Source organism: Chelonoidis abingdonii, chromosome 1 (assembly GCF_003597395.2).
Source record: "Chelonoidis abingdonii isolate Lonesome George chromosome 1, CheloAbing_2.0, whole genome shotgun sequence".
Classification (NCBI taxonomy): Eukaryota; Metazoa; Chordata; order Testudines; family Testudinidae; genus Chelonoidis; species Chelonoidis abingdonii.
In genome coordinates, this window is record NC_133769.1 from 201,284,042 (window position 1) to 201,340,414 (window position 56,373).

At 41.6% G+C, this 56,373-nt stretch overlaps 1 protein-coding gene across 2 annotated transcripts; it reads right to left on the reverse strand.

The window, feature by feature from the left end:
• Positions 1-4,867: 4,867 nt before the first annotated feature.
• Positions 4,868-41,906, reverse strand: PAXBP1 (PAX3 and PAX7 binding protein 1). Of its 2 annotated transcripts, XM_032794926.2 has the most exons (18): positions 41,450-41,906; positions 40,492-40,620; positions 37,881-38,057; positions 35,079-35,300; positions 34,340-34,443; positions 32,703-32,923; positions 31,550-31,739; positions 21,451-21,574; positions 18,317-18,416; positions 17,671-17,786; positions 15,534-15,733; positions 13,974-14,118; positions 13,699-13,820; positions 12,799-12,875; positions 12,411-12,477; positions 8,514-8,660; positions 7,909-8,063; positions 4,868-6,307 (listed from the first exon to the last, which is right to left on the reverse strand). In XM_032794926.2, exons 1-18 carry the CDS (start codon positions 41,826-41,828, stop codon positions 6,190-6,192), a joined length of 2,793 nt encoding a protein of 930 aa, XP_032650817.1. In that variant the 5' UTR covers positions 41,829-41,906; the 3' UTR covers positions 4,868-6,189. The 2 variants fall into 2 exon arrangements, with proteins under 2 accessions (XP_032650817.1, XP_032650818.1); XM_032794927.2 differs by lacking the exons at positions 4,868-6,307; positions 7,909-8,063; positions 12,411-12,477 and having other exon boundaries at positions 8,568-8,660; positions 41,450-41,889.
• Between the last annotated feature and the right edge of the window lie 14,467 nt (positions 41,907-56,373).

Below are 56,373 nucleotides of genomic sequence, written 5' to 3' on the forward strand. Positions count from 1 at the left end.
TCTAGGACCATCGCCCAGACAGAAATTTATCCCCCAGATCCTTAAATGTCCCCTCAAGGATTGCACTCACAACCCTGGATTTAGCACTGCCAATGCTCCAAACCACAAACTATCCTCCTCCCCAAGTCCTTTTCATGACTGAGAACTGGTTAAAAGACAGGGAACAAAGGATAGGCATAAATGGTAAATTTTCAGAATGGAGAGGGTTATTATAGTGTTCCCCAAGGTCAGTCCTAGGACCAATCCCGATTCAACTTATTTCAGAAATATCTGGAGAAAGGGGTAAAAAGTGAAGGTGGCAAAGTTTGCAGGTGATACTAAACTGTTCAAGATAGTTAAGACGAAGCAGACTGTGAGACTTCAAAAAAGAGTCTCACAAAACTAAGCTGATTGGGCAACAAAAAGGGAAATTTTGTGGATAAATGTGAAAGATGCAATTGGAAAAAAATAACCCACACTATACATTACAATATGGTGGGGGCTATTTAGCCTACAGCTAATCAGAAAGAGATCTGGGAGTCATCGGAATAGTTCTTAAAGACGTCCGTGCAGTGTGCAGCGGCAGTCAAAAAAGGCAAACAGGAGTGTTAGGAATATTAAAGAAAGGGATAGGAATAAAATGATGAGGAATATGTCTTATTGCCCTTATATAAATCCATAGTATGCTCACATCTTGAATACTGCGACAGATGTTGGCTCATCGTCAGAAAAGGGAGTCATACCTGGTCATTATAAGCACACACAGAAACTTCCCTCCCTCAAGATTTGAAAGTATCTTGTCCCCTGATTGGTCCTCCGGTCAGGTGACATCCAGGCTTACTGAACTTGTTAACCCTTTACAGTCAAAAGAGATATAAAGTACTTCTGTTTTATTAACTCTACTATCTGTTTATGACACCTGTCCATGAGTTTTACTAAAAATAACTGGCAAAATGGGGATGCAGGCTGAGGGTTCCTCAGCTGCAAACTCTTCAGGGCAGGGACCATGTCCGCATTTTGTGTGTTTAAACTGCCATTGAGCTGGCTGGCGCATCTCTGTGCAGCTCTGGTAATACATCAAACACTAGTCAAAATGGAGAGTGCCCTACCAGATTTCACAGGCCAGGATCCAGCAAAGCACCTAAGCGCGTATTGTAAGCAGATGAGTAGTCCTACTGAAGTCAGAGTATATTCTATGTGATTTGTTGGATTGGGTTTTTAATTTGTCAACCATTTTATTATTATTCATTTTGCCTCTCATTATTCTTTGATTACTGTATTTTGTACATCTTTACTCTAAATGAAAGGTTTAAAATTATAAATACAGAAATGTTTAAATGCCATTAAACAATCTAATGGAAACACACTAATGCGACTAACACAGTTAATGCCACTGCAGAATTTATTTCTGAGGTATGCTGGATGCAGAAAGATTCAACTCTCGTAACAAAACATCCATTTTACTAGACTAGCATGAGGTTCAGTTTCAGGTAAAACATGACTATCCCTCTATCTGCAGCTACAAATTTATGGAGCATCCTAGCTGTAGTTCCCATTTTTCTCAGGCTCGTATCTCTCAACTCTAAAATAGAATGACAATTAATTTGTGCATTTAAATTTAAAACCAGATTGCCATCTTAAACACTGGATTTAGTCCCCATTTTTTAGAAACATGATCATGAGATATTTAATTTCCACTTGGGTAACTATCAATGAACAGGTAGGACTGTCACATTTGTTTGCCTTTCAAGAAAAAAAATATAACTTCATAATTTGTATCATGCAGTAATGGTGCCCTGCAACATTAGGTAGCTAAATGAGGTTAAAGACTTCATATAAAAGCATTGTTACATCATAGCCGCATGTTTCCATGCGGGTTCCCTAAAATAATTTTGAGGCTCTAACATTCTGAAACATTCAGTGAAATAAGTTTTGGGGTAAATGAGAGAAATCTCAGATTAAGAACTCATGCAAAGATTGGTACCTGAAGGAGAGAAAAGATCAGATGCTAAATTCTCTCTCCCTCCCACCCCCAACTTTTCAATGTCAAATTTCACTTCCCTTTATGTTATTTGGGTGCTAGGTTCTTTTCTTATTGCTAATGATTTTGCTCTTATCTTACAAAAAAAATCTCCTTTTCAAAATAATCCAATAATCACTCAAGTGTTGCCGATAGAGATTAGTAATTTAGTAAAACATCTGCCCCAAATCATTATTGATTTAATAGCCCAGTAACCCTGACATTCCTCCAGTGAATTTAAAATTGAGGGTCTAATGACCTGTGGCCACTAGAGACCCCATAAAACTTACTGGAAAATATAGGGAGTGCAGGTTTTTCTGGCCAAATGCCAATTTGGTGTTTATTTACTAGGGACCTTCTTAATGCCAGCTAGCAATTTTAATTGACAACTGTCCTATTTCATGTCCTAAATTCTGGTGCTGTGCAATTATATCCCACTCTCGAGATAGCTGTATAGCATTGCTGCGTGAATGATTCTTGCATATATAGTTTATAAAGTGCTTTGAGATAAATGCTACATTAATGAAATTGTCACTAGAGATGCAACTCTTTTAAACAAATAAGTTTCTCTCTCTAGCTGAATTGTGTGTTCAAGTATTTATAAAGCTCAAATCACTTGTAGTTCTGTAAAGGTGACTGCAGTACAAAATTTAAATTCCTTATTTGTCAACAGAAAATCAGCACTATAGGAGCTTCTGCACTTATCCTCTAGATACAGCAACGTTAATCTCAAAAAGGTCCTCCTCAAGATACAAAAAAATTCCATCTCCATCTACATTCAGTCCTTGCTCTCTCTGCTGCAACACTGAAGATGACAAGTGTACTATAGATAACAGGAAACTGGATTGAGACCCTAGAATTCATTTCCTATAGGTCATTAGCTGGCAGTGAAAACCATCAGAATGTAGCAACTTGATCACTACCAACATGGGGCAGATGGATAATCCTGTTATCAAGTAGCCCCTTAAATGATAAATAGCTGGATTTCAGTGTTTTGCATTTGGCAATAAATTCTACGATTTTCTTTAAATGGCCACAAATTATGGGAAAAAAGTGTACAGTTGTTTCACTGTATCCTCCAGCAACAGAAATTGAACATAGTACTTGTTTCTACACCCTTCACTAACTAAACTTAAAAGTTTGGCATAGTTTTAAATAGTTCATTCCTACATGCATCTTAAGAAATTAGGTTAGAATTACCTTTACGCCTTTTGTTTTGCCTTTTTAGCATGCCACCACACACTGGTGTTCATTAAAAATGTAAATTAGCTATAGTTAACTATATTGTTAAACATTTTCTTTGAGAAAAATAAATACATTGATAAACTGCAATTTTATAATCTAACAATCTATTAAGAAAAATCACTCTACTGTAATGAAAAAGCAGGGGTGTGTGTGTTGTACTCAACAGGCCTGTAAATATGACTTGTTTGACAACACAAATTGATGTAAGATGCCATAACTTGAAGCTTTGTAAGTACCAGCAGCTTTCTAATAAAGTGGTCTTGAAAATGTCCAGCCTGATTAATATAGTACACAGATTTAATCAGTGAAATAATGTGGTCAACTGCAAGCCGGTTATTTTTTTTTTTTTTTTTTTAAAGGGGCATGACACCTTCTACTGCTACTTGGTACAGAGGGGAGCAAGTGGGTGGAAAGAAGGGTCCACTCCCTCCATAGAAACTTAGCTCCAGGGACAGTAAAGAACCAGGTGGTTAGAGTTTAGGAGAATAGTTGCTCTGTGAAGCATGTGCCCTCTCAGGGAAAGTTAAGTGCAAAGAGTATAGTGAGATACTGCTACCCTTACGAGTCAAAATTCCCCTCTGCATGGAGTGGACACAATTGGACAACAGAGCAAGGCCAAAACAGGTGTTCAGCTTCATAGGGCATAATAGAATCAGCTGTTCCTACAGATCTGGTCTTCCATTAGAAGCACCAGTCAGAGACACTTGTGGGGTTCTACTCTGCTTCTCACTGCCTCTTCCACAAGATACTATGGAAGTGCATCAGCCATGGCTCATACAGCAATTTAGGTCTGTGGGTTTTTTTTTTATTATATTCATGGAGGCCATATCAAATAATTGTTTACATTTCCCCACACTACCCCTGCCATAGTACATTCTAGCCCAGAGTGGAGGTGTTTGAATTTGCCAGAATTCCTTTTCCAGATAAGGTATTAGATTGCAGCCATTGTTCAGGCTACAGAAAATTGAACATTTATATAATGCCTGTTGAATTGTGGGGTTTAATTATCAAGGAAGTCTTGCTCCAGGGGATAAGAGCTCTACCTCAGCTGGAGCTGACTGAGTACTTAACAGTTTTATCCTAATATATTATAAAACAACATACACTTACACTGGTACAGTCTTTAAACCCCTTTGATTAAAACTGCATTTGAAGGCACTCAATTTTGCAAGATTTTAAAAGGAGTCAAGTATGTTTTCCGTAGTTGCAGTAATGAAAAATGTTAGCTATTTACACTCAATAACAAATAAAGTACTACTGAATATTCAGGGCTGTTGCTTTTAGCTAGCAACCACTATAGTCATAAAACACTGAATTTAGGAACTGCAGGACCAGGGTTCTTGCTGCAGCTCTGCAGGTGTGTGTAACTAAGAGGTACAGCCTCTCCATAACTAAGATTGCCACCAAAATTCCACTATAAAAAGGTGGATTTTGATCCTAATAATGTAATGAGATCTCATCTGAAGACAATATGGCTTTGGAAGGAAGATTTTGAAATATACCAATTCAAGTTTTTCCTTCATTATTTGTTTAAAAAGTTAGTCAACAAGCATGCAGATGTCTTCCTTTACCTCCCTCCCCAGGAATGAACAAAATAAGCTTCACAGGTTTCACTGAGACAGCTCCATGACAGACAAGTTTATTGGAAGGATTCTTAAAAGCAGATACTCTGAATGTGCTCCAACAGCCCAAGTTCAGAAAACTGTTTGGTTTCCAAATGATGTGTGCATGTTACAAATTGTACATTTTTAATATCCTAATTTATACCACATGACATGAGCATAAAATACAATGATTATAATGTTACTCAGTATGCCAATTTATTGCTACAATTCCCAACTAACATAGGGCACACCTGGAAATAGCTTGTCCAAGACAGTGACTGCAAGTTAGTGTTCCTGGGACTCCAAGATGTCACTAGTGTTCTAACAAAAAACAGCTCTTATACCTAAACAGCCATTTTGTTTTGTAAACTAGTCCATTTTTTAAAATGGTCTTACTTGACAGGAAGTGTTAAATTTAAAGTTGTTTGACTATTCACTGTGTGATATTTATATTGACTCAAATATTTGTTTCGTTTGGCTTTTACACCTCTAGAAATACCCATGTTTGAGCGAATATATTTCACATCTAAATCAAAGATGTAAGTTATGCAACAGAACACAAATAATAGATTTAGAGGAGCTGTTCAAAGGATGAGGGTCCAGGATCCATGAGTGAAATGCTGCCCCCTTCAAGATGAGTAATCAAGTGGAGGGGGGGCACACAGCATCACGCAGTGTTGCCATTTAACTTAAACATGTGGTAACTTATGTTTTAAGTCATCAGACTACTGTTTGCATCAAAAACTATGCTAATGATTTTAAAAACAGTCTGAAGAAAGATCCATATTAACTCTGAATAAAAGATGTAAAAGTTAAGCTATTTCAGTCTGAGTGAAGCACAGCGACTTTGTAATGTTAGGTGCTATGTGAAAGTTTCTTTGATTCTCATATTTTGCCAGCCCTTTTGACCAATAATACAGTCAGTTTATTGAAGTAAATTTCAGCAACTGAAACACTTATTTCAACAGCAGACGACCACTATATCCAGTGTGAAAGTAACAGGGTGCTATAAATATAAGCATACTGTATATTACACATTATATATTACACATACTCCAGTTAATCATGGAACAATTAACTGAGTAGATGACTAGTTATGGGGTACAAAATATTTTTGTAAACAATATGTTGAGAGATTTTAAGGGAAGTCTGACTGCTGGAGAGATGGTCTTCCTGGATTCCTTTATTCTTTTTAAAGAAATCAATGCTTATTAAGGATGATGTATGTAACAATGCACTTTGTATTAAAACAAGGATATTTTACAGTTTAAGAAACTTTACATATGTACATAAATTACACATCAGGAATGGTTTTAAAGCTCAAAATGAGTCACCTAAAAGTTATTTCCCTTCAATTAAAACCTTTAACTCTTTCACATTATGTTCATTTGCAACTGTCACAGCATGGTCCAGCGCTCGAATACTTGCTAGAAGCTTTACTGTCTGTTTTATGTGTTCCCTAAATGATGGGAAAAAATAAGTTAATACAACTAGAAATCAAAATCTTGCACAAGTCAAATAGTATTTTAGAAATGTTTCACTGCTTATTCTTTTTTCTCACAGCTTGTGGATTTTATATATATATTTTAAATACGGCTAATTGAAATTAGTGTGTTTCTGGATATGAAAACAAAAATTCTCTTTTGGGGACAGCAATCCTAGAAACAAAGGGAAGACAAGCTGCATATGTATGGCTTATCTGGACAGAGCATAGTCTCAGGATAAATTATTGGGTCACATGCGGTGTTAGAAAGTCAGTCACAGCTCCATTTAACATACACACTGCTTGAACCAAAAAATGTAAAAAATGAGCAGTTTTTGTGCATGCCACAAGAGGAAAAACTGGTTACACATTTGTAATAGATTGACCTGGATTGGGTAGTAATAACAGATTCACAGTAAACAAACTCCTAGCAATCTAGGACATACAAGCCTGGTAGGAAAAATTTTAAAAGTCCCACAAAAGGAACAAGATTCAGACATGAAATTTAACTATCCAAAGAAATTCAAAATCTACCATCAATGGGACTATCAAATTGAACTATGAAGTGCTGTCCAGCACTCAGAGAAACAAACAGATGCAAACATGGGTTATGATGTTTTGTTTCCCTTTTGACACAAGTAATTGATGATTGTTTTTGCTTTGAAATAGAATGTAGTAGAGTAATATTTCCCCAGTTACTATGGGATGGAGGAGCCTAGATGAATAGCTGTGTTGCAAAGAGAAATAAGGACATTTATGTAATTTTGTAAGATGAAGTCAACATAGATCAGTGGCCAATTGCACAACTGTTACCAGGAAAGTTTGGGATTTATTGTATATTTCCATATACTTAATAAAAAGTTATCAGCACATAGCAAAGATGACTAAATTAACTGGAATTAGAATATCAGAAAGAAATCTTTTTGGCTCAATATCCATCTACCCTTTCAGTATTAATCCACAGTTCCAGTGTGAGTTTGCCAGACAAACAGCTAGTATAGAAAGAAAATACCAGTTTATAAACTAAGACGACTATTGAAAGACTCATTTTCTACTAGAATCTCTCTCCTCACCGTCTCCAATTCACCTCTAGTAGTCACATATGGGCATTTAATTCCATTTATGCTTTTAGGTATGGTGATTCTCATGAGCAGGGTTAAACAAAGTTATCTGAGAATGTCCAGGTGTGTTTAAGACAAGAACACAATTTGGATTACAGAAATCTGTATTGCTGACAGTGGCGGGAATTTGCTTGGCAAACAGTTAGCTGCAACATCAGCAAATTTGTAAAGAAACCATCAAAACCAAACAAAATCCCAAAATGCTACTTTTCAAGTAATTTTTTAGAGCAGAACTACACAATGGGAGCAGATTAAACATAACCTTTATACAATACACTAGCCATTCCCAAAAGCCATTGATAACATATTAAGGATCCTATTTAAAACTTAAAAAAAAAAGAGGGGGGGGGGACTCCTCCCAAAGGGGAAAAATATATATGATGGCACGTATGCTTTTGTGTTGTGTATATCAGAAGCATGAGATGCCATTGCATTAAATGATTCAAAATAAATTACCTTGCATTTCTTTTCTCCACATCAGAGCATCCAATACTATTTCTGTAAATTGTATCAGCCAGATGAACAAGGTATCTACACAAATTTTCTAACTGGGAAATAGTCTTGTCCCCTTTTAGGTTAGTGAACCACTGTTTAGGAAAGCAAGCAATTACCTAGAGATGAGGGAAGAAGAAAATGTGTTAACAGCAAAAAGGCAAGAAAGATGACTAATACCTATAGTGTGATACCAGTATTGGCACTGGTAAGGCCTAAAACAATAAGGTTAACATATTAAAGAACAATGTGAGAAATAAGATGCTAGCAACACATACTAATCAATATCTTAAAAACAACAATATTGAGGACAGCAATAAACAGAATTCTAATTTCATATAATGCATCTTCTATTAAAAACAGTTGTGTGCTATGAAAACATAGTAACTGTTTTATTTGTAAAAAGAGATATAGGCAACAACATTGGAAATCTTAAGCTAAACACACGAAACTGAACAGTCTCCCACTAGGGCTCCAAATATACATTTTACTTGACTGAAAATTCAAGGAGTTAAAAAATGTTTTTATGTATAGTATTTTCTAAGTATATTTTGTTCCATTTTACTTACACTTTGAGCTTTTTTAATGCTGTCATCTCCATACTCAGAATTCTGAAAAGCCATAAGGATATATCTATTTAGCAGGCCATCTATCGATAACTCCTGTAGAGTTTTGTTTGAAAGGATTCCATACCACTGGAGAAAGTTTCCTAGCAACTAAAGACACCAGAGACAATGGAAGTGTTGAATATTTGAGGCAAAACATAACTATTGATAAACTTAAAAAAAAAATTTAAGCAGGTAAAAAGACATGTTTAAATGTACTGATCAGGGTGAGATAAAGAAAAACTTCTCAGTCGGTTTCATGACTAAATAGAACCAGTGAGATGTCATTCTTCCCAATGTTATGGCACTGGATTTGTTCAAAAATGATGATTACAGAGCATTCTATGGAAAATATATACAAAGAAACTACAAGAGCAAATCAAGGTTTTTACATCCAAACTTTGTTCTATAAGGTCTATTAAGTGTAGTCTGGTGCAGTGACATCCGAACTTTTCAGCCTGAGGCGGAACAAATGTAAACAAAACAAAAAATACAATCAGTGCTTTGGGGCAGACTCTGCCCTGTTCCTGTTTCCTCTGTACCACCTGCAAACAACTCTGGCACAGGAAAAATCCTATTATCGTACAGACAGCATGGGTAGTGCCTATACTTGACTCCCAACAGCTATTTGTACAGAAGGGATGTTGTACAGGGGAGAGTGGCTAAGTGTTTTATCTCCAACTGGAATATGGACCATAAGGAACCAATGCCAGCTGGTACAAATTAAAGCATCTTGCAGACCAGTGCAGAGGCAGAGAATAAGGGAGCTGTTGGTTCTCAGCTTCAACTTAATCTCCATTCTCCTGTGCTGCAGTCAGTGGCTATGTGGGGTTTAAGAGACTTTTTTGATACGTGCTCCCCTAAGCAAAATCAGAGCTAGTGGAACTCCAGATCCTTTTTTCTGGAGCTTCCATAGTCTAGCAAGAAAGCAGGCACCCTACCCTGCAAAGTGAAAGCAGCAGTTCAGAGCACTCCCAATTCACACAAAAGCTCCAGCTGGGTCTTCAAAGAAAGTAGTGGGAGGCAGTTTGGAAGGATGTGCCTGCTCCTACTTCCTCCCTGGAGCAGCAGGGATGATGCAAAATATTTCATTAAAAAGTTAAAGGGAGCAACATTTTAAATGAAATAAATACCAGTTTTCTTAACAGCATAGCTGTCGAATTGCACTGCTCAGTGTGTGACATTTTACACAGGTTTAATAAGCGATTTTGCATGTTTGCAGACCTGAACATAACCAGACACTTCAGCTTACAGTCGATACAATCTGTCCCAAACAGTGAAAGGGAGGACATGCAGCTGCACTAAATATTATTGCTGTTGCTGTGGGGAGATATGTTGGAGCATTTTTGGGAGCATGGGATGGTTTCAGTGGTAGGTGACTTGGGGCTGTCTGGGTGGAAAGGTCTGCAGGAGTACCTGGGGGAAAGCTGGTACAGATAGCTGTTAGAGCTTGGGATCATTATTAGGCCCCTCACCTTCTCTCTGTTGCCTCAATGTGCTACCACTGCTATGCTCCTTCCCTACTCTGATCCAGCAGGGGTGGCAGTGAGACCTCGCTGCCTGCTCAGCAGGTGCCACAGCAACTCCTCGCAACTTGCTAAGATGTCTCACAGGTTGTAAAGAATAAAGTAACAGGACTGTCAAATGGAAGTGTCATGCAAGATGTGTGACACTTTGCAGTCCTGACCGACGATCTTGACAATGTAAAGCCTCAGAGCCCCTAGACCAGTGTTCTTCAAAGTTCAGGTTGTGATCCAGTACTGGGTCATGGCATATAAGGCACTCTATTGCCTTGCTCAGCACCCAGGGACCCTAGCGGCTCTGGTCAGCACTGCTGACCAGGACATTAGAAGTCCCATCGGCGGTGCTGCCCAGCTAAGGCAGGCTAGTGCCTCTTTGTTCCGACACCATGCTGTGCCCCAGAAGCAGCGAGCAATGGGTCCGGTTTCTAGGCAGGGGGGCCACGAGGCACAATGCACTGCCTCTGCCCCAAGCACCAGCTCCACATTCCCATTGGCCAGGAACCAGCCAATGAGGGAGGAATGGAAGAGGTGCCTGCATGTGAGAGCCACACCTGCTGCTGGCTCTCTTCTGGGGCGCAGCGCAGTCTGCGATGCCAGGACAGGCAGGAAGCCTGCCTCCGCACCCCACTTGCACTGCTGACCGGGAGCTGCCAGAGGTAAGTCCGTGCCCCAATCCCCTGCCCCAGCCATGAGCCCCTCCCCCAAACCAGGAACCCCTTCCTGCACCCCAAACCCCTCATCCCTAGCCCCACCCCAGAGCCTGTACCCCCAGCACAGAGCCCTGATCCCCTTCTGGACTCCAACCCACTGCTCCAGCCCTGAACCCCTCCCAAACCCCTCATCCCCAGATCCGTTGGGTCACAGGCATCAATTTTCTTCAACTGGGTCCCCAGAAAAAAAAAGTTTGAAAACCACTGACCTAGACCACAGGTTGAACACCACTGGTCTCATCGTTTAGCACAGAACTGGAAAGGCCAGGAACTCAATACTAATCCTGCCTCTCGCAGACTTCTATGGCTTAGTCAAGTCACAATTATTCTGTGCCACTTTCCCCATCTGTAAAATGACATTTTCCTACCACATCATAGTGAAGTGAGGGGGTTACTGATGAAAACTGCTTTCAAGATGTGGCTAAATTTACTAAAAAAAAAGCAGCAAGATCATGAACATGTGACCAATTTTGGTCTTCTACAAATCACTTTCATTTTAATGTTTGAGAACTGAGACCCATGCCCAGTTTTTCCTTTAGAACACACACTCACTCAGACCCATGAAAAAAAAGTAAAAAAAGAAAAAAAAGTTTAAAGGTGACAAACTCTACACTTTTAAATTGAAATGTCTGTTGCCAAAATGTTACAAGTATTGTTATGTATATGAACAGATTTTCTAAACATATCTAGAAGTTGGAGAAACAATCCCATTTCTTCCCAATTCAGCCCCTACACCCACCACTGGAAAATCCAAGATCTATACTGTTTGCAGAAATCTGTGGCCTTTAAGACAAACTTAAATCTGTGCATCCACTCCTTTGGTTCATTTGTTGAGTTCACATACTTTATTTCAAATGAAAATGCAAGCAACCATTGTCTCAAATTTCAACAGTCGCTAAGGGGGGGGGGGAAGGGAAGGGGCCCATCTTCTGACTATGCATTTGTGAAGACAGTGTTTTCTTCATCTTCTCTCTATCCTGCTGGCCTCAAGTAGACCAAGACTACAATTATTCTGGAATTCTAGAGCAACCAGTGACTGAAAGCCGATGGGATAAATGAAAGCTGTCACTTGTTTGATGTTTCCTACTTTTTTAAAAGTTAAAAATAAACACAACCAATGTAGCTGTTCTGTCTTTTGTCCCCAACCAAGACCTTTCATTTTCGCTAGCCTGTTTATATTTTGCCCGCACACTTTTAGAGTGTCAGATTTTTTTTTTTGGATCATTTGGACTATCAAGACTTATCTGCTTTGTATGTCAAATAAATCTAATGCATAATTTTAAAATAGTTGTCATTTACAAAGTGATCTGTCCAAGATCTCTCTTCTCTTTGTATAAGAGATGTTTTTAAAAGGGGATGAAATTTTATCAAAAGGTAAATTCCTTTAAACCTTTAAAATTAAAATGTATCTCTTAAAATTACAAATGTTCACTGTATCTGTACTTATCTACCCCACTCAAAGTACTGAATATAGCTGTTTCATTAGTCTACAGAAATAATTTTCTAAATTTTCCCATAACCTCCCTTCCACCATATGCATTTTCAAGTAATTCTCTAAAATATTTAAATGTATTTTAATGGTAGCAGTACCTGGCCTGAGGCCTCATCAGATATTTTTGTTGGCTTACCTTCACTGAGGACCAAAACTGGCGCTGGAAAAACAAATAAGGACCAGAGTTCTTGTTTTCTAAGATGCTGGAAAATAAAAGATTTCTCTAAACTTGTTTAATAAGTAACCATTAAAAATTTCAGTCTGAAGGTTGTGGACTACTCTTATTTTCAAGAATGGAGGGCAGACTATAGTAAAAATTCCAAAGTTTCAAATAATTTTTTCATCATTTTCACCTTACATTCTTACAGTGTGTTATTAAACCTGAAAAAAATCACTATAACCCAAAACTAAGAATCAGCCCAGAGCTATGAAAAAGCCTCAGCTACCAAATGCAAGACAAAAGGCAACTGGTATTGCCAATCAAGGTGTTTATGGCTGTTTTGCACATTTAACAAGCAACTTACTTTTTAGGGTACAATGGCATGAATACATCGTCATCTAGTGTTCTTCTCATTCTAAGTAACAGGGCCTTCAAAAGTGTCTGAAAAAGTTGAGATGAAAATGCTAAAAATGTTTGCAGTCCAGCTTTGTCAGCTAAATTAAAGACCTCTTTAGAAGTTAATAAAGCAAAGTGCTTTAATCCCCAATTCAGCAAAATACATAAACATGCTTAACTTCAAGTATGCGAGTAGTCCTATTGAAGTCAAATATGGGAAATATCTACAATTAACATGTCAGTAAAAACACTAGACTTCAATTTAAAGGGAACATAAGTCAATGTGGCTACTCCTGTGCTTAACTTTAAACAAATTCTTAACAATTTGCAGGATTAGGGTTTTACACAGTCTTAATCTATCAACTCTGCTGGGAGTTCTCTCTCATTATTCTAAGGTTTGCATTCACACTCCGTTAACTCCTATACTGTAAGTATATGGTTATGACACTGCAAAATATCACTAAGTTGTCAAACTTCTTTTATCATATAAGACAAGCAAATGTGGCACTCAATCTAGTGAGGTTCTATCAATACAATATGCTATGAAAACAGAAGCAACAGTGTTTCCAACTGAACCTTAAAGTGAAATTATAGCCCCATAACTAAGTTTGGTACATTTTGAATCACCCTGTTCAAATCCTATTGTACATTTTGTACAGACTCAAATGGCTTAGCTCCCTTCCTTGTTTACTTCCCTCAGCTGCTGTACTGGATCTTTAGTGTTATGGAATTGGGCACTGACACATCCATTAGTTGTAAGACTCTGCTCCTTGCTCCAGTGTGTGTAATGTGTCTCATTATGCTGCATAAATTCTATCACAGATTCCCAAACAAGTGTGACTGAGAAAAAAAAAAAAAAAAAAGTTACCTGTGTGTTTTTGTTTTCTGCGTTTACCACTGAAGGGTATCCATTTACTAGTTTCTGTGTAACTGCTACCATCCTAGATGTCTGTGTTGTAGAAAAAGGGTCCCATATACTTTCAGCAAGTACTAGTAAAAATAATTAAGAATTACTACACAGTTTTCTTTGCAGGTGCTCAAAAAGTAGGGATTAAGACAGTTAAATCATACCAAAGTTGTTTTCTCCTGAAGTTACTATGGTTTAATATTTGTAGAAGTTACAAAATAGCATTTCAGTTATACCTGTTAGTTTAGGGAGAACAACTCTTTCCACAATGGTAGGTAATAACGAAATATCAACATCATCCTTCTCTTGCTCCTGTTCTTCACAGCCATAAAATAGCAACGATTCAAACCACAACATACTCTCAAAATCCTGACTCTTGCCCTATTAAAATTAATTAGGCAGACGTTAATCTCATACGTTTAAACATTGTTTGAGGCCAACAGTAGTTTTAAAGAGCCTGAACAACTTATTTAGCCATCCTAAAACATCAGCATAATACACCTGAAGACCTACGTTTTTTTCTCCTTTTAAAAAGAAAAAAATTGCTTTGGAATTATGTGCCAAGTATCCTAGATATCCTAAAAGTATTAAGCACATTAGCCATTAGACAAAGGGCCAGATTTTTAAGAGGTGTTTAGGCGCCTAATGGGATTTTCAAAGGCACCTAACTCACATGGAATTCAATGCAGACATTTGTCTGCATTTTTATATGGCCCAAAATACCTTAGTTAAGCAAGAAACACTTAGATTCTATTAATTTCTGCAACTGATTCTGCGTGACTGAGGGTAAGCCATTCCGCCTTAATTTCCCCATTAACAAAATGGGGAGGGTATTCACTTACTTCAGAGAGATGTAAAGTATTTTGTTTTCTTATGTTCGCTCCATACAAATCATTGGTTACCACTCTGTACAAAATCCCGGTATGGAACACGCTAGTGATACCACACTAACTACAGAATGCTGAAGAAAAAGGCCTATTTTATATTAAAAAACACATTTATGTATCCATTTTGTAGCCTATGGAACATAAATGGTTAAACCTGGAAGCACCAAAATGTCTCCTGTATCCACACACTACTAGATTTGTGATTCTACTCCACATGGACAGATATTGGGGTACATCTATTAACATTATTTATAACCTCCTATCCCCTTCCTGGTATCAGCCCTGTTTCTATATTCCCACATAAGTGAAATGAATAGCCAAATCATTAAAAATCGTAAGTGGAAAGCCACCTAGCATGTTTTCAACATACTTATATGCTTACCTGGGAAATAAAATAGCTTATTTTATTCAGAAGGTACACTCAACAGTAAACAAGTTCAAAATGTTTTAAGATCTGTTTTCTCTTAAGTGCTTTTGTTCTAGATAAATACTTTGCTTTAAGAAGGCTATTTGGTTACTGGATACCACTGTCATTGCTCCCAAAGGAAAAAGAACTGCAGGTGTTGAACTTAAGTCAGACCTGCTGTGGTAACCACAGGGGACAACAGCCTGATGCCTGGTCTGAGCATGGAAAAATCATAAGATTCCATTAAAAAAAATAAGGTTATTCATTATATTTCAATACCTCTTGGGAGACCTAACTATGGACTAGGACCACACTGTGCTAGATGTGATAGACACAGAACAAAAACAAGGTCCCTGCCCTAAAGAGCTTATACCCTTATAAACTTGAGGCCCAAGACCTGAGAGTGGCATAGTCGAAAAGACCTGGAAGGTAGTTCACCTTGTTTTGAAAAAGTGACACTCTACTGCACAACAGTTCACTTAATTTGAATAACAATATCTTACCTCCAAAGGAGTCCAGGTAAGGAGCTGAAGTCTTACTAAAGGATTAAACAGCTTTGGTAAACAGAGGCCAATATAAGCATCCTTGTAAGAAGAGAAATACTTGGAACGCCAGGCTTCAAACTGTGATTTAATGCAGTCAATTGAGTAGAAACTTTCTAGTACATCTTCAAAAACTTTGCTGGACTCCTTCAAAATGCGATCTAGGGGAAAAAAGTGTAGAGAACTAGGTAACAAACTGATGTTCTACTGTCTGCAAGAGCTCCCATAAGGTAGTTTACTCAAGCAAATTAAAGGAGATTCAGCTTAGAAACTGACAAAAGCAACAAAAAAAATTCAGTTTTCTAGTTTCTGCTCCTCTATTCTTCCCAAACACTGCAACACAAACAGTGCCCGAGTGCTATAAGTGTCTATATGTTTTATATTAAGATCTAGTAAGCTTTTGTAGCACTGCCAGTTTTGTTTCAGTAATAGCCAGAAGTGGGACTGTATCAATAATGATAAATAAGGGTGAAAATGAACAACTATGTGCCACATTCTGTGTGTGATGGGACATCCTTAACACTAGACAGTCAAATGAGGGTTCCAGAAAGCATGGATTTGGACATGTGGATCTTGGAGTGTATTGAACTGTTGATAATGTTAATATACATGTATCACATTTAGTGACCATTATAATTACCAGGAACTTTTGTATCTTTACTGTACTAATAGTTTGCTAGCCTAGCAGTTGTCCAAGTTCCTGCTTTATCCTTTTACTCTCTCTCACCCCTTGTCTTACACTATTACATTCTCTTCATTTTAGTCATTCCTTCTTGCTGCAGCTCTAGTTCTCTTTGTTGCAAACAATTTTTAGAGTTAGAGCATTAAGAATATAAAGGAGAAAAACTTCAAAGGGCCCTTCCTCTAGCTCTTCAGTTCCAAAAGGGAAACCAATGAGACGTGTTACACATTGCAGCACCACATAGCTGTATCTTTTAAACTGGGCTCCCACAACAGTGATACCTAAACTAAGAACCTATTAAGCTGTCCCAGAGATCTTTAATTGCCCTTATGTCCCAGTTATATGTGCACCATTTGTGCATTTTGCAATCCAAAATGAATCTATGGTGTGTGTCATATGAATACACGAAAAGTCTTTAATAGATACTGAGCAGGCATAGTATCTGTTTCTAAATCTCATATATATGCACAAGAAGCCAAGTTAAAACAGCAGTTCAGACACTAAGTTTTTAACTAGATACTTTAGGTTAATATTGTTTTTAATGAAGTTTTACTGTACCTGCAAAAAACCTAAACAGACACTCCACTTTACAAAACTCAAACAGATTACTCTTCTGCACTGATAGCAGTTTTCGTGAAAACACAGGCAATTAAAACAATGGAAATTGTAGGGTTATAGGCTTACAGGGCTTAGTCACTACACAGCCCATTTAGTTACATGTATGCAAGGAAAAAAATATTAAAATTTCAACTTGTGCAACACAGCTCCATAAAAATTATGAATAAGTTTATAGACGCTTAAGTAGAACTTCAGAAAAGACACTGTCCTTCACCTATCAAGGTCCGCAATTTCAGAACTCTAAGGGATAATACAATAGCGTGCCAAAAATCATCCAAAAATAGTTTAGGAAAATAGAGTTCAAGTGTCCCCTATTGAACAACGAATTGCCAAAACCCACACAAATGTAAACATTTAACTCTTTGTCATTAGAGGGAGCATATGTTTCATAATACAAAAGAAACCACTCAGACTTGTAAAGATATAGTGCACTGATGTTGTGCAAAACTATATGGTGGTGTGGGGAAGGAGGCATGTTACCCTTTACTATGCAAGCTTGTTCAGCAAGAAGGGAGGAAGAGCAATTCCTCTATTTTAGCTAGAATATCTCCATAGAATAAATTGAGTTTGTAGATGATTTTAGAACAGGTCTGTTAAACTTGGTTTTAAGAGTCGATATTGTCCCCATCAAGTTCCATATTCTTATTAAATGCTTTTTTAAAAAAACAACTTCAAGTCACTGTTGTGATTCTGTTATCTTGAGATTCTGAGTCTGGAAAAAAATCCATATTGTGTAACATTCTTTTTTTTTTTTTTTTAGGATTTCCATGTTCAGTTAATGAGAGTGGCTTTTCTAACCTCGCTCCATGTTGAAATTAGTAATATCTGTTGAAGTTTCTTCATCATCGCTAGAAAGGCCTTCAAAGTGATCTGCCATCTTCCCAGTTTGTTCTCTTGCTTGCCTACGACGGGCTCTATAAGGCAACAATACGATTACAGTATAAACCAATCATTAAGGTCTTTGTACAAATGAACAACAGTTTGAGCCATGCAGGTCCTGCTCCTGACCCCAGGAGAGCCAAAATAAAGACAGTCTCTCCATCCCTCACCATGGGAGCTAGGGAAAAAGCAGTAAGGACTGCAGCAAGACTGGAGTGGCTTATAGGCATTTTTGGTAACTTTAGCAAGCACCCGCTGATTGGCTGCTTCCACATACTAAGCCTGAGTATTTCTTTGAGAATATCCTTGGTAAGCACATGAGCTGAGGCATGAGGTGCCTGGACAGAGGGATTAGGATGAAAGGAGAACTGTAACTAACCAGATATGTACTTTTGTCATTTAACTGAAATGTTCTCACCATTACTACACAAAGCAAATAGTCTAAGTTGTCCAGGGTGGGGACAGTGCTTTCCTACATGTTATTACATCATGCAGGGACTTCCATGATACTGCATGGAGCCTTTGGGTGCAACCCCAATAGAGTCAGGAAATCTCACTATTGTACCTTCTAGCCTCCCTTTCTGCAGTCCGCCGTTTTACGTGCTCTTGATAGAGTGCTCTGTCTCGTCCAAAAGAATCAAGATTTGGTGCCATCAGTGCTTTACCTGCAAGATTACATTGATTGAAATTAAAACACTCATCTACAGTAACAGGGAAAAATGTGTTGTCCAGCTATATTTTGAAGCAGCTGAAAACAGACAAACCCAAATGTTTGAATCTGTAGCTACTAGAGGTTGAGAGAAGTAGTGATGGAAGTTGGAATCTCCAACTGAAGATACTCCAAATTTATTCAAATACAAATCTGGCTTCATCACACTTCAGTCTTCCCCTCTAATACTGGTGCTCACAAGTTATCAACACTCTGTGGCCTAAAGCAGTAAATATTTAAACTGCTTGATACAACAAAAATGGAAAAACTGTACTGCTGCTATAAATACAACATTCAGCATGGAACATTTTAAAAACACTGAGTGAGAAGAGAAGAGGGGGAGGGAAGAGAAAGGCAGCCCTGTAACAAAGATTCAGTATCTCAGACTCCTATTCATCTAGTCTTTCTCCCTGAAATAAAGTCAAGTTCACTAAGTTACGTGTAGGTTTTGATATACACCTCTACCTCGATAAAACGCGACACGATATAACACAAATTTGGATATAGCGCAGTAAAGCGGTGCTGGGGGGCGCTGTACACTCTGGTGGATTACAGCAAGTTCGATATAACGCAGTTTCACCTATAACATGGTAAGATTTTTTTGGCTCCCAAGGACAGCATTATATCAAGGTAGAGGTGTATATCTGAAACTAGGAAATAAAGCTCAATTTTTTTTCCATTTTCTTTTTAAAAACAATTCAATGATAGATCATTCTAATTAGCTACATTAAATTCTGCTCTTCATCAGTGAAGCCAGTGATAAGCCATTGACTGAAATTAACACGAGAGTCTCCAGCTTGTCTAACCTTTGAGATAAATTCTCACAAAGTATTACTTGATACCAGATCCACCCTCTAGAATATAAACGTCACAGGATTTCAACAATAGCCTCAAACTACACAAAAATAAAGTTATGCATTCTTACCAAACCAGGTTATCAAAGCATTCATCATTTAAGAATGTTAATGATGATTTGTCTTAGTGTTCCTATTTAAGAAAGGGTAAATCCTTTCAGAAAACAAGAGATTTAGAGCAAGCGTTCTTAAACTTCATTTCACTGCAACTCCCTTTTGGCAATAAAAATTACTTCATGAATGCAGAAGGAGGGACAAAGCCCAAGCTCCACTGCCCCGGGGGGGAGGGCCAAAGTGGAAGCACAAGGGCTTCAGCCCCAGGCAAGGGGCCTGTAACTTAAGCCCCGCCACCCAGGACTGGAGTCCTCAGGCTTCAGCCCCAGTGCTGAGGCCCTGGGCCCCGGAAAGTCCAAGCCAGCCCTGGCAACTCCCGTAAGACAGGGTTGCGACCTACTCTGGGGTCCTGACCCCCAGTTTGAGAACAGCTGCTTTAGAGCATGGGTGAAGTTGTAATTTGTTCAATAGGTTACATCTGTCAAGATTATGTTACGGATTGTAACAAGACAGAGTAAAGTAACCATTTGGGGAACATGTTTAAGTCCATTCCAAAGGTAACAACTTTTTGGTATAAGGAGTAAAGTGAGCTGATTGTCAAGTTGATGTGTTTATGCACCTCTGATTGAGAATCCGACTGACACTTGTTACTAGTCTTGGTGGAGAGGAGGACAAGACAAACATTTCAGGAATATATCCATGTATATCTATTTACCAAAATATATTCTCAGGGCTCCCATGCTTCAGATAAGGCTTCCCCTTTATGACAGTATCCAAACTCTTCCCATTCCTCCCCCCCAAAATCACATTCTAATCCAACATGCCCCACTGTAGGCTCCCTAAGTAATTTGCTCAGAGCATACTTGGCATATCACAGGCCTCAAAGCAATGCACCCAGGGTAAATGGGAGAGCCAGCACGAGGCCCATGTTCAACGGAGCACTCAAAAGAGGGTGAGTGATTTTAACTTTAGAGTTAAAAAGGCTTTGTGCACATGCTGAATATTATTTCAAAAGGGACTTGCAGTGGGCATGAGAATGTAGTTTTGTAACGAGGTACAAAATCCATTTTCTATTGTTCTTAAATAGATGGATGGGTAATGGGTATAGATGTGGATACCAGAAAGTGGGGACCAAGGTGAATTTCGATTGCTCAGAGGACATGTTTTCTACATATATTAAAAAAAACCCACCACACAACTGAGGACAAGAACACTTTTTAAATGGAAATCTCCTTAAAAGCAGGAAACCAGATCTACCACTTTCAGGGAAAGTTTTTAAAAGCACCCAAGTGAAATTTTACTTGATATCGTTAGTACGTAGAATAAAATAATCTCAAGGAAATGGTAGATAAAATGAGCATCTGGTTTTTTTGCAGAACTTATTTTACGCATTTAATAGTCATCACCAGAACGGAGATACGGACCAATTTTTTAAAAACTGATTTCCACTTCTGGAGCAGTGGTCTCAAAAGGAGGCTTTCTATTGTGTATCAAGTATTTGTAATATTACAAAGTTAGTATCTGAATACTACAACTTAAATTTGGCTAAGAGAAGAGAGGAACTATCCTCCAGCCTCCTTAGCTCTGAAGTGCTTTCTCTTTTCTTTTTAAGAGTCTGAAACTTACACTGTTGAACCATAACACTTATTGCTAACAGAATAAACTGTACTTTTTTAAAGTCTTCAGATTATTAACATTTAAAAAATCCTGTTTGCACATCAATGGTAGATATATCATGAATTTTGTATCTACATTAATTTAAGTAGGTCAAAAGAGAGCCTGACATAAGGAAAAAGTTTCATTCCAAACATCACTACTCTCAAATATCCTGAATGCTAGGAAAGAGAAAAAAATATATACAGTTAAGACTAGCGGATAGGAGAGATAAAGTCTCAAGAGTAAGAATGATTCAGTATTTAAACAAAACTGATCAGAATACTTTAAAAATCTAAATTTGCTTCTAGTCGTCACAAAAGATAAGTTTTAAGTCAATCATGCTGTACAGTATTTATTTTTAAATTCAATCATACTAAGTAAACAAGGTTGTTTAATGAATAATAAAAACCTTCAAGATGGACTGACTTGAATGGCTTGAAAACTCCGAAGATTCATCTTTAATATCATCTTGTCGTCTTTGGACAAGGCGGGAAGCTCGCTGTTTGTACAGCTGATGCATTGCTGACTCGAGTTCATTAATCAGGGGCACCTGTAAAAATATAACACACTACGTAATATCAAACTCTTCAGGTGCCTAATTGTTTGGGGTACCATACTATTCCAAGATGCAATGTAGGCAGTTTTTAGATACATCAGTTGTTTTCTTTTACCAGCTGATATCTTTGGAGCCAATACATGCATTTGACAGAGTTTATAATGGCTTTCAGTTATAATACAAAAGTTGTACAAGTAGTTTTCACTGACTGAGCAGCAGTGCAAAAAGCCTCAACAGTAAGTTAACGGCTGATTTAAAGAGATGCAGAACTAGAGTATAAATGCCACAAATGTATTCGTGGGATTGTCCTCACTGTATGTATTGTAAACAGTGTTTTGTGCTAATGTTTACAATTAGCAGAACTTATTTTTACAACAGCAGATACTAAATATTGATTCAAAATTAGTTTACTGAGAAAGTACGCTATTGACAATAAGCAGTACAGAAATAAAATACACACCAAACTTACTAAATGAATGCCAATGATTGATATGAGCGCATTTACTATTACTGAATTTTATCATTGAAACATCAGCCACATGCTATTGTGTATGAAAACGGATGCTCCAAATCTGAAAAAATTTACTCAAGAGCATAATTTTCACTTCAATGGTTCTGGTCATGTAAGAAAAACTATTCACTTGTGTAAATCTTCGCAGAACTGGAGTCTAAGTCAGTGATGATCTGCTACTCACTTTTGAATACAACTAATGTATTTCGGTTGTACTTTTACTTCTAAAGTAATTGTATATTATAGCAATTAGAATTTACTGTGTTGAACAGCAGCCTCATAGCTTATGTTGGGCGATACCAGTTCGTGGCACCAAGGACTTAAAACTGGCCATATTTCTATTTAAATACAACAAACAGTAATTCTCAGTTTATTTGGCAAGATACCTCCTGTAATGTATTCATATCTGGCATTAAACACTTATGGTATGGCCTCCTTACCTCTGAGTTATGTCTAGTTCAAAATCTTTCAGCTCTTTAGATCAAGCATTTTACTGCTACCTAAAATCCAATTTTTTTTTTTTTTTTTTTTTTTTTTATAAATAAAGGCTACAGAAAAATGTTTTCTGAACTAATCTGAACTGGAGTCAGAATTTGGAAAACTCCTCCAACAAAGCTTAACACTAAAAGGTACTGTAGCTGAAATGGCCACTGCAGGTACCCAAAGGAACTACAAGTCAGGGTTTCCTTGATAGCAAGGGAAAAAAGAAAAGCGTCAGCTCTTCACATTAGCATTCTTGGACTGAGAACATCAGCAACAACAGGTCAGAACAGCTTCTTGAACTAATTGCAAATGGATACAAAGAAGTTTAAAAATTTTCTAGAGTTAAATAAATTCTGAACTCAGATTTACAAGACTTTTCAAAAACGGATGCAACCAAACAGAAATGTTAACTGAAGGGTGAAGTACATATACTAGCTTTATTGTGGTTTGTGTTCATAAAGAAAATAGCTTCTTCTATAAATTTTAACTGAAGAGTTGAAAGAATGTTTTAAAATGTCCCCAGAGGTTTCCTCCAATCAGTGTCTGAACTTCAAAAGACAAACTAAACTTATGCATGAGTGTTTGAATACATTCAAAACAGATTCCTTCTGGGGGATCAAATAAATTGAGGAGTTAGTACTTTTCACATCCACATTATTGCAGCTGGTGATCAACCCTCAGGGCTCACACTACCTATTACTTACAGTTTTAAATTTCATATGTATTTAATTCTTTAATCCATTAATATCTGTTTTTTTGAGAAAAGAAGGTAACAAATAAAACAGGAAAAAAATCAATCAATGTGCAGAGATTTGTGCACAGTATCTCATTCCATTTGCATCAGTTTTTATTTACAATTATTTCCAAAGTGTGCTTTGGTGATATATCAATACTGTGATTATTCAGATTACAATACAATTTAACTAACTATACAGTTGGACATCCACAAATAGTCTCACCCTCCCACATCTTTTCCATGTCTATACAATAAAAGCAAGGGCCAATATCTTTACCTTCTAAGAGAGCCAAAAACAGTGTTAATTGTGGTGGTAGAATGGCTGAAAGCCATTCCTTGTTTTGTGACCCTCTAACATCTTATAAACTAAGCAGCACGAAGGCAAAAGTCTTGGAATAAGAGGCCACCTAGTTCCTGCAAGAAGTGATTGCACCAAATCAGCAGGTGGCACTCTTCAACCTAACTTAAATCAGTTAAATCCCAATGACAGCATGCATTGTGGGGCACTCTGCTGTGGGAGTTGCCATCACTTGGATGAGATGCAGTCAGGATTCTGATCATCTGTGATCATTCCAGATCTTATAGCACTGCAGGTAATGCAAGAAGTGTTAACTTGAACTGAAGTTTAGCCAGGACAAAGGTATTGTTACATTCTGCCTAAAATTCTCCCTGCGCTTTAAACTAAAATTGTATTAAGGCATGATTCTGCAAACTTTTAGTTGTGTGAGTACTAGTCATGCAAGTAGTTTCAGCAAAATTAATGGAATTATCCATGGAAGATAATGCAGGATTTGGCCCTTAACATTGAAGATCTCCTGGTTAAGTCAATGATCAGAAATTTTAAAAAAGTCCTACAAAAAGTAGAAACTAGGTCAAATTACAAAGGATTAAATATAAACAAATAACACACGTATGTACGAACAAAATTAGAAAGGACAAGGCACAAAACTGAGATTAAACTAGCTAGAGACATAAAGGGTAACAAGAAAACAGTCTACATATACATTAGAAGCAAGAGAATGACCAAGGACACGGTAGACCAATCGGGGGGATGGGAGGGGGGGACATCAGAAAATGTGGAAATGGCAGAAGTGCTAAATGACTTTTTTGTTTCACTTTTCATTGAAAAGGCTATTAGCAATTGGACATCTAACATACTGAATGCTAGGGGAAATGAAGCAGAAGGAGAGGCTAAAATAGGGAACAAGTTAAACATTACTTAGACAAACTAGATGTCTTCAAGACAACAAGGCCTGATTATATACAACTTAGAATGCTCAAGGAGCTGTCTCAGGAGATATCTGAACCGTTAGCGATTATCTTTGAAAAATTATGGAAGACAGGAGAGATTCCAGAGGACTGGAAAAAGTGCCAATCTATAAAAAAGAAATAAGGGCAACCTGGGAATTACAGACCAGTAAGTGTAACTTCAGCACCCGGAAAGATAATGGAGCAAATAATTAAGCAATCAACTTTCAAACATCTAGAAGATAATAAGGTGATAAGTAACAGTCAGCATGGATTTGTCCAGAACAAATTATGTCAAATCAACCTAATAGCCATCTTTGACAAGGTAACAAGCCTGGTGGATAAGGAGGTAGCAGCAGATGTGGTATAGCTTGAATTCAGTAAGGCTTTTGATACAGTCTTGCATGACCTTTTCATAAACAAACTTGGTAAATACAATCTAGATGAAGCTACTATAAGGTGTGTGCATAACCGGTTGGAAAACTGTCAAGAGTAGTTTTCAGTGGTTCACAGCCAAGCTGGAAGGGCATATTGAGTGGGTCCCACGAGGATCAGTTCTGGATCCGGTTCTGATCAATATCTTTATCAATGATTTAGATAACGGCACAGAGAGTACACTTACAAAGTTTGCGAACAATACCAAGCTGGGAAGGGTTGCAAGTGCTCTGGAGTATAGGATTAAAATTCAAAATGATCTGGACAAACTGGAGAAATGGTCTGAAGTAAACAGGATTAAACTCGATAAGTACCAATGTACTCCACTTAGGAAGGAACAATACAAAATGGGAAATTATTGCCTAGGAAGGAGTATAGCAGAAAGGGATCTAGGGGTCATAGTGGATCACAATCCAAATATGAGTCAGTGTAACACTCTTGCAAAAAAAAAAAAAAAAGCGCAAATATAATTCTGGAGTGTATTAGCAGGAGTGCTGTAAGCAAGACATGAGAAATAATTCTCCTGCTTTATTCTGCACTGATAAGGCCTCAGCGGGAGTACTGTGTACAGTTCTGGGTGCTACATTTCAGGAAAGATGTGGACAAACAGGAGGGAGGCCAGAGAAAAGCAACTAAAATTATTAAAGATCTAGAAAACATGACCTATTGGGGAAGATTGAAAAAACTGGGTTTATTTAGTCTGGAGAAGAGAAGATAGAGGGGCCATGATAACAGTTTTCAAGTACATAAAAGATTGTTACTAGGGAAAGAGAAAAATTTTCCTCCTTAACCTCTGAGGATAGGACAAGAAGCAGTGGGCTTAAATTGCAGCAAGGGTGATTTAGGTTGGACATCAGGAAAAAAACTTCCTGTCAGAATGGTTAAGCCAGTGGTTCTCAAACTTCTGTACTGGTGACCCCTTTCACAAAGCAAGCCTCTGAGTGTAACCCCCTAATAAATTAAAAACCAAACACTTTTTTTACATATTTAATATTTATATAAAAATATATAAAAATTTTATATATTTGCCTCCAGCATTTATTAATAAATGCTGGAGGCAAAGCGGAGTTTAGGGTGGAGGCTGACCACTTGTGACCCCCCCCCCCCCCCCGGTAATAACCTCATGACCCGCTTAGGGGTCCTGACCCCTAGTTTGAGAACCCTGGGTTTAAGTGCTGGAATAAACTGCCTCAGGATGCTGTGGAATCTTCACTGAGATTTTTAAGAACAGGTTAGATCAGGGGTCGGCAACCTTTCAGAAACGGTGTGTCGAGTCTTCATGTATTCACTTTAATTCATGGTTTTGCATGCTGGTAATACACTTTAATGTTTTTTAGAAGATGTGTCTCTATAAGTCTATATATTATATAACTAAACTAGTGTTGTATTGTAAAATAAACAAGGTTTTCAAAATGTTTAAGAAGCTTCATTTAAAATGTAATTAAAATGTTGATCTTATGCTGCCGGCCCACTCAGCCCACTGCTGGTCTAGGGTTCTGTTCACCTAGGCTGGCAGAGAGTTGAGTGAGGCCTGCGGCCAGGACCCCGGCCGGCAAGGGTCTATCAGCCAGACCCCAAGACCAGCAGCAGGCTGTGCAGGGCTGGGGGCAGAGGACTGGAGTCAGGGCTGGGTATGTGGGATGGATTATAGGTGTCAGGCAGAGGGGGGGTGGGGATGGGTGGGGGTGCGGTGTCAGGGCTAGGGTTGTGGGAGGGGAAGGGGGATGAAGGAGTCAAGCAGAAGGCTGGTGTCGTATGAGGGGAGGTACAGGGCTCAGGCAATGGTGTGTGAGGGGGTTCAGGGCTCAGGCACGAGGGCTCATGACTGCCCCCTAAGAACTCCCAACCCTGCCTGCTCCTTGTCCCCTGACTTACTCTGTTCCTGGGCCCCCCAGGGACCCCACCCGCATCTAAGCCTCCCTGTTCCTTTCCTCTGACTGAACCCTATCCCCTAACCATGTCCCCGGACTGCCCCAACCCTTACTACACCCCCGTCACCAGCAGATCCCTGGGACCCCTATGCCCCATCCAACCGCTCCCCACCCTGACGGACCCCAGAACTCTGGACCCATACAACCCCCCGCTTCCTGCCTGCGCCACCCCTCTCGCACCTCCTGCCTCCTGACAGGACCCCCAGAATCCCAACTCATACAACCCCGCAGCGTACCCAGCTCCTGTCCCCTGCCACCCCCTCAGAGCACCCCTCACGACCCTCACGCTTCCACTCCCTTGCTGCCCTGCCCCCTAGCCACCCCTGCCCCCCCACCAAACCCTGGGACTCCCATTGCCCCATCCAACCCTCCCCGCTCCCTGACTGACCCCCCAGAAAATTCCCACCTCGGGACCTACTCCCCACCACCCCCCCCCGCCCTGTCCCCGGACTGCCCCCCCCTTTACCCAACCCTTCCAGCCCTGGGCCCTTACCTTGGCTCTGCATGGAGCCTCAAACACGCTGCCCCGTGGGACGCGAAGCCCCAACCCCAGAGCACTGCAGATGGCGGCAGGGCTCCAGGGGAGGGACGACGGGGGGGGGGCCAGCAGCTTGCTGCGCTCAGCCAGCACTCCGGCCCCAGAGCACGGACCCCGCAGCTTGCCGTGCTGTGAGAGTGGGGCCATTTGGCCACTCCGTGCGCACGACTATGTGTCTGCTCCCTGCCCCCGCAGGGGGAGCAGAGGGCAGAGGAGAGCCGGCCGGGCCGGGCAGGATTTTTAATGGCATGCTGGAGTACGGGCAGGCTCCAGCGTGCTGCTAAAAATTGGCTCGCGTGCCGTCTTTGGTACGCATGCCATAGGTTACCGACCCCTGCGTTAGATAAACACCTGTCATGGACAGTCTAGGTCAGGGATTGGCAACCTTTCAGAAGTGGTGTGCCAAGTCTTCATTTATTCACTCTAATTTAAGGTTTCATGTGCCAGTAATACATTTGAACGTTTTTAGAAAGTCTTTCTATAAGTCTATAATATATAACTAAACTATTGCTGTATGTAAAGTAAATAAGGTTTTTAAAATGTTTTAAGAAGCTTCATTTAAAATTAAATTAAAATGCAAAGCCCCCTCCTCAGACCGGTGGCCAGAACCTGGGCAGTGAGAGTGCCACTGAAAGTCAGCTCGTGTGCTGCTTCCGCCCACATGCCATAGGTTGCCTACCCCTGGTCTAGGTAATACTTAGTCCTGCCATGAGTGCCAGGGACTGGACTAGATGATCTCTCAAGGTCCCTTCGAGTTCTATGATTCTACTTTATCCTAAAACTTATGTAACAGTTACTACAGTATAGGTTTCACTTCAGTATTGTGTGAAATGCAATTCTTTCATATCTAAAACTGCTTGATACTTAGCATATTTTTAAGTAAAAAAAAGTAAATAATTCATAAAGATCTCCTCCCCCTCGGGGGGGTGGGGGGGTAGAGGGATAGCAGGGAGACGAGATCAATTTTATAGAACTAAAATGTTCTCATTATTGTAAGAGTAAGTCTATACACCACTAGAACTTCCACATCTCTGTTCAATCTCTTTGTGAAGAAAAAAATGTATTGTCATGAACTCATTTGTGCTCATTCATCCAAAAAGTTTCCCTGTAGTGCCAGCATTAATGTGAAAATGACTAACCACAATCCTCACCAGTTTAAATGTTCTAGAACAAGATACATCAATAGTAAACCTACCCTAAATTCTCAATTACTATAAGACAGTCTTCACTCATTGATATTTTACTTTCCACAACCATCTCTCTGTAAAACTTTTCATGAGTGATGTACCTGAGTATTCAGATTCTAATATCTAAACTGTATTGTTAAATTTATTCACCTAAATTTGGGTTATTGGTGATTATGCATTATATGTATCTTACGACTCTTAAAACAAAATTTTGTATTTGTGGATATCTAAGCACTATGCCCAGATGTACAGACACTATTTTCTTAACCTGCGTATTACATAAATTTTTTTAACATTAGCTTCAATAAAAAAATTTATTCTGTGAAGTTTTCTACAGTGGTATATGAACTGCATTATTACAAAATTTAAAACAAATTAAAGCCAACATGAGATACCCAAGGCCCAGGGCAACCTGAATCTAAAATTCTGCATCTCTAAATTCAGACTGGAAATTCTACTGCTGCAGTTTTATTTAAATAAAATGAAAGAGGTTTTAACAACCTAATATGAAAATTCTGCAGTGTGGCTGCCTCCATGTTATTTTATGCTGCCCCACAGTTTTACCTTTTCAGGGGTTACAGATCTTTGCAACAACAAATTACAGATTCATGAAAGATGGGCGGTGGATTTCAGTGCAAATTCTGTGGCCACAGAATTAGGGAATACATAGAATTTGAGCATACTTAATACCAATTGGTATTTCATGCTATATTTAAATATTAGTCAAATTGCCTGCATTAGGCCCCAATTTTACAGTTCACTTTGTGTATGTATCTCTGTGGACTTCAACTGAAGCCAAATTTGCTCTGTATGGATGCAGGAGTATGCTTGGGTGCAGCCAATTGTAGAAGCAAGGGCTTAGTTTACATGTAATTTTTTTTGGCAACTTACTGAAAGTATTGCTTTATATAGGCACAAGATTTAGCAAATATTAAAGTTAAGGCCTTTTTTTACCCTAACAAGTCATCTATAGAACATCCAGAGAGAGATGAGAACAGACAATGGCATACTAAAGAAAGGTAGATTTAACAAAATCAAGTCTCAAATACCTCCATCTATAGTAGGAAATTGACCAGTTTTTGCCCATGTTTATCAGCAACAGATCCCGTAAACCAATGTTGAAAATAACTGAACTGTTAGTATTAGAACTGGTTTTGGTCCATTACTGGTCAGTTAGTTTTTTAGTGTAGACCAATGTCTTGTACATATTCGGAACTGCACCAATGTAAAGGTGTGATTTTTAAGACCTATTTAAATTGCAAACTGGTGTGGACACCTTTTTTTTTTTTTAAATAAACCTGGTTTAAAACAAATTAAATGTCCACACTGTTTTGCAGTTGTTTATAGAAGTCAGACCTTTAAACTGGTGCAATTTTGAATAAAGACAAGGTCTGAGAAGAGAAGCCAATTCCATAAATTTATCTGGATTGTACTTTAGACACACAAAAACAAAATGAGGCAGTAATAAGTTGTCAACTTCATTACCTATAGTCAGCTAACAATGCTACAGGTTCAAAAATTTTGCTTCTTCAGTTAAGCAGCATATAGCATGGCTAGTGGATCAAATGAAATAAACACAGTCCATCTTCCACACAGCCCAGTTTTGAGGACCAAGGTAGTTACTTATTCCCAATTTTTTTCCCCTAAATGGTTGATCACTGGTTTAACTGTTAACATTAAAAAGATTAGATGAAGTCTCAACTGGCATTGTTCTGTTCAGAGAAAAAGTTAGAGAGTAATGTGTTTCAAGTGCTTACACAGCGGTTGTTCAGAGGCATTCTGCTTGATACGTAGTGGTGAAGATTCAGAGTACAGATGGGGGATTTTCTGAAGAGCTCCACCAGCAACAGACAGCGGCTAATCTCACTATAGTAAGAATCAATTACTTTATCAACCTGAATGTTTAGGAGGTGTGAAGGGAAGCCTACAGACAGAAAAGTAAAAGCTGCCACTTTTCCCATCTTAAACACTCAGTTCTGTTAGCTTATGTAATTTATGTAATAAACAGCTTCCTATTGCATATAACAAAAATTATTTTCAGGAAAAGAGGAGTGATAAAGCCTACATCTATGCTCTCTCCTCTGTACTGCAATTCACTTGTGTAACATACACATGGCCCATAAGATTAGCATGTAATCTTTTCATCAAATTTAACTACAGTAAGTTAGATTAGATTTCCATAAAATTAAACTATACTAATGTTTACCGAATTTAAATATCATGGATATTTCCATTATCTTACATGGGAGATTAACTTGGAAGAATTAATTTTCAAGTATACAACAGAGTAGCCTTAAAAAAAAAAAAAAAAAAAAAAAAAAAAAAAAAAAAGCTAAAAAATTCTGAAATCTTCAGCTAGGTATGCTGATTCTAAAACTTTTCCAGCCAAACAGACTGCGAATATTTTAAGCTGTCTACTAGCAGAACATTTACAGCAAAAAGCAGAAATGTGTTATATGGCACTCATTAATGCTTCCAGAAAGTGTCAGTGTTGCACCTCAACCCCGTTTTACCTCAATGCAATAATGGATACTAACTTTATCCGTTAACATGGCATCCAATCTGTGTATATGGAAGTGTTTGAGTAAATAAAAAAATAAAATCAATTTCTTAAACATTCTAACAAAACCACATTTCAGTCAAGTCGGCACTTACATTCCAACTGGAAGTACCCTAGAGATCTGTTACACTGTAGAATTGAGACTTCTCTTTACAAGCTTAGTGTGATGAAAAAGTGACTTTTCATCATCTCTAAAACCAAACCTTCTGTTGAGTATGCTCAGATTTTTTTATTTGGGGTGCGTGTGTGTGTGTAAGTACAAGGAGGCATGTGTTTGGCCTGTACTAAGCTTCCCTACTTCTGTTTTATTGAAAAGAGATTAATGTTTTTGCATTCTTACCTTTTCACTGAAACACTCAAGCAAGTCTTGGACATACCCTCGCATTTCTTGCAAAAATTTATACCGTTCACCAATACCCCCAGAAGACCCTTCTAATCGTTCAATTGCCTTGGTAGAGTCCTCTCGGCTTTGTTGATGTTTCTCATGTTGCTGCTGATTGGCTTTGTTCAATTCTTTCATCGAGTCCAACCTGAGGGACAATGGATAGATAAATTTACATTGAAAAGTCTAGATAACGCAAACTGTTGAGATATTAACCTGTTTCAGAGTAAGAGAGCACAAGTACCAAATTTCTATAAGGAAAATATTTTCAAGATACATTCATTGCCCATGATTTGTCAATGCTTTCTCTCTTCTCCAGTTCTTACCAGCAAGGAGAGTAGTTTAAGTTACAATGGGCGAGACTCCGTGAGGTACTGAGTACAGTCAACTCTTGTTAATCTCAACAGGAGTTGAAGGCGCTTAGAACCTTGCAAGACAGAGCCTTAAGAAATTATATTAAAAGCAAAGGCATTATGCTATATCTAGCATGAAATATCATCTATAATACAGCCTTTATTATACTGCACTGACTAGACTCACTTCAGCTAATGGAAAGTTTTTAAGACAAAGGGCATACAAACCAGTTTTGAAGATATTACCAAAAAAGTGTGAGCTGTTCATTCTAAAATATTTCTTATTGCAATTGGATTGTTCATGCAGTAGGATCTTTGATACTGAACAAGGAGATTACAATGTTTAAGCCCTAAGAAACCTGCAGATTTTAGCCTAAAATGTAAAATTGATATGTATTCAGGAAAAAAAAAACTGATTTACACACTTTATAAAAATGTTACTTCGTAAACTAAATATCTCACTGTCCTTTCAATTCTTGACAAGATTTTTCAGTGTCCAGAAGATGCAACTCAGATCTGTCTTCAAAAAGATCAAATTGCCACATTTCAAAAGCGTCACTTCCACAGAAGAAATCCAGGCAGACTTTTGAACAAAGTTTCAATGTTATCTTCATTTTTTTTAAAAATTTTTTTAAATGTGCCATTTCAGTGGTTTTCCAGCGATGAAATTCTGCATTTGCTCAAGATTAAAGGGTGCCTGAGGGAATAGAAAGCTAGAGGACAAGTCTTTTAAGTCTAAAATAGATGGTCTGCCCTACCTGTCTTTAAGCTGTTTCTTTACCAAATCAATAGTAACAGGAGTCATCTCATTACTGGGAGTTTTGAAAGGAAGTGTATTATCTGTTTTTTGAGACTTGGTCTCTGATGATCCATAAGCAGCGTAAGTGTAAGGAATGCCATACGATGAACCATAAGACATTGTCTGATAAGAGTTGTGGTAGTACAGATTATTCACTTCAGTAGGCTGACTTGCTTGAACCTATAGAAACAAGACATGTAATACTCAAAATGCTTATGCTACTCATTTAAAAACATTTTGTAATTTAGATCTGACATTTTCTATGCGGAGCTAGAAGTTATTCAAATCACAATAGTTATTAAAATTTCAATAGTTATTAAAATTTTTCATAACCTCCTAATGGAAAAGTTAGATAGGAACAAACAGAGCCAAGATGGTCACAGAATTATGGTGTATAGTAATTAACAGAAGCAATCTCTTCCATGGAGAATCTCTTAGCATGGTTATCATTATTTGTAGTAATAGCTCATGGCATACTACTGAATGAATTCTACTTTCAGCAAGCCTGCAACACCCAATTACTAAATATCCTAGGCTGTACTAATCTCTGCTGTTAATACAGCATAATAACCCTTACAAACCATAAAAGCCCTTACAAACAATTCCAGAAAACAGCTTTCAAGGCCAACTATATCCCCTTCCAACTCTGGGCCAGCTACTTCACCATTTCTACAAAGCCACGAATCACAGCTACCACAAGGCATAATCCTACACAGGTACTGAGTCTTCCCAAGAGGTCACAGGTAGAGCTGTACAAATGAGTTTTCAGTTTGCAGACCGTACTAATAAAAAAAATTAATTTTGAGTCAAAAAGTTTGTTGAATCCAAAATGAAATGTCAAAAATAAATGTAGTAAATTTTGAAACAAAATGTTGATTTGAATATACAAAAATCAAAATGTTTTGCTTTAAAAAAAAGTGTCAAAATTGAATGTTTTGAGGTTTCTGGGAGTTTTTTTTTTTTTTTTTTTTATTTAAACAAGTTTTTCACATTCCCCTCCCCCTACTAAACCAGTTTGGTGAATCCAACATGAATTCACAAATTTTTTAATTCAACCCAAATCTGTATTTTTTGGCCAAAATATTTCTCCTAGCTCAAGTCAAGACTAGGCTCAGGCACTGGTACATCTGGGATGAACATGTATGTTTATTCAGGCTTTAGAGTTTATTATAATATCTTGGCAGCATGACTTGATATTGCTCCCACTGAAATCAGTGGCAGAACTCCCATTGACTTTAGTTGCAGCAGTATCAGGCCATGCATTCCTAACATTCTGGACAGGAATAATAGAAACAAAGCTCACTTCAAAGCTTCATTACTTACTGGCCCTAGTGAGCTAGTAAGTGCTGGTCAATGCTACAACAATGCTCACTACTCTTCCATAATGAATAGAAAGCAGGAGCAAGACATCTCCTACTTCCATATGAGAGGACTTTATAAATTAAAGTTACACCACTAATCTCATCAGATCAAATTATACCAGCCAGCCCAATACTGGTTTGAGTTTGGGGAAGTTTTATTCAATATATGCACTGAAATGTTCAACATCCTTTTCCAAAAAATATACCATCTTTTTTGAACTATCTGAATACATGCCTGAGGTATGTTAATTCCTTTTCGTATCTGTTCCTGTTCCCATCGACTGAGTTCTTCATCCTGTTCCCCAGTTACGAGAGCTTCGTCATCACTTCCCTCAATACCTGAGCACACAGGGTAAATGAATAGATAAGATAAAAATGGAGATAATGGATTTATACCAAGAATATTTCATTCCAAATTCCAATAGTTAAATTTACGTAAACAGAGTAAGAAAAAACATCTAATGTTTATTACAAGCCTATGCAGTAGAACCTTGCTAATCTTCCATGACCAGATCTGCCATAAATTCATTTTACACATTAGCCAGTAAATAATCAAAAGAATATGGCACGATACATTTTGTTCATTTGACAAGCATAGCTTTAATTAGTTTATACCTAAGAGTTCACCACAAATATTTTGTATAATTAAGTTTTCATGAAGCTTCAGAAAAGCACTGTGCTACCAAGCTTGGCTCAAAAGCAAAAAGGGGTTATTTTCGTGTGCAAATTGAGGGTGTTTATTAGCCAGATTCTACTTTACCATAATTCTTTAAAACGGATCATTAAAGTTTTATGACACTGAGTTCAAATAACATATTTATACCAAAGTACAATGTGGATTATGGGAAACCAGAACTGCTATTAGCTATGCAGAACATTTTGTTTAAGGGCTTGTAAAGGTCAGGGTGAGTAACCTACAATAAATAGTTTCTATATTTATTAGATATGTTACCTTCCTTCAAAAAACATTTTACCTATTTCCTCTGCAATCTTTTGCCTTTGGGATTTTTCCTTCACTGAGAATACTATTCTTCTCTTCTCATCATCATCTTCATCATCACTGGCATCATTTTCATCTTCTCGAACAAGGCGGCCTTTGCCCGGCTCATTGTCAATAGGCGTAAAGTCCCCAAGTTCCCGAGCCATTTGACGCTTTTTTCTAGCGGCATGAATAAAAGCAGCATCTGGGATTTCTCCTGGAAACATACGTTTACAAGGTTAAACAGCCAATCACTGCTCCAAACTCACAGTGAGACTCTTTGCTACTTGTCTACTGCCACACCAGCTGAGAAAAATGGTACTGCAGACATATCGACTCATCAGTATTTGTTATCAGTAAGGAGAACAGATGAATCCAAGCAGAGAAGATTTGTAATGGTTAAAGCACTCTCACCCCTTTCCACTGAGGCCTAAGAAAGCTCTCTCTTCTGCTCTTAAGAACTTAAGAGTCCTCCAGCAAAGACAGGGAAGACAAGATATTCAACAAGAAAAACAGAAGACAATTTTAAAATATGTATGTTTCAGGCCTTCTTTAATACATTCCAGGGGCAAGAAGGGCAAACATTTTTTCTCCCTGTTCAGGAAACCAGAGAAAAAATCCAAAAGAAACTATTTTGATAGGCAAGCCCTGAAAGATATTTCACAGGCTTTCAGAAAATGCAGCAGTATATACAAGCTGCATACGTACAGCATAATGTCACCTGTTGCACATAGTTGATATAGCCAAGTGAATAGTTTTCTAGATTCAATTCTTTCTTGAAATTTTCTAAGTTTAGACACAAACTATTGTTGGCGGCAGCTCTTTTCCCTTGCTCATGTGTTCCTGATGACTAGGGGAGCCAAAACGGTACTAACCTTCCAATAAATCAGCAAACCAAGGTTCATCAGTCTAGAATTCCTGTTATTAGTATTACAGTAGTGCTAAACAAGATTGGGATTCTGGAGGCTGGACCCACTCCAATAGGAAGTTCTGTTCTGCTGCCATTAGCCTCTGTGGTAAGCACTTGGGACTCCTGGAGTCACTGGCATGGAATAGGAAGTCCTGGTTGGGCATCTCTCTCCCAGTAACAGCAAGAAGCAGCAGTGGAACAAAGTCCCTGCTCTACTTCCCTCAGCCCATTAGGCTGGGAGGGAGGGTGATTCTCCTAGGAAGGTGCTCCCAGAGAAAGGGTGGCTTCTTAATAAAAGTCTGGAGCTGTGTGAGGAGGTAAAAACAGAGAGCAGCTCTCCTCTCATTTTGCTCAAGGTTTAGTACCTTCAGAAAGAGATTACCATAGAAAGAGTAGTTCTCAAACTTTTGTACTAGTGACCCCTTTCAAATAGCAAGCCTCTGAGTATGACCCCCCTTAAAAATTAAACACACTTGTTATATTTAACACCATTATAAATGCTGGATGAAAAGCAGGGTTTGGGGTGGAGGCTGACAGCTTGTGACCGCCTCATGTAATAACCTTATGACCCTTAAGGGGTCCCAACCCCCAGTTTGAGAACTTCTGCCACAGAATTTGACAAAGTAGGACAAAGATATAAGGAAAGTTGGGTGAATAAGGGAAACAAGGCAGAAAACATGCCTGAAAACTCTGTACAAACAGTCTTAGTTTGCTGTGTGTACCCAAGATACATTATTTTGAGAGGGAATTTCTGTTTGGAAAGTTCACCTACCTATTTTCAGTAAAAAACACTTAAAACATTAATTCCAGTTCTCGAGAATACAGATTAAAATATTCCCTTCACTTAAAAGGAGAAATATGCTAGAACCGGTAATATATTTAGATGTGAAGTTATCTGAAGTGTACCCACTGTATCAGTTTGCTATTTCTTCTAAAAGCAACAGATTAGTCTGGTGGGTTGACTGGAGAAATCCCCCCCCCCCCCACTAGGCACAAGTATAAAAGATCTTTTCCTTCTACTTCACAATCCACAGACAGCCATAAACATGAACATGCAGGCAACAACCTTATTCCCCCAGTCAAAAAAAAGTTTCCTTATGTGCAAACTTTCTAGTTATTAAATCCATGAAGAATAATGTTTTAAACTGATTTCTTTGGCCCTTAGGGTCTTAAGAAAATGTTTCTTACTCTATTTAATCAAGTTAACAGGAGTCAATACACTCAAATACGGGGTCAAAAGTGTAAGAACATTTTCTGGTGCCTAAATTAAGGATAATGCCAACCTGCACCACAAGATAATTCTCCAACCAGCCTATCAGAATATCAAAAATAGAGGTGGATTTTGCAGATGTTCAATATTTCAAAGTTTTAGAAAAACTAAATGCTGTAACTAGTAGGGGTGTTTATTTAGTTTTTTAAAGACCAGAGACTCCAGTTTGAGCTATGCTTCATTTTGATTTATTTTGAAATATTACCCCACGAACCTGGCACCTGAAGGAATTCATATAAATACTTAACTTAAAAAAAAACAAAACACAAAACATTTTGTTACAGCCTTTGTTTTCAATACATTAAACTCTGCTATTTGATACTGTCGAAATTAAATGATTCTATTTTAGTTCTTAAATCAATCAGCTCAGTTTTCATAATTCTTCAAAAACACTGGGCAATTATATCCTTCCACAGGACCAGCAGAATACAGATGAACATTGGAAAGTGGACACTTCATTTACTTTTAAATTTTCATTTCTAGTATCTGTTCAAGGGTGTGTAGATATTGAGCTTAGGAAGAGTGCATACAGCTGACTGGATATCAGTCATTACATTCCAAGTGTTAGAGACCGCATTTCCAAACCCACTAAACTAGATTTACTATAAAGTACAAACCTGGACGGAGAACATTCAGAGATGATAAAGCACTTGAAAAAGCTCCCCCAGTTTTAGGCTTTTCTTCCTCCTTCTCACTTTCAACTTCCATCTCTTCTTCACCTTGTTCACTGTTTGCAGTCCCATCTTCTTGGTTTGCATCCTTAACCTGTCCTGTTCTCTCTATGGCCTGTTCAGCTATAAGAGAAAAGCCTATAGCTCAGTTTCTTTCTGTGAACATTTTTTAAAAGCACTTTTAAAGAATACCACCAGATATGCTAACGTATAAGCCAGCAATCTAAAGCAAGATACAGACAATCACATTAATTTTTAACTACTGAACTTACAAGGGGAAGAACACATGTTGTGGTTTCAATAAAAAACAATGACATCTTCTCAAGTTCACACTATACAGTCTGACCAGTCTCAGATAGGAAGACACCCAAGAAAACATTAAGTATTAAGTTTACATAGTCAAGCATTTGAGAGCCAGGAAGTGTCAGAATTAAGGCTGCCTGTGCATACATATGCATCATCACAGTCTTCAATTACTGAACACACACTTTTTTTGCACAGGAACCCTGCCGCGCTCACTGCACAAGATGGACAGTACCCATTGAATGCGCAGCTGTCCAATATTTTATTTTATTCTCATTAATCAGAGTGTGGCCCCAGACCTGATTTACTGCACACCACTCAAACACTGCTTTGAAGACAATTATTCATTTCAACAGAGGTTTTTCTATGACACACTTCATTTTAACATGAGTGCTTCATAAACATACATTCATCTTCACAACACCCCTGTGAGGTAAGGCAACATTATTTTCATTCTACAAAAGGGGAACAGGCACAGAGGCATTGTCAAAAATGCACACTAATTTTGAGTTCCCAATGTGAGATGCCTATGGCCTGAATTTTCAGAGAATTTAACATTTCATAGCTCTTTATTTGTTCAGAACACAGATCTCATTGACTTCAGTTGCAGTTGAATGCACTCAGCATTTCTGCAAATTCAACCCCAACTGCCACAAGATAGGCACCAAAAAAAAGAGGAGGAATACACAGTAGCCATCGGTAAAAAGTTTGGTTTAGATGACTTGCCCAACATCACATAGGTACTCTATGGCAGAGGTAGGGATAGAATCCAGCTCTTCAGTTCCATTAAACTGAGTTAACTACAAAACCATCCCTTTACTTTCTGCAGCCCTCTGCCTCATTCTCTGCATGCCATCCCTAGGCAGGCCTAGATTTCCTGCCACAAGTGATGCAGAGGTCCTAAAGACAACAGGCTTATTAACTACACAACCATGACTGACTCCCTAAGCAACACAGATTTTTTGCATTGACTGAGGCAGGGATCCCAGCGGGCAAAGTTAGTCTTTAACTACATGATCATAAACTATCATAACATACACACAGTGGCAAATGAAGGTTGCATTCATTCTGGCATTTTCTCACTTTTGAGTGCTTGACTTTATAATTAACATTCCCTTAATGGAATTTTTTATACAATTTCCTAGAGTTTTTTTAAAAATAGCAAACTGAAAAAATAGAAATTCCATCATTTGAAACCATACTGAGTCTCACATAATTCATGAGCAGGCCATGAACCTTCACAGCACAGACTCTCCGCCTAAGCTAACAGTAACTGATAGGAGTAGTAGGTTGCCATCCTCCATGTGGGCCAGTTGTTAGAGGGAGATGAAGCACACACTTTGCCAGTAAGCTTTAGTTATTAGCTGACAGCAGGAATGGTGAAACTCAGGAACCCTACATTCTATTCCAGGTTTTAAGGATGTGTACTCTAATGGTTAGAGAGCTTTTTGCCCAACCACTCCTTCAGCCTGTTCTCATAGAATCACAGAATATCAGGATTGGAAGGGACCTCAGGAGGTCATCTAGTCCAACCTCCTGCTCAAAGCAGGATCAATCCCCAGACAGATTTTTGCCCCCAATCCCTACATGTCCCCCTCAAGGGCTGAACTCACAACCCTGGGTTTAGCAGGCTAATGCTCAAACCACTGAGCTATCCCTCCCCCCATCTCAGTCTCTGCCTCCCCTCCCCATGCTCATTGTTCCAGTTCTTAGTTTGGAATACATAGACACAGGTCACTTCTTCAAACATAGGATCTCAACATAAGGAATTCCACTCTGCCAACCCCTCAATTTTCTACTTCACTTCAATGCTCTCCTTTTACCATCTGTGTTGAGAGGACACATCCTGGCAGAGGAGTGTGCTAGGTGCAGCTCCAAATTCTAGCTGTTAGAAAATAGAAGTACAGAGTAATTTAAAAAAATGACCATAGGCATGAGAGTCAAGAACTACACGGTTTTAATCCCAGCTCTAATGAGGATTCACTGTGTAGCTTTCTAGTAAGAGCCCTCACCTCTTGACAAATATTTCCACATCAACAAAATGGGGATAAATTTCATCTACACCAAAAGGGTGCTTATGAGAATTAACTCAATGCTTATACAGACTGCTCTGAATATGTAGAGCACTCTAGATATTAAAATGCTCAGTCCCCCTACAGAATTGACACTGCATCTTTAACACAACTCATTTTTAGGAACAGTATTTAATCTTTCAGCTAATATAAGTTACTACTAGTAATAATTTTGCAATTACCATCTGCTGGAGAATTGACTTCTGGTTTAACCTTTGATTTTTCAAGATCTTCTTTGTATTCTTTCTTCAGCAGTTTTACTATCTTTTTGCTGTAACTTGATTTTTTCACTTTAAAAACTTCTTCAGCTTCTTTAACAAAGAAAACCAGAAAACATTAAGTGACCTGGGAACAGATTGGTCAGTTACAACTCACAAAAATATTTACCATCTGTTAAGTCTTTTCATGTGGTGCACAGCACAACCTCATAGTAGAGTTACTAACAAAAGTATCCCACAAATCTAAATTCAAAGTTTAAATACAAGAACTATAACACTTTTGACATGTAGGCCCTGCAATTACATATATTTTCAGTGCTATAAACTCTCATGATTTCATCAACCTTGTGATAACAAGTATTCTTGAAGCCCAAACTCCTGGAATCACATCAGTACATGAGAATCTCATTAAAAACATTCTTAACTATGTCAGTTGCAGATTAGAACATAAAAATAAGCCCCCGCCCCCGATTGCATCTTAAAGGCTCAAAAACAGAAGGCAAACGAGAAAACCTGCATGTGCACTTTTTATATCAAAAACTGAAGACATCTTATCACTCGTGTTATTACCCAAACAACATACTGTGAATCACTGTCATGCGCCCCCCTGCCCCCTTTAAGTGCTAGTTTTCCTTTCCACTTAGTCGGGGAACCACACGTTCAACATTTTGCCTTAATATAAAACCGCAGTAGGTAAATTCAGAGTCACACGTGGCCCCGGGAAGGAAGAACTATGCCCTATACCGGCGGGGGGGATTGGCCTGATGGACCGATAGGCCGTTTCCCCTCCCCCGTGGCACCGCGGGGGCACAAGCCGTCATGCGGACGGCAGGTTTGCAGCTACGAGCCCCGACGGGACACGGCCTCCCCGGGCTGGCTATGTGCAGCCGGGGCGACCCGCCCGCGGCCCGGCCCCACTCACCTTCCTCCTCGTCCTGGAAGCTGAGCAGACTGGCCCGCGGCGCCGCCTCTTTGTTCTCCCGCAGCCGCTTCCGCTCCTTGGCCCGCCCGGCCCCCGGCAGCCCGTTCCCCTGCTGTGGCGAAGGCGGCGGCAGCAGCGCGGCCAGGCCCGGGCCGAAGCCCAGGCCTAGGCCGCTCCCTGCCCCGTAGCCCGTAGTCAGGGAGGGGACGGCGAGCGGGACGCAGCCGGTGGGAAGCGGCAGGAGCGGGGCCGCCTGGGCCATGGCGGGTTCGCCGGGCCCGTCCGGCCCCAGCGGCTCCTCGTCCCGCTCTCGCTCCTCGTCCTCCTCCTCCGAGTCGTTCCGCTTCCGCACGTTCACCCGCCGCGCCTTGCGGAACATCCCGCCGGGCCCGGCACCGCGCAGCCCAGACACTCGCCCCGCAGCAGCGCGCCGCGGCCCAGCCCCGGCTCCCCCTCCCCGGAACATGATAACCGGGCAGTCACAGCGCCCCCTGCCGGCCCGCCCAGCTAGACCCAGCAGCTGCAAGGGGAAGCGACAGCGCGCCGCACCATAGAGTGCCGCACCGGGCTAGCGTGCCCCACACAACCATAGAGGGCAGGGGACTAGAGCGCCTACCCGCGCCCGCACAGCTGCCGCCATCTTGAGTGAGCGGAGAAAGAAGGGAGGGGGAGCGATCACGTGACTGCAGCGGCGGCCGTCGGAGGGAGGGCGGAGCCAAGGAAGCGCTATTGAGGACGGTGGAAACTTGACTCCCATTGGCTGCAAAGCGGCGCTCGGCGCGGCCCGTGGCTCGCCTGAGGCGGCAGGAGTAGGGGAGGGGACTTACCTCTGTGGGTTTGTGCCGCTGCCGGGCCGGTGGGTCTCCCACCGCTGCCCCATGACTGGTTACCGGAGGCGTTTTGGGAACCAGTGTGTGTGGCCCCTGCAGGTGCTAACGTGTAGCCAGGCGTGATCGAGGGACAGTGTGCTGCAGATGTGTGTTCACTGCTGAGGGTGGGCTGTGCCGAACACGCACACAAACGTTGTGCGCACGATGTTTTAAAATTCTGCAAATTGTCAAAGAAATGTGGAGGCTCCAGCATGACACTGGGGAGCACAGAGGCAGTGGCAGCACAGAGAGCGCTGTGCATTCCCCAGCCCTGGGACAGAGACTCAGCGGTGAGGCTGCACCCAGCCCTGACATAATGCAAGGACCAGGCCTGTCCCACAAACACTGTAGGGCCCTGACTCTCCGTGCAAGATGTGTGCGGGCAGGCTCAGCAAGCCAGGATCCAAGTGTGGAGCAGCTTATGGGTGGGGGGGGATCCAGATGTGGGTTGAGAGGGTTCTGTGTGGGGCAATCTGGGTGCAGGCAGCTCAGTGGGGGATCTGGGTGCACAGGAGCTTGGGGGGGTTCTGGGTGCAATGGTAATGGGACTCTGCAGGGTTCCATATGAAACTGGGTTAGGATTCAGTGGGGAGGGTCTGGGTGTGGGGGAGATAGAGCTTAGCACGGGAATTTCAGTGGGGGGTGGGATCCAGATGCAACTGGTTGGGCTCAGTGGAGTGGAGATCTGGGTGCAGGGGGAGTGGGACTCATGGGGGGAGGAGTTTTGAGTGCAGGGAGTGAGGCTTGGTGGGAGGGTCTGGATATGGGGGGCTTATCTGGATGCATGGGGGTTGGGCTGATGGGGGAGCAGCTTTCTGTACAGGGATCTCTTCCCCTGCAGTTGAGGAGCGATGAATGCAAGAAGCAGAGGAGGGTGGGGTGGGAGTTTGCAGAGCATCCTTCAGCCAGGGGAAAAATCTAGGGGTGCGTCGTGCAAGAGAAGAAGTCCTGTCCTCCCCAGCCCAGCCAGAACTAGCAGCTGAGCCAAAGCAGGGTGAGAGCCACCAGCCAGGTCTTCCCCATTCACATCTCCTGCCCCACAGTGATTTCTCTCTCTGCTGGGCCCCCGAAACATATTGCTGGGGAGGGTTGCATGACAGCTCTTGTGACTTCCCTTTGCTTCCCTGTCAGAAAATTATTTTTAGGCAGGAAAGCAAAAAAACCTGCAGGGGACATAAATTCTGTGCATATGCAGTGGCACAGAATTTCCCCAGGAGTTTTTTTTTTTTGGTTCTGTTTCCAGTTTCTGGGTCTCAGCCTCTCCCGCCAGCGAGGGAGGTTATTTCCCCGTTATAGTTTAAATTTCAAAATAAAAGTTTCCCACTAATAAAGTTATCAGGAAAAAGTCATATATTTATCATACACAAATCCTATCAAAGTTAAAACTCAGTACACCTTAAAACATCCCAGGGGTCAACTATAATTGCACAGGATGTACTTGTGCTCATTCCCCTGCATCTCCCTCAGTTTCCTTTTCTGCCTCAACCCCGTAACCCTCCGAGACTTCTTTCTCCTATTCCCTAGTGCTCCCTCCTCAATCTCCCTGCAGCCTCCCTTCCCATGTTTACTCACTGTTCATCAGCTATAAGCACTAAGAGTAGCCATCCTCCCTGAGGACAGCCTGGCTTCTGTCTTAGAAAAAATGGAAGTTGGGGGCCATCTTTATTAGGGGTGGTTGTCAGGAAATGGTTTAATCAGAACTGAGGGCAGCCTAGTCAGTCCCTCCCACTGGAAGTAATAAAGAGATGGCAGTCATTTTAACTAAGCAAAATTCATGAGTTTGCTGGCAGAAATCAGAAAATAATACAATTAGAAACAAAGCATCTAAAATTGGAAGAGTTAGCAACTCACATGACATTGTTTAACAGCTCCCAAGGCATCCCTGCAACCCTCCTAGGATATCAGGCATCTAGCAAGATTTCAGGAACTTCCCAGCTGATCCTTTTTCCAACCAAAGTTAGCTTCTATAGTAGAGAAATTGCAGGCGGACTACCTCCATCTCCCTTTGCTCTCACAGCCCTCTCTTTTGGATCCAAGTAAGCCTAGGGTAGCTGGGAGGAGGAGGCAGAGGTACCTCTGGCTGGCTGCTCTGGTGTGTTCTGCTGGCAAGGGAGGTGGGAATACTAGAAAAGGGGGGCAGAAGCTTTGGGCAATTGAGGTGATGGGGAGAGAATGGGTACGGGGAGTGGCAGAAGTAGGGAACAGAATCAGTGGGAGAGATTGAAAGATGATGGACAGCATGGAGAACTAAAGGGGCTGAAATGGGAAGCAGAAGCAGACAAGATCACTCAGAAGAGCAGGTTCCTCCAGAGTCCCCTTGCTTACACAGTCAGTGTATTGCCAGCATCTAACTCATCACTTCGTAAACCCTGTTGAATAGAAAAGGTGCTATATAACTAATTTCTGTGCTGTTCTAAATTTATAAATTATATCTGAACTACTGAGTGACAGAAAAACCATTCAATAGCCCTTGCACTAGTGTCCATTTTTTTATATATTTAATTCATTGATGTTCCCACTAATAAGAAGCACACATTAATTTGAAAGACTTTATGGCAGCCACTTTCCTTACATGCTGCAAACTGAGCCAGATAGAGAATCATATGTAAACATTAACCTTTCTAGAAAATACACTGTTAAACACTACAGGTCTTCATCGAATTTTTCAACCAGTATTAAAGCATGGAAAGTCGTTTACATTTTCTTAGGCATCTTACCTGGACCCTGATACTTGTTGCACAAAAGATATATTAGTTGCTTCAAGACAGAGCCAGAAACAGTGGTGCTTATACATGACCCAAATCCTCCCTTTCACCTGCAGATGAGAAGGGTCCTGAACAGTGGCAGTTTACAGCTCACATGATGTCTACAGTAACTCCTCACTTAAAGTCATCCCGGTTAACATTGTTATGTTGCTGATCAATTAGGGAACATGCTCATATAAAGTTGCACAATGCTCCCTTATAACACTGTTTGGCAGCTGCCTGCTTTGTCCACTGCTTCCAGAAAGAGCAGCCTGTTGGAGCTAGCTGGTGGGGGATTGGAACCAGGGTGTACCAGCAGCCCCCCATCAGCTCCCTTAAGTTCCCTGTGTGGCAGCCACCCAGCAGGCTATCAACTGCCGGCCAGTTCAGCTGTCCCTCCCCACACTCCCATGTGCTGCTCCTGCCCTCTGCCTTGGAGCTGCTCCCGGGAGCCTCCTGCTTGCTGTGCAAGGGGGAGAGGGGTGCTAATGTCAGGGTGTCCCACTCCCCAGTGCTCCTTTACCCCATTGGGCCAGCTCCACAGAGCAGGGGGGGACACGACAGGGCTCAGGATGGAGGGAATTTGCTGGCAGTAGCTGCTGTCTCAACTTGCTGATCTAAAAAGGCAATGTACTTAAAGTGCAGTCAGTGTACTTAAAGGGGCAATGCATGTGTCTCTCACATACACAGGGTGTGTGTCTCTGTCTCTCTCTGCCATGCTGTCTCCCCTCCCTCCGTTCGTGCTGCCTTGTAGAGCGTGAGGCTACATTAACAACGTGTTAACCCTTGAGGGCTCAGCCGAGTGCTAGGTCATCATTTAGCAGTAAGGCATTCCCTGGGAAATATCCCACCCCCTGACTCCACCACCTCAACCAAGCTTCACAATCATCATTGCTGTGTACAGTATTAAATGGTTTAAAACTTATACTGTGTGTGTGTGTATATATATATATTCTCTTGTCTCATCCATGAATGGTTTGTTCCAGTAGCCCACTTATCGTCAGATTGTCCTGGTTCCTCAACATCTGGCGCGGACCTTGTTAATCCGGGCAACGTCCGAGCCGGCATGACTCTCCTAGTTCGTGTCACTCTCATATTTTGCAGTAGGCAGCTGAACGCGTTAGGGGGTCTCTTTAGCCAAGGACCCCTACTGGAAAGTTGGGATCCACCGGGATTTGAACCGTCGTCTCTCGTATCAGAAGGCGGTCTCCGTATCAAGGGCGGCGCTCTTAACCACTACGCTATGCAGTCGCTTGCACTATACAGCAGCACCACAGGCAGCAGACGAAAGCAGAAATACTGGATCAGAACATTGGGAGAAAGAGAGACTCATACCCAGTGCAAAGTGTGCTCGAGGACCATGACGACAGACACAGCAATCCCAAACAAGAACAAGCACATCACACATCACAGTAAACCGACATCAGCAGACAGGGTCAAACGACATGAGAGCTGGACAGCACCTGGACCAGACGATGATTCCATCACCTTGGCAGAGCTTACTAGGCTGAAATTCCCTTTGGCTGCAAATAAGGTTAGGAGCCGAGCCAATGTCGGGGGACTGTGCGAATGAATCGCCTGAAAAGGACTAGCACAGACTCTAACACTTATTAGTTTCAGTCGGCTCCCACCAGAACAGCGGCCTCACACAGATCACAGTGCTTGATCTGAAAAGACTGCAGGTGAAGACCAGCCAATACCCATCCTTAGCCATCACATGAAGCTATATGGACGATCATTACTGAAGCATAATGAGACCACATGGCCAGTAATGAGCAACAGCATCAGAAGCATTGGGAACAACACCAGCGGCCAAAACACCCAGTGCCATAGATAAGAGCAGTCGCCCAAGACTCAAGGTCTAGACAGACATCTGAGCACAGCCTGGATGATATAGGAGAAGCCTATGATCAATCCGCACAGTGATCTGTGAATGTCTGGCGCTATACAAGTCAACAGGACACTAAGGACCTTCCTCAAGAACTCAATGGGACTATGGAAGACACCTAGAAGTCAACTCAGAGGAGCTGCACAGTGGCCATCAAGTGCGGCATATACCAAGGTGATGCATGTCCCCTGCTGTGTTCGCATAGGCTAAACCCCCTCAGGCCAGATAATCACAAGTGGATACGGGTACAGGTTCAGGAGTGGAACTACCATCACCCCCTCCTCTACCTGGATGACATCAAGCTGGTATGCAAGAATGAACGAGACATCGACTCGCTAATCCACTGACGCGGATCTACAGTGAGGATATCGGATGTCATTCGGACTGGAGAAGTGTGGCCGATGGTAGTGAAGAGAGGGAAGGTAGTCAAGACTGATGGGGTGGAACTACCAGCGGGCACATAGAGACATACAGACCAGCTACAAGTACCTTGGCATCCCGCAGTCACATGGTAAACCGCGATGAGAAGCAGGAAGACAGCAACATCCAAGTATCACCAAAGATGAGAGAGCAGGTCCTGTAGAGCCAGCCGTGGGAGAACAGATCCACGCCATAACGATACGCCTGCCCGGTATCAGATACCCTGCGTATAGTGAGTGGCAAGGGAGGACATGGAGGCTGCCGATGTGAAAACCGGAAGCTCCTCACAATGCATTGGAGGTTTCCACCCAAGTCCAACACCGAGACTGTATAACCAGCCGGAAGAAGGCGGGCGGGGCTTGGTGAGCGTCAAGGCCACTGATCCTGGATGAACCCGGAACCCAGGAGTACATCAGTAAGATGGCCCAAGTGAGCTGCTGAGAGAAGCTGAAGGCAGCAGCCAACATGGGAGGAAACCAGCAGGAAGAAGTGCCATGGCAGACAAGACCTTCTGGGATGTACCATCGACAGATAGCTGAAGTGGCTGACATTGGGAATCTACCCAGTGGCTGGAAGGGCTGGACTAAAAGACAGCACTGAGGCATGATCATTAGCAGCACAGGAACAGGCACTGGGCACCAGATCCATTGAAGCAGGGTTCTACCACACTAGAGAGGACCCAAGGTGGGCCGACTGTGCAGAGAGGCCTCAGAGACAGTCCAACACTAGTGGCAGATGTAAGATGCAGGCAGGAACACATAACATGAACGGCACAAACCAATGGCTGGCATGTGTACAGGAACATCTGCACAGGTAATGGGCTAGACCCTCCCAAGACCAGTGGGAGATTCGCGCAGAAGGTTGTGGAGAATAGCAGGCTAAGATTCTGTGGGACTTCCAGATCCGACGGACAGGCAGGTACTGGCCAATCACAGACATGCGGGTAATAGACAAGGAGCAGAAGAAGCGTGGTGATAGATATAGCAGTGCCAAGTGACAGAACATCAGGAAGAAGGAAATGAGAAGCTGGAGAAATACCAGGGCCTGAAAAGAGGAACTAGAAAGGATGTGGAAAGTGAGGCCAAAGTGGTCCCAGTGGGTGGTAGGAGCCCTCGGGCTGTGACTCCTAAGCTGGGTGAGTGGCTCCAACAGATCCAGGAACATATCAGAGCTCTCATGTCCAGAAGAGTGCAGTGCTAGGAACAGCTAAGATACTGCGCAGAACCCTCAAACTCCCAGGCCTCTGGTAGAGGACCCGAGGTTGAGGAAGACACATACCACCCATAGGGGTGAGAGGGGAATTTTTTTTTTTTTTTTTATATATATATATAATATAGACTTTTGTCTGGTGAAAAAAATTTCTGTGGACCCTAACCCATTTACATTAATTCTTATGGGGAATTTGGATTCGCTTAACATTGTTTTGCTTAAAGTCACATTTTTCAGGAACCTAACTACAATGTTAAGCGAGGAGTTACTGTACATGTGCAACATTGGAGGGCAGCTATGTGGCATCTCCTAAGGCAGCAGCCTTTTTAGAGCACAGCAGAAACAGGGTAGGGTAAGGAGCAGGTTGACTGACCACTGCACAGACTTTCAGGTCTTTGGAGTCTGCAGAAGAGGGGCATGAAGACTCCAGAGGGTACCCCAGCTATTAAGCTGAAGTAGTAGCCACTTTGCAGCTCCTTTCCCCCTCATAGGCTGGAGGACGGATTCCTCCCTACTTCCCGATCAGAGTTCTTTTGTGCTCAGCTAGGCATAGGGTTGAAGATTATATTCTGAGACCTTTATTCAGAACATTATTCTGAGCAAAACTAAGTGCAGTTTTCTTTTAAGTTATAGTATCTGGAAGACTTATGCGCTTTCCTATTTCCATATTAGCCTTCCCATCAAAGCCTAAGTACTGCATGGCTCCATTTTAAAAGATGTTGTAATGGTAATACTTAATTACTTTGCTATTCAGTGCCTTTTTACTAGAGGGCAGCAGACCCTCACAGTATAGTCACTAATAATCTATTAGACTTTCTTGATTATATCAGTTTTTATATCTGGTGTAGTAACATCCACAAATTAGTTAATTTGTATAAACCAGTTCTGAGAATTTTTAAGACAGGAGTGTCCTGCCTCAGGATTATTAATCAGCCAAAAACAATTTGTGCTTTCAAGCTTAATAAACTTGCTTAGAGAGGTGGTGGCTGGAGTTCCTAGAAAACCAATCTGAATTAGTCTCTCTTGCTTACTCATGAAGAGCTATGTCTCTCTCAACTCAGCCACAGTTCAGAACTGAGCCCTTAGCATTTATGAAGCAACCCCAAAGGCTCCATATCATGAGTAAGACCTCAACATCATGAAATTGGGTGAAAATAAATGAGATGAAAATAATATGTTTTAGGTTCTTTTTATTTATTTGCCTTCTGGTTTGTGAGCCTTTAAAATACACTGGGGACATATTTCCATGCTTTTCTCAGTAATCAGGACAGCTAGAAATTTGTTTTTGTTTATAAAAGCTGGAATTCTCATGTAGAAATGTGACTCTAGGATCTGCAGCTTTAAGAACAACATCAGTTATTTCAAGACTCATGATAAAATCATGAGAGTTGGCAAAATCAACTAAAAAGCCCTTTATTTATTTAAAATATTTTTAGTAGAAGATTGAGGGCATATTCCCAGAGATGGCAGGTGGATAGGAGGCTGTTTGTAGCTGATTCACTGTCTGGCTGAGTTGAGTTAGGTTCCAATCCATTAAACACACATTCTTAACTTTACTACCATGAGTAGTCCGATTGAAATCAATGGGATTTCATGGTAGTGAAGTTAAGCATGGTTGTAAGTGTTTGCAGGATTGGGGGCTTCCTTTGTTCCTCTTGAATCTTTGTTTTTTGAATGCTGCTGGATATTATAGAAACTGTGAAACAGGCATCCACTGGAACTGCCAGCATAACACCTAAACTTATCAGGTGTGCCATAGAGCCCATAAGCGTAGAATTATACCAATCTTTTGTCCAGGCTTGGACTACTGTAAAGGTACCAGTAGAGTGAAAGGAAGGGATCATCAACCCACTTTATAAGGAGAAAGTCCTTCAGTGAGTGCAGCAGCTACAGGTCAATAACTCTGCTTAATGTTCCTGGAAAAGTTTTTACATGTGTCCTACTTGCCCTGCTCCAGCCTTTCCTTGTAAAATATCATTGCTCAGAGCAATCAGTCTTCACTGCTGGGTGATCTACAATGGACGCTATACTTCCTCTTCACCTTTTATCTGAGATCAGTTACGAATTCAATTGTCCTTTGGCAGCAGCATACATAGACCTAAAGGGAGCCTTCAGTTCTGTTGATAGATCTGACCTGTGGAGGGCCCTGTGAGGCAATGGTGTTCCCGACATCTTCTTGAGATTAATTCAAGATCTACATAATGACTCATGGGCACCGATGCAATGAGGGACCCATAGGTCTGACAGGTTTTACATTAGATCTGGGGTGAAGCAGGGATATGTCCAATGGTGCAAGTAGAAATCATTTCTTGCCAGTACGCTGCACTCATGGGAGGGAGAAGGGGGGGGCACGTGACCTCCCCACATGACTCTGCCCCACCCCCAGCCTGGGGCCCCTGTGCTCTCCCTGTCCTCCCCCCATGATCCACATCTATCCCATGTTACCTGTTGGGAGGTTTCTGTCCTCCTACTGCTGTGCCAGAGACTTCTGCTGTACAGACCCCAGGCAGGAAGACTCAGGAGACGCAGCTGTGTGGAAGGGCTGGGGGTGGTACAGCCGCACCAGAGGAGCTGCTGGCGTGGGACCACCTGGCGGCCCCACGTTCTGCTCCTTTCGCTATTGCGGTTCCTCGGAGATCAGGGCTCTCTGGAACTGCAGTGGCGAAAGGAGCAGAAGAACATGGGGCTGCCAGGCTGCCCCACGCCAGCAGCTCCTCCAGCATAGCAGCTGTACCGCCCCCAGCACCCCAACTCCCAGCCCAGGCAGGGTAGACCCCAAGCGGAGGACTGAGGAGATGCAACTGCATGGAAGGACTGGGGGTGGGCTCCTCTTGTGTCTTTCCGGTATACCATACCATCTATAAATATCTTACTGGTATGGCATACTGGACCATATCACTGTACTTGTACCACTCGATATGTCCTGCCCCCAGCCCTGTTCTGCCATCCAATGGATTGGCTCCTTGAATATGTCTACACAAATACTGGTATAACTTGGATCAACTTCTTTTACCAAACTGGATTATGCGGGTGATATCATCCTCTTCAGCCAGGGCACAAATGACCTTAAAGACACACTAGAGAGCTTCCTGCATGTGGCAGCTGCCCTGGGACAAAGGACTTCTTGGGCAAAAACAAAAATCCAGAATATCAGTGCAAAAGTTGTAATACAAGATAGCTGTGCTGCTAGACAAACTGTGGAAATAATGAATGATTTCATCTGTCCAGACAGTAAGTTGTCATGAAATGGCTGTAGACAGCTGGACATCCTAAGGAGAATCGGTTTAGTAGCCTCAGCGAAGGACCTGCACAGGCCCTGGAGCCAAAAGAAGGTGAAACTATATACAAAAAGTACGGATTTATCAAACCTGTGTACTTCTGAGCCTCTTATATGGATCTGATTCTGAAACATAGATGTTGCTTAAACAAGACATCAGGAGGCTGGAGGCATTTCATATGCATTGTCAGTGGTGACTACTGGGTATAAGATGGTTCGATTTAATCAATAATAGGGATGTATTATTGAGAACTGTCCATGAGAGTACTGAAGTCACCCTCACTGATGGCTGGCACTTTTTGGTCATATAGTCTGCAGTTGAGAAAAAGTCCTTGCACATACCGCCCTGAAGATTGGACTTGAGGTCAGGAGGTGACATTGCCCAGCCAAGGACTTTCAGTAGCCATGCAATCATCTGCAATTAACCTGGTTTGACCAGATCAGTAATAATTAGGGCTGTCAAATGATTAAAAAATTTAATGCAGTTTTAATCAAACTCTTAATAATAGAATCATAGGCATGTGCAGCACATTTCATTAGGGTGTGCACCCAGGGAATATAATTTTTAATTTTTTTTAAAGGCGAGCATTTATTGAATACTCAGTCATAAAGGACAATATTTTTATTCATCAAACAAACTAAAGAAACTAAAACTTAACTAAACTTAATTTTTTTTAAATTAACAACTAAACTTTACTTAAAAAATACAAACTTAAAAAGGAGACACAAAATACCAAATCTTTGCTGTAGTGATAACCAGGTTGTAAGCCCGCCGGTTCGGGCCTCGTCCCCCTCAGGTGCGGCGGGGAGCCAGGGCGCCTCCTTCTAGGCAGCGGGACGGGGCGGGCCGGGTTCCACCGGCCAGTCTGTACTCGAGGGTCAAGCAAAAGATTATAAGGCCCGCCTTAGGCAGCGGGGCAACAAAACAGTTCAGGCCGGCCCTTTGGGGCAGCAGAGCATACACAGGTCTATAGGCCCGCCCTTGCAGGCGCGGCACGCACCAAACGTTTAGGCTCCGCCTTTGGCAGGAGGCCGTAGCAAAGTCTACCTTAGAGGGGCACAAACAAACTGTAGCACAGTCAGGTTCTGGGTGGAAGGGCGGGATCTGCCACCGGTACGGTGGCAGGGGGAACGCAGGCCCACCACTCCTCTGCCGTTCAGCCGGGGCCCTGGTAGCGCTTTATGTCCTTAAAGGCAGGTCAGTGAGGGAATCTGGACCGAAAACACTGACAGGTGGTTCAGTAGGGCTTCCAATCCGAAACACACTGACAGGTGCAGCTGGGGATCCCGCCGTACCCGGCCATAGGCATCGGCCTTATCATGCGCTGAACTTCGTCAGCCGCCCGAGGGCTATTCCAACTTCCTCCCTGTGTACTCCTCTGTCTCTGCAGTGCGCTAGTCCGGTGTGGTCCCAGACCATAGAGGTTCTCGGAGAACTGGAGGGAGACGCAGGCTCTGGCGGTACTCCGGCCAGCGGCGAGGGGATTCAGTGAGGGTCCTTAAGGATACCAGGCACGGGCAGTCGGCCAGCGCTGAGCTCGTGGATACTTGGCGAGGTAGGTCCGGCAGCGTCATCGGATAGTGAGCACAGCAAGCTGGCGAAATAGCGGGAGCTCGGCCTCACATTTGTACTCTTCGGCGTGTCTGGCTTAACTGAGCTATGGGCCTGGCTTTTATAACTTCGTGTCCCAGCCCCATTGACTTCCGCGGGGGGCGGGAACAGGCCGGGTACTGCTCCCACGGAGTGCCTGCTGCTGGCTCTTCCCTCAGATGCGGCGGGGAGCCAGGGCGCCTCCTTACACAGGTATAAGGCAAAGATACAGTTTATTTATTCTTTGTTTAACCAATAAGAGCTAACCAAGATTGACAAAACAGATTAAGCGTTATCTTCATTCCTGTCTAGGAGAATGAGATGTCGTCATCAGGTTTCATGGACTTAAATTCCTCAAATCACATCACTATAATTAACTGAGAAGCCATCTTGTTCAAGTACAAAATCCATGAATTATTGAGGGAGCAGTGGGACATTGTACTTCTTAGGGGTTAGGCTTTACATTGAAGCGTGTGCAGCACTGGGAGTTAAAGCTGTTCTCGTAAGGGTGTAGGAAAAGCACTCAGTGTCTCAACACTGCACGCTACAGCGCGTGCAATGTGGCCACATTTGCGAGCATTTGCAATGGTGCTGGGTGGTGCATGTATTGGCAGGATCCCACGAGACAACCTTCCCATTCTGGCCCATGGGTGCCGGAGATAAGGGCAGAGGGGGGTTCATTTCGGCTTCCTGTCCCAATGCCCTGTGATGCATTGCATCACATACCCAGCCAATCCCTGTTTTCCATCCACGTTAGCGCCATCTTGACTCTAATCAAACAGGTTGCTGGCGGCGGATTTCGTGAAAAGGAGCACTTGAACTGCTGAGAATATGCTGATGGTCTCACCAGCACTCATGTTTGGCATGTTGAGCTATTGCTTAAGATCCAATGAGAGAGTCCACACCGATCAGATAGCGATCGCGGACGCGCTAACGACATTGAATTGTGTGGTGTTCACGGAAGATGACTCACACGTTGGAACGCCCTTTTGCTTGGGAAACAAGCACTGGTGGGGGGGATCACATCGTCATGGAAAGTCTGGATGGATGAGCATGACTGCAGAACTTCAGATGAGAAAGCACTTTACATGGACTGCTATGTGCTGAGCTTGCCCCCACCCTGTGCGACGTTACAGGACACTAGATGAGAGCTGCCCTACCATTGGACAGAGTGGTGGCTATTACAATCTGGAAGCTGGCAACTCCGCAGCTACGGCGGATCGTCAGGTAACCAGTTTGGAGGGAAGCTCGACAGTTGGAATCTGTTGATGCAAGTTTGCAGCGTTAATCGCATTCTAGCTAAGAAGACCATGACTCTGGGAAAGTGCAGACAATTGTGGATTGCTTTGCAAAATGGATTCCTAACTGTGGAGGCGATAGATGATACCGGACAAGATTTATTCTCCACCACCCACCTAAGATCTGATACGTTAATAGAAGGGGTATCTCCATGGTTCTCCAGGACGGCTTGGTGATCACTTGGGCGTTTCATTGAATTAACAGAGCTGGCCCGGAAAGTTGTATCGATAACGCATCTCGGAACACTGCCTCTTCAGAGAAGCTGCAGGCCAACTTTCCCAGGGACAGAAGGTCACAGTACGGACGGAGAAAGCGCCGTTATGATCTTGGGACCACTGACCCTTCACTCCGATGCTCAGTTTAAACCATATACAAACCTTGACAGAGAGCAAAGACCAGTTCAGCACAGGCTGAGCGGTGGCCGAATGACTGTGAGTGTGCTGTTTGGCGGTTAAAGGGGGCTACGATCTCTGTATTATGGTGAGCATAGGACTTGGGAAAGCAGCACCCGCAGTATATCTGCATCTGTACCCCATAATATTTGTGAACGGAAGGGTGAAGATTAGTCAGCATAGGAACCTTGAAAGTTCCACCTGGAGGCTGAATTTGCACGTCAGAGAGCAGGCTACTAGAGAGCCACACAGGCTTCAAGGCATTAGGATGCCTTGAGGAGAATTTGGCTAAAACAACAGGTAATGTTTGGGCTTGACGGGAGTGAGTGCGGTGTGATTACATAGGTGTGAAAAACTCAGGGACAGACAGTTGCAGGAGGGGTTAGGAAATCATCCCAAGGGTTAAAGAACGCCTTCTCCTTATCAACTGAGAACTACGGCGGCATCACGTCAACTGGCATGGGTTACAAGTCAGCAGTAGCAATTAGAATCTGCTGATGGAGACGCCTGAGGTATTAGTATCGCTGATTCCACTTAGGTCCTGCCTGAATCTTTTTAAACTTTCCTGAAGAAGAAGGAGGGTCGATTCATCTCCTCTGGGGTTCTTGTTTGTTCACCAGTCCTGTTATCTTAGGGGTCAAGCAATAAGGTCTATAGGCCCCGGCCTTAGGCAGTGCGAGGCACAACATTTCAGGCTCGGCTTGGGGGGCCGGCAGACAGTAACAGTCTATAGCCGGCCCTTAGCATCGCGGACATAAAAAGAAAGTTCGCCATCTAAATAATATTGACATTAGCCAAGTGTTATTGTACATTTTTGAGTGGGCGCACCAAGATACAGTTCCAGGCTTCCGTCCTTTGGAGGCAGTGGCCGAACTTTACACCTAGGGTAGACATAGTCTGACCTAGGCAGCGCGGAAGTAGCTGGTTTTGTAAAGGCAACGTGGGCCAATGACAACCTGAACTGTTGTACTCAGGTCAGAGGGTTCTGGTTGGTGAAGGGAGGGTTAGTTCTGCTCACTCTACCTGGTTCTTCTACGTTGGTGGCAGGAAGGGAAGCGGTATTGCCATCGCCCTCTCTCTGCGCCCTTCCACATGGTAGAGCGTTTTATATTAATCCAGGCTCAGACTGCAGCTTCATTATGGTTGGTTTCTAACTGGTAGCGGGACATGTGCCCTTAAGGCTCGTGTCGATGTGGCGTCTGGACCGAAACACGCTGACGGGTCTTGCCTGACTG

Excerpts from the sequence above, each read along its gene's own strand:
- PAXBP1 (XM_032794926.2), bottom strand. The coding sequence starts at position 41,828 with ATGTTCCGCAAGGCGCGGCGGGTGAACGTGCGGAAGCGGAACGACTCG. Across the intron at positions 40,621-41,449 it reads CTTCCAGGACGAGGAGGAAG|AAGCTGAAGAAGTTTTTAAA; the intron begins GTGAGTGGGGCC and ends TCTTTGTTAAAG. Across the intron at positions 6,308-7,908 it reads GTGGAGAAAAGAAATGCAAG|GGAACACATAAAACAGACAG; the intron begins GTAATTTATTTT and ends CCCATCATTTAG.